Consider the following 70500-nt stretch of genomic DNA (forward strand, 5'->3'; position numbering starts at 1 on the left):
CTACCACGCCCATAAATCTGCTCCTTTTATTCCTTGTCCCCAACGCTCTAGGCGACCAGTTTTGATAGCCTTTAGCCGCACCCTCATCCTACTACTCTGTTCCTCGGGTGATGTGGAGGTAAACCCAGGCCCTGCATGTCCCCAGGCACCCTCATTTGTTGACTTCTGTGATCGAAAAAGCCTTGGCCTCATGCATGTCAACATCAGAAGCCTCCTCCCTAAGTTTGTCTTACTCACCGCTTTAGCACACTCTGCCAACCCTGATGTCCTTGCCGTGTCTGAATCCTGGCTTAGGAAGGCCACCAAAAATTCTGAGATTTCCATACCCAACTATAACACTTTCCGTCAAGATAGAACTGCCAAAGGGGGAGGAGTTGCAATCTACTGCAGAGATAGCCTGCAAAGCTCTGTCATACTTTCCAGGTCTATGCCCAAACAGTTCGAACTTCTAATTTTAAAAATTAATCTCTCCAGAAATAAGTCTCTCACTGTTGCCGCCTGCTACCGACCCCCCTCAGCTCCCAGCTGTGCCCTGGACACCATCTGTGAATTGATCGCTCCCCATCTAGCTTCAGAGTTTGTTCTGCTAGGTGACCTAAACTGGGATATGCTTAACACCCCGGCAGTCCTACAATCTAAGCTTGATGCCCTCAATCTCACACAAATCATCAAGGAACCCACCAGGTACAACCCTAAATCCGTAAACATGGGCACCCTAATAGACATTATCCTGACCAACTTGCCCTCCAAATACACCTCTGCTGTCTTCAATCAAGATCTCAGCGATCACTGCCTCATTGCCTGTATCCGCTACGGGTCCGCGGTCAAACGACCAACCCTCATCACTGTCAAACGCTCCCTAAAACACTTCTGCGAGCAGGCCTTTCTAATCGACCTGGCCCGGGTACCCTGGAAGGATATTGACCTCATCCCGTCAGTTGAGGATGCCTGGTCATTCTTTAAAAGTTACTTCCTCACCATATTAGACAAGCATGCTCCGTTCAAAAAATGCAGAACTAAGAACAGATATAGCCCTTGGTTCACTCCAGACCTGACTGCCCTCGACCAGCACAAAAACATCCTGTGGCGAACTGCAATAGCATCGAAGAGCCCCCGCGATATGCAACTGTTCAGGGAATTCAGGAACCAATACACGCAGTCAGTCAGGAAAGCAAAGGCCAGCTTTTTCAAGCAGAAATTTGCATCCTGTAGCTCTAACTCCAAAAAGTTCTGGGATACTGTAAAGTCCATGGAGAACAAGAGCACCTCCTCCCAGCTGCCCACTGCACTGAGGCTAGGTAACACGGTCACCACCGATAAATCCGTGATAATCGAAAACTTCAACAAGCATTTCTCAACGGCTGGCCATGCCTTCCTCCTGGCGACTCCAACCTTGGCCAACAGCCCCGCCCCCCCCGCTGCTACTCGCCCAAGCCTCCCCAGCTTCTCCTTTACCCATATCCAGATAGAAGATGTTCTGAAAGAGCTGGAAAACCTGGACCCATACAAATCAGCTGGGCTTGACAATCTGGACCCCCTATTTCTGAAACTGTCCGCCGCCATTGTCGCACCCCCTATTACCAGCCTGTTCAACCTCTCCTTCGTATCATCTGAGATCCCCAAGGATTGGAAAGCTGCCGCGGTCATCCCCCTATTCAAAGGGGGAGACACCCTGGACCCAAACTGTTACAGACCTATATCCATCCTGCCCTGCCTATCTAAGGTCTTCGAAAGCCAAGTCAACAAACAGATCACTGACCATCTCGAATCCCACCGTACCTTCTCCGCTGTGCAATCTGGTTTCCGAGCCGGTCACGGGTGCACCTCAGCCAAGCTCAAGGTACTAAACGATATCATAACCGCCATCGATAAAAGACATTACTGTGCAGCCGTCTTCATCGACCTGGCCAAGGCTTTCGACTCTGTCAATCACCATATTCTTATCGGCAGACTCAGTAGCCTCGGTTTTTCTAATGACTGCCTTGCCTGGTTCACCAACTACTTTGCAGACAGAGTTCAGTGTGTCAAATCGGAGGGCATGTTGTCCGGTCCTCTGGCAGTCTCTATGGGGGTACCACAGGGTTCAATTCTCGGGCCGACTCTTTTCTCTGTATATATCAATGATGTTGCTCTTGCTGCGGGCGATTCCCTGATCCACCTCTATGCAGACGACACCATTCTGTATACTTCTGGCCCTTCCTTGGACACTGTGCTATCTAACCTCCAAACGAGCTTCAATGCCATACAACACTCCTTCCGTGGCCTCCAACTGCTCTTAAACGCTAGTAAAACCAAATGCATGCTTTTCAACCGTTCGCTGCCTGCACCCGCACGCCCGACTAGCATCACCACCCTGGACGGTTCCGACCTAGAATATGTGGACATCTATAAGTACCTAGGTGTCTGGCTAGACTGCAAACTCTCCTTCCAGACTCATATCAAACATCTCCAATCCAAAATCAAATCTAGAGTCGGCTTTCTATTTCGCAACAAAGCCTCCTTCACTCACGCCGCCAAACTTACCCTAGTAAAACTGACTATCCTACCGATCCTCGACTTCGGCGATGTCATCTACAAAATAGCTTCCAATACTCTACTCAGCAAACTGGATGCAGTTTATCACAGTGCCATCCGTTTTGTTACTAAAGCACCTTATACGACCCACCACTGCGACCTGTATGCCCTAGTCGGCTGGCCCTCGCTACATGTTCGTCGTCAGACCCACTGGCTCCAGGTCATCTACAAGGCTATGCTAGGTAAAGTGCCGCCTTATCTCAGTTCACTGGTCACGATGGCTACACCCACCCGTAGCACGCGCTCCAGCAGGTGTATCTCACTGATCATCCCTAAAGCCAAAACCTCATTTGGACGCCTTTCCTTCCAGTTCTCTGCTGCCTGCGACTGGAACGAATTGCAAAAATCTCTGAAGTTGGAGACTTTTATCTCCCTCAAAAACTTTAAACATCTGCTATCCGAGCAGCTAACCGATCGCTGCAGCTGTACATAGTCCATCGGTATATAGCCCACCCAATTTACCTACCTCACCCCCCATACTGCTTTTATTTAGTTACTTTTCTGCTCTTTTGCACACCAGTATCTCTACTTGCACATGATCATCTGATGATTTATCACTCCAGTGTTAATCTGCTAAATTGTAATTATTCGATTTATTGCCTACCTCCTCATGCCTTTTGCACACATTGTATATAGATTCTCTTTTTTCTACCATGTTATTGACTTGTTTATTGTTTACTCCATGTGTAACTCTGTGTTGTTGTCTGTTCACACTGCTATGCTTTATCTTGGCCAGGTCGCAGTTGCAAATGAGAACTTGTTCTCAACTAGCCTACCTGGTTAAATAAAGGTTAAATAAAAATAAAATAAATAAATAAATAAAAATCACTATTTCGAAATCAGTGAATTCCCTATTATTTCCAATGAGAATATTCTCAATATAACGATTGACTTTCCAATTAATTCCCTGAATAAAATGGCCTCAGCCCTGGTACAGTATTGTAACATGTACAATACACTTAGGATGCATAGAATGGTGGCTGTCTCAAACTCAGACAATACCAACACACGCCTAATGCTCGGGAAAAAACCTTGGTACCTGTAGGGGAATCTTTTGAATAGATTTGTCAGCAATTTCTTTAAGAGGGAAACAAAGAGGGTCACAGAAAAACAATGTGTATATGTGGCTCAGTCATTAGAGAATATCATGGACACAGAAATGTTACAGGGCAAGTTTATCATCCCATCACAACCTTCAAGTAATTTCTTCTCTCCATAGCTGCTGGAAGTAGGGGTGCTGAGGGTGCTGCAGCACCACCTGGAAAATAAAGTAAGTAAAAAATATAAATATGCCTCCGGGTGGCGCAGTGGTCTAAGGCACTGCATTGCAGTGCTAGCTGTGCCACCAGAGATTCTGGGTTCGAGCCCAGGCTCTGTCGCAGCCGGCCGCGACCGGGAGGCCCATGGGGAGGCTCACAATTGGCCCAGCGTCGTCCGGGTTTGGCCGGCAGGGATATTCTTGTCTCATCGCGCACTAGCGACTCCTGTGGCGGGCCGGACGCAGTGCACGCTGACCAGGTCGCCAGGTGTACGGCGTTTCCTCCAACACATTGGTGTGGCTGGCTTCCGGGTTGGATGTGCATTGTGTCAAGGAGCAGTGCGGCTTGGTTGGGTTGTGTTTCGGAGGACGCATGGCTCTCGACCTTCGCCTCTCCCGAGTCCATACGGGAGTTGCAGCGATGAGACAAGACTGAGTTACTGCCAATTGGGGAGAAAAAAGGGGTAAAAAAAAATATATATATATATAAATACATTCCCACCCCCAAAAATATGTATATTCTATTTTCTTCTCATCAAAAGTAGCGCGCTGGGCCTTTACAACTCCTGTATTAGCAGACCGATATAGCCATCTGCAGTGGAGGGGAAAACATTTCTCACAAAAGTTGTGGACTGGGCCACCTGTATTCCTGGTCATTCTGCCGCCCTAGGCAAGACAAAAATATTGCACCCTGGACAAAACTAGAGTAGAATAGTCCCAGTAAGCAAAATTACTAGACGTTGAGGTTAGTTTCAGTTTAGGTCCTGATTGAAAGGTGAAAATACGTATTTCCAGGAAGTTAAAATCAGGTAAATTTTCAGTTCTGAATGAAAGGGTTCCCGAGTGGCGCAGCGATCTAAGGCACTGCATCTCAGTGCAAGAGGTGTCACTACAGTCCCTGGTTCGATTTTAGGCTGTATTACATCCGGCAGTGATTGGGAGTCCCATAGGGCGGCACACAATTGGCCCAGCGTCATCCGGGTTTGGCCGGTGTAGGCCATCATTGTAAATAAAAATTGGTTCTTAACTGACTTGCCTAGTTTAATAAAGGTAAAAAAAAAAAATTTGGTTAAAAATAAGCTATTTATAGAAGTCCAGACCGGACCAAATCTGAACCAAACACGGACATCTATGACATGGACCAAAAATCTATGTCCTTGGACGTTGAACTCAAGGCCGGTCTAGACCGCACCAAATTGAACCTTTTTGATTAGGACAGCGTTATCGAGCTGTTTTCAAACAGGCGTGGGGGACTCTTCAAGATAAATCAATGTCATTTTTGTTTTCACTGAATCTCCGTTTGGATATTTGGTAACAATTAGTCTGGGAAAATGTTAGCTAAGTGGGAAATGTAAACTAAATTGAGGTGAGTGCTAATGATCATTTTGATTTTAGAACATTTTGCTACATGTCATACAAGAAGATTTTGCTGTTCACTCACATAGTAGTAGTAGCCTTTCCTACTCCCAACCAAAAGCATGTGACTTGTCTGATAATTAATCAATGTGATTTTGTTTAACTGTCTGTCTGTATATTTGGTTAATTAATCTCTGGTTGGACAAGTGGAAGTGGTAGCCAAGAGTGTGCAAAGCTGTCATCAAGGCAAATGGTGGCTACTTTGAACAATCTCAAATATAAAATATACTGTATTTTGATTTGTTGAACATTTTTTTGGTTACTACATGATTCCATATGTGTTACTTCATAGTTCTGTTGTCTTCACTATTATTCTACAATGTAGAAAATTGTTTAAAAAAATAAAAATAAGAAAAACCCTGGAATGAGTAGGTGTGTCCAAACTTTTGACTGGTACTGTATAGATATAGATAGATATATAGGGGAGGAGTGAAGGCAGGGATGAGTACAAAAGTATAAACACTAAACAGAACAGGCTCTTGTGGTGGGCATGGAAACAATGGAAGTCTACAAAGCACTCTGTTTGGTGAATCTACTAGTTGCATTCCTTTCAAAAGGTAAGAGACAAGATTCCCATTATTCCACTGCTTTACTTCTATGGACAGTTCTACAGGTGACTCTGGAGCTAAAGGGATAGTGTGATTATGCTAGTTGTAGGGGAGACCATGCTAGCTGTTGAGCATCACTCCATCATGGAAAAAAGAATAGGCCTATTCTTTTTAAAAACGATATCTACTTATATTTCAGGATGTTGTGTATCCCTGGAAATAATTGGAATGCATGTAACCTCGAACACAAATTAATTTGACTTGTTGAAAATCAGTTTTCTTTTTACCTAACTTGCTTACCACTTTTTCCATGTGGTTTCTTCCTTCACAGACTTTTAGAAACACGGGTAGCTGAACTTACCCCTTTGGCTCAATTTACCCCACTCTCCCCTACCTGTAGACTTCCAGTCATTGTGCTAACCTAGTGGCTTGCAAAACGACCTACAACTTCTTTCAAACTGCACACAGAGACATAAAAACGGTATCCATGAGTTCATCTGATGCTTGGTAAAATCTTGCACTATCCCTTTAAGGAGTTAGTCAGGTTATGGAATGGTGCTGGTGGTGAGCAAGGCCAAAAAAGACAGTCAAAGTCAATACAATGTCATGTGCCTTGTGACACAGGAGAGAGACCTGTTAGACTGTTTTGGGCCTTGAGGATGCTGCTGTGTGTGCAATGAGGCAGAACGTTTACATTTGTCTAACACGTGTGTTGTGTGAGCATCATAGCAACACAACAGAAATTGTACTGAACATGACTGAATTACACTGCAAAAGGTTCAGTGTGTATAGTGTTGAAGTGGACCAGCTGATGTCATCTTTCAAAGCAGTTAAAGGGACAGAATTAGATATTTAATGAGATGAAAGTTGAATCGTACAAGGAACTTAAGTTAGGGAGAGAAAAAAATACAAACCGGTAACTCTTGGCAAGTCTTCCTCATAAAAGAAGACTGACTTCAAATGGGACTTCTTGGATTAAAAAAGGTAAAAAAAACAAAAAGACCACCAGTAAAACATTTTAAAAGCATCCAAGTTCCTCATTTAAGTAATGAGACTCATTAAACTACAATCTGACGCTAAGTAAAATGTTTATGAGAGAGAGAAAGAAAGAAATGAAAGGAAAAGGGTCTGCATGAAACCTCACTTTGATTATAGGGTGTCATGACAACTGATGATAGCATAAAGGAGATATACAATCCCTGACATAAAAAAGACCACAGGCAATGTTCCTTTACATGTCATGTGTATACCTTTATACAAACTAAGATTCTCCCAGCCAGCCAGACAAATGCACGCTGTATTTTGCATGAGAATTTGCATTTGAGAACAGCCTAAGAAAAAAAAGCTAAAGCACTGTCAAGTAGAGACACCTACAGTTGAAGTCGGACGTTTACATACACCTTAGCCAAATACATTTAAGCTAAGTTTTTCCACAATTCCTGACATTTAATCCTTGTAAAAATGCCCTGTCTTAGGTAAGTTAGGATCAGCACTTTATTTTAAGAACGTGAAATGTCAGAATAATAGTAGAGAGAATGATTTATTTCAGCTTTTATTTCTTTCATCACATTCCCAGTGGGTCAGAAGTTTACATACACTCAATTAGTATTTGGTAGCATTGCCTTTAAATGGTTTAACTTGGGTCAAACGTTTTGGGTAGCCTTCCACAAGCTTCCCACAATAAGTTGGGTGAATTTTGGCCCATTCTTCCTGACAGAGCTGGTGTAACTGAGTCAGGTTTGTAGGCCTCCTTGCTCGTACACGCTTTTTCAGTTCTGCCCTCAAATGTTCTATAGGATTGAGGTCAGGGTTTGTGATGGCCACTCCAATACCTTGACTTTGTTGTCCTTAAGCCATTTTGCCACAACTTTGGAAGTATGCTTGGGGTCATTGTCCATTTGGAAGACCCATTTGCGACCAAGCTTTAACTTCCTGTCACGTTCCTGACCTTATTTCCTTTGTTTAGTCTTGTTTAGTTGGTCAGGACGTGAGCTGGGTGGGCATTCTATGTTATGTGTTTCTATGTTTGGTTTAGGGTTGTCAACTAGCCTGATATGGTTCTCAATCAGGGGCAGGTGTTTTACGTTTCCTCTGACTGGGAACCATATTTAGGTAGGCTGTTCTCACTGTGTGTTTGTGGGTGATTGTTCCTGTTCATTGTGTTCTTCGTTGTCTGTATTTCACATGTTCAGGTCTGTAGTGTCGTTAGTTTCATTTTCTGTTTATTGTTTTGTTCGTGTTGTTAAGTGTTTCCAATAAATATGGAAACATACCACGCTGCGCTTTGGTTCTCCTCTCTTCCACCTAACGACGAGCGTGACACTTCCTGACTGATGCCTTGAGATGTTGCTTCAATATATCCACATCATTTTCTTTCCACATGATGCCATCTATTTTGTGAAGAGCACCAGTCCCTCCTGCAGCAAAGCACCCCCACAACATGATGCTGCCACCCCTGTGCTTCACGGTTGGGATGGTGTTCTTCGGCTTGCAAGCCTCCCCCTTTTTGCTCCAAACATAATGATGGTCATTATGGCCAAACAGTTCTATTTTTGTTTCATCAGACCAGAGGACATTTCTCCAAAAAGTACGATCTTTGTTCTCATGTGCAGTTGCAAACCGGGTCTGGCTTTTTTATGGTGTTTTTTGAGCAGTGGCTTCTTCCTTGGCGAGCGGCCTTTCGGGTTGTCAATATAGGACTTGTTTTACTGTGGATATAGATATTTTTGTACCTGTTTCCTCCAGCATCTTCACAATATCCTTTGCTGTTGTTCTGGGATTGATTTGCACTTTTCGCACCAAAGTACGTTCATCTCTAGGAGACAGAACGCGTCTCCTTCCTGAGCAGTATGACGGCTACGTGGTCCCATGGTGTTTATACTTGCGTACTATTGTTTGTACAGATGAACGTGGTACCTTCAAGCATTTGGAAATTGCTCCCAAGGATGAACCAGACTTGTGGAGGTCTACAAGAACATTTTCTGAGGTCTTGGCTGATTTCTTTTGATTTTCCCATGATGTCAAGCAAAGAGGCACTGAGTTTGAAGGTAGGCCTTGAAATACATCCACAGGTACACCTCCAATTGACTCAAATTAGGTCAATTAGCTTATCAGAAGCTTCTAAAGCCATGACATAATTTCCCCAAGCTGTTTAAAGGCACAGTCAACTTAGTGTATGTAAACTTCTGACCCACTGGAATTGTGATACAATGAATTATAAGTGAAATAATCTGGCTGTAAACAATTGTTGGAAAAATGTATTGTGTCATGCACAAAGTAGATATCCTACCCGACCTGCCAAAACTATAGTTTGTTAACAAGACATTTTTGGAGTGGTTGAAACACTTAGGTTGGAGTCATTAAAACTAATTTATGTAAACTTATGACTTCAACTGTACATTCTAAATAAATACATATATGTATATCAACACTTGCACCACATATGTGGCCTGTATGACTGTGGTTAGTTCTTAGATCTAATACAGCTGTAAAGCCAGTGCCGATGCACCTGTAAAATGATGGACACTTCTTCCTGTTTATGCCACTGGAACTGATGTGAAAAAGGCACCTTTAATTAATTAGATCAGTCTTTCACTGATGTGTGTGTGTGTGTGTGTGTGTTTGTGTGCATGCAACATTCCCTCTGAAGCGTATGGAGAGTTGAGCAAGACCATTGAATGGCTTTTCAACACGTCAAGGAAATGTTTCACCTTCAGCTGACAATTCCATCTTACTGGAAACCGTTAGCTTGAGTCACCAATGTAATCATTGCTTGTCTGTCGTTATCTTAAGGACAGAGTACAGGGAGGAAATTGAGGTTCCAAAGTGTATCAAAATTGGTGGCAACAGGAAAGTTGTGCCTCAAATCACAATGTTTGTCCTTACACACAACAGTTGGATGGAATACAATATTTGATATATTCATTATGTAATGCAATATTTCATGCAATGAATTTGTAGAAATATATAATTTTGCAATAGAGAAGTCTGATTTGTCGATTGTTGTTTGCCTCTTTGTGTGTTGTATGCATTTATAAAAAATATTTAAAAAACATTACCTGATTTTAATTTAGTGGGTGGGGACTGAATGTGAAGCCAGCCAGCCAGACACACCCACAGAGCACACAGAAGTAGGGTGCTTATCAGTAGTCCATTAGTCTCTCACGGTTCACGGTTGCCAATATCAGCAGTCCAGTGGATCCCTCACCTTGTCTGTTCTCCTTTAGTTGCACTGGTATGAAAAGACAGAGTAGTTGAAAGTGTTATTAAGGCAGAAGTTTACCAGGGTTGCTTGCTTTCACCTTGTTCAGTTCTTTCAGATCCGAGGAGAGGAAGCCACTTTGGAAGATCCAAAACATTAGAGGAGGCAATAGAAGGGCAATTTGGGTTACCTTCTTTGTATTATTTTCTGTGAAATCCCCATATAGTCCTACAGCCATGATGACTCTGTTGTGACCACAACGCTTCCTTTGTAGGATGATTGTGAAAAAAAAATATTGTTATTGTTTTGTTTGGAAGAAATGTTTCCAGATGAAAAACCTGAATGGACAGTTTGGCACAAAGTTAACCATAACATCAACACCACTTTAAAAAATATATATATTTCTCCTCCTAAAATATATATACAGTGCATTCGTTAAGTATTCAGACCCTTTGACTTTTTCCACATTTTGTTACGTTACAGCCTTATTCTAAAATTGATTAAATTGTTTTTTCCCTCATCAATCTACACACAATAACACATGATGACTAAGCAAAAACATTATTTTTATCTATTTTTTGCAAATGTATTAAAAAACAAAACTGAAATATCACATTTACATAAGTATTCAGATCCTTTACTCCGTCCTTTTTGAAGCACCTTTGGCAGCGATTACACCCTCGAGTCTTGGGTATGACGCTACAAGCTTGGCACACCTGTATTTGGGGAGTTTCACCCATTTTTATCTGCAGATCCTCGCAAACTCTGTCAGGTTGGATGGGGAGGGTCACTGCACAGCTATTTTCAGGTCTCTCCAGAGATGTTTGATCGGGTTCAATTACAGGCTCTGGCTGGGCCATTCAAGGACATTCAAAGACTTGTCCCGAAGCCACTCCTGTGTTGTCTTGGCTGTGGGCTTAGGGTTGCTGTCCTGTTGGAAGGTGAACCTTCGCTCCAGGCTGGGGTCTTGAGCACTCTGGAGCAGGTTTTCATTAAGGATCTTTCTGCTCCGTTCATCTTTCCCTCGATCCTCACAAGTCTTCCAGTCCCTGCCGCTGAAAAACATCCCCACAGTATGATGCTGCCACCACCATGCTTCACCGTAGAGATGGTGCCAGGTTTCCTCCAGACATGACGCTTGGCATTCAGGCCAAACAATTCAATCTTGGTTTCATCAGACCAGAGAATCTTGTTTCTCATGGTCTGAGTACTTTAGATGCCTTTTGGCAAACTCCAAGCAGGCTGTCATGTGCCTTTTACGGAGGAGTGGCTTCCGTCTGGCCACTCTACCATAAAGGCCTGATTTGTACAGTGGTGCAGAGATGGTTGTCCTTCTGGAATGTTCTCCCATCTCTACAGAGGAATTCTGGAGCTCTGTCAGAGTGACCATTGGGTTCTTGGTCACCTCCCTGACCAAGGCCCTTCTCCCCTGATTGCTCAGTTTGGCCGGGCGGCCAGCTCTAGGAAGAGTCTTGGTGGTTCCAGACTTCTTCCATTTAAGAATGATGAAGGCCACTGTGTTTTTGGGGACCTTCAATGCTGCATACATTTTTTGGTACCCTTCACCAGATCTGTGCCTCCACACAAGCATGTGTCAGAGCTCTACGGACAATTCCTTCGACCTCATGTCTTGGTTTATGCTCTGACATGCACTGTCAACTATGGGACCTTATATGGACAGGTGTGTGCCTTTCCAAATCATGTCCAATCAATTGAATTTACCACAGGTGGACTCCTTTCAAATTGTAGAAACATCTCAAGGATGATCAATGGAAACAGGATGCACCTGAGCTCAATTTCGAGTCTCATAGCACAGGGTCTGAATACTTATGTAAATAAAGTATTTCTGTTTTTTTTGTATATTGATGAAGGAAACAGATGTTTAAAACCATTTTAGAATAAGGCTATAACGTAACAAAATGTGGAAAAGGTCAAGGGGTCTGAATACTTTCCGAATGCACTGTATATTTCCTCATCCTATTCATTTTATTCATAAAGGTTTGGTCCAAAACGAATATCTACGTATTTCTTTAGTATTAGTTAATTAGTATTAGTTCATTTAGAACTATACTAAATGTCATAGTAATTCTGAGAGTAATCTATTCTCATATGTTGTTTTAATAATAGGTAATGTGCTCATTAGTATTAAACTGTCAAGCCTACTTCTGCTCTCTCTCCAGCGCGCGACGTCGCCGGTTTCCTAACCACCGGTCCTGGCAACAATCTTTACATTACGTATACTTGGTCATCATTAGCTCCTTGATTACTCCCCCTTTATTTAGCCCTCAGTGGACAGCAGTCACTAGGTAGTGTTGTTTTCTCTCACGTTATATACGCTTCTCAGATGTTCTTCTGCATTGACTTATTATTAAGCATATCTTCTGCACCTGCTTCCCGACTCCCGGTGTATTACGTTACAAACGCACATTCGGGATAATGTTAAGTGTACAGTAATGTTCGGTAACATACGCAGTGATGAAATTCGTTTTGACAGATGGCGTTTTGTCAAACAATCCACAGACTAATGACAAGCATCCAGCATACAAAGTTCGCTCACATGGAAACTATGGAGCAATACTAAATACACGAACTAATTGACTGACTGGCTTGCTGGCTGTGCTCAAGACTGTATGTTACTACCATAGAGATCCTATTCAAGTATTCTAATTCCTTATGTGGTTGCTATTGTAAAACCAGTAGGGTGCAAAGAGTTAAGTTACATGTTTGCCCACAGTGTGCCAAAACCAAACTGTTCAATTGTTTTTCTCCTCCTGTTTTTAGGGTCTCACTCTCAGTTGGATGGTAAGTATTTTTCTCATTGAATGACATTATCATTCACCAATTCACTAACTAGTGAGATTTCAATCTCTTCACTTCCTTTGTGTGCTCCATTTCGTAAACCTTCATCCACATGTGTCTCTGTTAGTATGCGGAACCCCTCTCAACATTAGGATTGTGGGGGGTCAGGATGCTCTTGCAGGGAGTTGGCCATGGCAGGCCAGTCTGCACAGATTTGGCAGGCATTTTTGTGGGGGATCCCTCATCAACAAAGAGTGGGTGCTGACCGCTGCTCACTGCTTCTCCAGGTGAGGAATTGCAGGATTGCTAGAATCCTAACATTTAACTCTTACACCAAACCTAATCATAACTCAATTGAGCCTCCTTTTACAGCATTACCGTTATCTTTTTAAAATATATATATTTTTTTTTTTCTCAGCCCCAGTACATCAAACTTGGTGGTCTACGTTGGTCGTCAGAACCAGAAGGGCTCTAACCCCAACGAGGTGGACCGGGCGGTCACTCAGATCATGTCCCACCCCAACTACACCAAAAGTACTAATGACAACGACATGTGTCTTCTCAAGCTCTCCTCCCCTGTGACTTTTACCAACTACATCCGGCCAGTCTGCCTAGCTGCACCAGGCAGCTCCTTTCATGCCGGCACTACTAGCTGGGTCACTGGCTGGGGCACCATCCGCAGTGGAGGTGAGATCTGATGGGAGAGATTAAAATGTAATGCATGGGCAATAGTCAATATGTAAAATATATCCGTAATATAATAGGAGTGATCAATTGGAACAAAATACATTTTCCTAATTTCAAATCATGTCGTACTAACTTTACTTGTCTGAATATGTCTCCCATCTCCTCAGTGTCTCTGCCTTCACCAAAGACCCTACAGGAGGTGGATGTGCCAGTAGTGGGAAACAGGCAGTGTAACTTTAACTATGGATTAGGTTCAATCACAGACAACATGATCTGTGCTGGTCTAGTAGCAGGAGGAAAGGATTCCTGTCAGGTAAAATCTCTTGGTTATCCTTTTTGTTTATTACAGTGTGGGTCAATTACATATTGGTCCGATTCCCCGGACACAGGTTATACCTAATCCTAGTCTAAAAAGCATTTTCACTTTGAAAATGGTTCTTCATCTGGGAAACCGACCCATCATGTTTCATAATCCTGTGAAAATGCAATCTCAGTGACACTAAGTCTGTCTATGCATAGGGGGACTCTGGAGGTCCGATGGTAACCAAACAGGGTACTCGCTGGATCCAGTCTGGTGTTGTGAGTTTTGGCCAAGGCTGTGCCCTGGCAAAACTCCCAGGAGTGTACGCCAGAGTGTCCCAGTACCAGACCTGGATCAACAGCCAGATCAGCAGTGACCAGCCAGGCTTTGTCACCTTCTCCTCCAGTGGGACTGACTCTGACCTCAGTGTCTTCTGTACTGGTCTTTCAGCCCCTACAACTGCCCCTACAACCACCACCACAACTGCCCCTACAACCACCACCACAACTGCCCCTACAACCACCACCACAACTGCCCCTACAACCACCACCACAACTGCCCCTACAACCACCACAACAACTGCCCCTACAACTGCCCCTACAACCACCACTACCACCACAACTGCCCCTACAACCACCACTACCACCACAACTGCCCCTACAACCACAACCGCATGCACATACCTACAGTGCCGTTGGAAAGTATTCAGACCCCTTGACATTTTCCACATTTTGTTACGTTACAGCCTTATTCTAAAATAAATTAAATTGTTTTTTCCCTCAATCAACCCCATAATGACAAAGCAAAAACAGGTTTTTAGACATTTTTTAAATAAAAAACGGAAATATCATATTTACATAAGTATTCAGACCCTTAGTACTTTGAAGCACCTTTGGCAGCAATTACAGCCTTGAGTCTTCTTTGTTATGACGCTACAAGCTTAGCACACCTGTATTTGGGGCATTTCTCCCATTCTTTGCAGATCCTCTCAAGCTCTGTCAGGTTGGATGGGGAGCGTTGCTGCTATTTTTAGGTCTCTCCAGAGATGTTCGATCAGGTTCAAGTCCGGGCTCAGCTGGGTCACTCAAGGGCATTCAGAGTCTTGTCCCGAAGCCACTCCTGCGTTGTCTTGGCTGTGTGCTTAGGGTCATTGTTCTGTTGGAAGGTGAACCTTCGCCCCAGTCTGAGGTTCTGGAGCAGGTTTTCATCAAGGATCTCTCTGTACTTTGCTCCATTCATCTTTCCCTCGAAGTCTCCCAGTCCCTGCCACTGAAAAACATCCCCACAGCATGATGCTGCCACCACCATGCTTCACCGTAGGGATGGTGCCAGGATTCCTCCAGACATGACGCTTGGCATTCAGGCCAAAGAGTTCAATCTTGGTTTCATCAGAGCAGAGAATCTTGTTTCTCATGATCTGAAAGTCTTTAGGTGCCTTTTGGCAAACTCCAAGAGGGCTGTCATATGCCCTTTACTAAGGAGTGGCTTCCGTCTGGCCACTCTACCATAAAGGCCTGATTGATGGAGTGCTGCAGAGATGGTTGTCCTTCTGGAAGTTTCTCCCGTTCCACAGAGGAACTCTGGAGCTCTGTCAGAGTGACCATCAGGTTCTTGGTCACCCCCCTGACCAAGGCCCTTTACCCCAGATTGCTCAATTTGGCCGGGCGGCCAGCTCTAGGAAGAGTATTGGTGGTTCCAAACTTCTTCCATTTAAGAATTATGGAGGCCAGTGTGTTCTTGGGGACCTTCAATGCTGCTGAAATGTTTTTGTACCCATCCCCAGATCTGTGCCTCGACACAATCCTGTCTCAGAGCTATACGGACAATTCCTTCGACCTCATGGCTTGGTTTTTGCTCTTACATGCACTGTCAACTGTGGGACCTTATATAGACTGGTGTGTACCTTTCCAAATCATGTCCAATCAATTGAATTTACCACAAGTTGGCTCCAATCAAGTTGTAGAAACATCTCAAGGATAATCATTGGAAACAGTATGCACCTGAGCTCAATTTCGAGTCTCATAGCAAAGGGTCTGAATACTTATGTAAATAAAGTATTTCTGTTTTTTGAAAACCTGTTTTCACTTTGTCATTATGGGGTATTGTGTGTAGATTGCTGAGGAAAAACATGTATTTAATCAATTTTGAAATAAAACTAACATAAAATGTGGAAAAAGTCAAGGGTTCTGAATACTTTCCGAAGGCACTGTATAGTCTAACTTGTGCTTATGGCTACACCTTAATGTGAATCTTTACTTTTGTAACAAATCTGACTACTGGATTACTCCCTTTTATTTGTCTCTCAAATTTTTATCTGTCTTTCCCTCCCTCTGCAGTTGTGGTGTGTGGCAGCGCTAGCGCCTCTTTGAACTCCCATGTTGGTGGCGGAAGCTCGTTGGCGACAGCAGGTTTGTGGCCCTGGATAGCCAGCATACAGACCAACGGAGCGCACGTCTGCGGGGGCACGTTAGTGGCGGTAGACTCTGTCATGAGTGATGCCAGCTGCTTTTCTAGGTAAGTTAACTCTACCTGTATGTCAAAGGGGGAGAGTAAGTAGCTGGATTGAAATGTCACTCCTTATATGATTCTAAGGAAATCTCGTCATAGAACCTACATTTTGATTGGATTTAGATTTTTTTACAGTGCCATTACATTAACAGTTAGTGACACATAGAAAAGTTTCCTTTTCAACCCTAATGCAAAGGTTAACCAAGATTAATACGTATGACATTTGTACAATCATTGTGCTACTGAAAATTCTAGGAGAGATAGCTGTCTATAAACAACACCCATGTTTTACACAACCTTGGCTGCAGAAAGCATGGTTATGGTGTCATCATCATGTCAACCAGTGTCTAGGTGTGACTCCATGGGATCAACAAGCACTTACTGTAGTAGTTACTGTAGTGTACCAGAGGGGGGAGCCACCAGCCAACATCTCTCCCACACTACTGTTTTACCATCCTAATCAGCTGGACAGTTTAACGTTTTGGTACCTTCACAAGGAATTTAGTGGCCCATTCAGATTTAGGAAATCTATGCCTTTTTACGTGTTTTGATTTTAGCACTTCTCAGTAGTTGGTATTCAGATTTACATTACATGGCCAAAAGTATGTGGATTCGACTGACAGGTGTATAACAGAGCACACAGCAATGCAATATCCATAGACAGTAGAATAGCCTGTACTGAAGAGTTCAGTGACTTTCAACGTGGCATCGTCATAGGATGCCACCTTTCCAACAAGTCAGCTCATAGAATTTCTGCCCTGCTAGAACTGCCCCGGTCAACTGTAAGTGCTGTTATTGTGAAATGTCTAGGAGCAACAACGGCTCAGCCACGAAGTGGTAGGCTTCACAAGCTCCCAGAATCGGGACCTCCGACTGCTGAAGCGCATAAAGATCATCTGTCCTCAGTTGCGACACTCACTACCAAGTTCCAAGCTGCTTCTGGAAGCAACATCAGTGCAATAACTGTTCGTCGCAATGCCAAGCGTCGGCTGGAGTGGTGTAAAGCTAAACAATGCCAGGAGAACTGTCACGACTTTCTAAAGTTGAACCCAGAAGCAGACCAGGACAAGGAGAGTAGGACGAAGGTGAGTATTTATTTACAAGTTTAACCGTAGAGGTAGAAAGATCCAGGTGGCGGAGCGGGCAGCGGAGGTGAGTTGATGGGAGTGAATAGGCAGATCCAAGGGAATAACAGAAGCCACCGACGACCAGGCAGGGATGGGGTGAGTGTTCCGGGTGAATGACTGTAGACAGAACAAACGGAGGAAAGTTCAAGGCAAGCAAGACGTACAAAACAACAAAACAAACTCTATCAAACTGGAGGCTGATACGCTGGCACAACATACTGTTCATGGCTAACGATCCGGCAGGGAATGGATGTCAGGTCAGAGCTTATGAAGTGGAGGGGTGATGATCAGGACCAGGTGTGCAGATAGCTGATGGGATACAGGTGCGGGTAATCAGAGATCTCCCAACTAGCTACGTCGCCCGGCAACCAGACAGGGTGCGTTCCAGGACACCGGAAAAACACTCCAGGACAGAACACAGGCAAAAACATACTCAGGAAGCGGGATTCGTGACAAGAACGCTACCTGCCCGAATGCATAGTGCCAACTGTAAAGTTTGGTGGAGGAGGAATAATGGTCTTGGGCTGTTTTTCATGGTTCGGGCTAGGCCCGAAGGGAAAATCTTAAAGCTACAGCATAAAATTACATTCAAGGAGATTCTGTGCTTCCAACTTTGTGACAACAGTTTGGGCAAGGCCCTTTCCTGTTTCAGCATGACAATGCCCCCGTGCACAAAGCGAGTTCCATACAGAAATGGTTTGTCAAGATCTGTTTGGAAGAACTTGATTGGCCTGCACAGAGACCTGACCTAAACCCCATTGAACAGCTTTGGGATGAATTGGAAAGCCGACTGCGAGCCAGGCCTAATCACCCAACATTAGTGCTCGACCTCAATAATGCCCTTGTTGCTGAATGGTAGCAAGTCCCCGCAGCAATGTTCCAACATCTAGTGGAAAGCCTTACCAGAAGAGTGGAGGCTGTTATAGCAGCAAAGGGGGGACCAATTCCATGTTAATGCCCATGATTTTTTTGAACGAGATGTTCGACGAGCAGGTGTCCACATACTTGTGCAGGTGGGTAGTGAGCTCTGCTGGTGTGGCTCCCTTGTTCGCATTGAATAAATGTGATTCAATTAAAATGTTTTGGTTCAATTAGTTTATCTCAAGCAATCCCTTTAAATATTGTGCAGCTTTAATTTAAATTAGATCAGCACAAGACTAATTCAGGTCTGAATTTCCCCTTAATGAATAATTACGTCAACAACTTCAAGACAAAGAAAATATCAACTTACTACAATAATTAATTGTATGTCAAATGATGATATGAATGAAGAGTTGAGTATGAAGGGTGCCTACCTAGGGCATAACACATTCATAACCCATACATATTACATTCATAAGCAGTACATAAACATTTCATAAGACAATAATCGGAATGAAGTTTAGTATCCCTCACTAAAGTAGCCTTACACAAGCCTTGGCTTGTCAAGCCAGAACGGCTCATTGGAGCAGGGTGAGGCCGCTTGATGTACACCCCTTGGACAGGACGCTAGTCTATCACAGGCAGTGGAGGCTCCACAGAGAAGGAAGGGGAGGACCATCCTCATCAGTAAATTTCATAACAATGTAAATTGTAAAACATTAAAGTAATTTTTTTTAGATTAAACTATACTAAATATAATCACGTCACCAAATAACTTATTAAAACACTATTTTGCAAAGAAGGTCTACAGTAGCCTCAACAGCACTCTGTAGGGTAGCACCATGGTGTAGCCGGAGGACAGCTAGCTTCAGTCCTCCACTGGGTACATTGACTTCAATACAAAACCTAGGAGGCTCATGGTGCTCACCCCCTTCCATGGATATACAAAGTAATTATGACAACTTCAGGAGGACGTCCTCCAGCCTATCAGAGCTCTTGCAGCATGAACTGACATGTTGTCCACCCAATCAAAGGATCAGATAATTAATCTAGTACTGAAACCATAATCTACAGCTTGCTAGCACTGCAGTGTATAAAATGTGGTGAGTAGTTAACTCAAAGGGAAAGACAACAATAGTTGAACAGTTATTTTAACAAGTGAATTTCTTCCTAAATGAAGGAGAAGCAAGAGATGGTCTTTTTTTCAGTTTCACTTACTTAGCTAGCAAATGCAGCTAGCTAGTTTAGCCTACTGAAACACCCTGCTCAGAGGGATGCTATGTTAGCTAGCTGGCTATGACTATCCAACACAACACTGGAACTATTACTAATTTATTCTCACCGGGGCCTGTCGGTGTAACTGCTTACTGACTGTACACTAACTTCACTGCATGATAGTAGCAGGTTTTACTAACGCATTAGTTCTATTAACTATGACATTACTTTAGCTAATATGGTGACAACGATGTAGGCTGTGTGTAGTGTTTTGGCTTGTAAACTCTCGTTTGCAACTGTTGGAACCTCTTTGGGCTAGGGGGCAGTATTTTGACGTCTGGATGAAAAGCATGCCCAAAGTAAACTGCCTGTTACTCAGGCCCAGAAGCTAGGATATGCATATATGCATATTGGTAGATTTGGATAGAAAACACTCTGAAGTTTCTAAAACTGTTAAAATAATGTCTGTGAGTATAACAGAACTGATATGGCAGGCAAAAACCTGAGGACAAACCATCCAGAAAAAAGAAAAGAAATTCAACCCACAACTGTTTCCAATGGCTGTCATGTTTAATATGAAGGGAAAACCTCCCCGATTGCAGTTCCTAGGGCTTCCACTAGATGTCAAGTCTTTAGAAAGAGTTTCAGGTTTGTTTTTGGAAAAATGAGCTAGAATTTGTACTTTTTCTAGGTGGCTCCCATTTTGGCTGTAGTGTTTTCATGCGCGTGGATGAGAGCGTGTTCTTTGTTTATCTCCGGTAAAGACAATAACGATTCTCCGTCTTAAATGTTATTGTTTATTTACGTATTAGGGTACCTGAGGTTTGATTATAAACGTTGTTTGGAGAAGTTTATTGGTAACGTTTGGGATTCATTTGATATGCATTTTGAAGGAGGGAAACCGGTGGGTTATTGAATGAAACGCGCCAGCTAAACTGAGATTTTGGGGATATAAAGAAGGACTTTATCGAACAAAAGGACCATTTGTGATGTAGCTGGGACCTTTTCGAGTGCCAACAGAAGAAGATATTCAAAGGTAAGGCATTTATTTTATCGCTATTTCTGACTTTCGTGGCGCACCTGCCTGGTTGAAAAATGTTTTTAATGCTTTTGTGTGCGGTGCGCTGTCCTCAGATAATCGCATGGTGTGCTTTCGCCGTAAAGCCTTTTTGAAATCTGACACAGCGGCTGGATTAACAAGAAGTTAAGCTTTTTTTCTGATGCATGACACTTGTATTTTCATGAATGTTAAATATGACTATTTCTGTAATTTGAATTTCGCACTCTGCAATTTCACCGGATGTTGTCGAGGTGGGTCGCTAGCGCCACATCTAGCCATAACAGGTTTTAATGATTGCACCGAATATCAGCTAGATGCAGGCAAGAGTGTGAAAGGCGGTATTGAATATCACTGTGTGTCACCTCAAATTGTCTCTCGACCTGTGTGCGTGCACCTAAGTTGTAAACTTTCATTCGTGAACTAGGTTGTAGCAAGCTTATGATGGGTATAGGGAAAATTCCAGTATCGTGTGCAGTTGAAGTCAGAAGTTTACATACACCTTAGCCAAATACATTTAAACTCAGTTTTTCACAATTCCTCTTCTTAGGTCAGTTAGGATCACCACTTTATTTTAAGAATGTGAAATGTCAGAATAATAGTAGAGACAATGATTTATTTCAGCTTTTATTTCTTTCATCGCATTTCCAGTGGGTCAGAAGTTTACATACACTCAATTAGTATTTGGTAGCATTGCCTTCAAATTGTTTAACTTGGGTCAAACATTTCATGTAGCCTTCCACAACAAGTTGGGTGAATTTTGGCCCATTCCTCCTGACAAAGCTGGTGTAACGGAGTCAGGTTTGTAGGCCTCCTTGCTCGCACATGCTTTTTCAGTTCTGCCCACACATTTTCTATAGGATTTAAGTCAGGGCTTTGTGATGACCACTCCAATCCCTTGACTTTGTTGTCCTTAAGTCATTTTGCCACAACTTTGGAAGTATGCTTGGGGTCATTGTCCATTTGGAAGACACATTTGCGACCAAGCTTTAACTTCCTGACTGATGTCTTGAGATGTTGCTTCAATATATCCACAATTTTCCTACCTCATGATGCCATCTATTTTGTGAAGTGCACCAGTCCCTTCTGCAGCAAAGCACCCCCACAACATGATGCGGCCACCCCCGTGCTTCACGGTTGGGATGCTGTTCTTCGGCTTGCAAGCCTCCCCCTTTTTCCTCCAAATATAACGATGGTCATTATGGCCAAACAGTTCTATTTTCATCAGACCAGAGGACATTTCTACAAAAAGTATCTTTGTCCCCATGTGCAGTTGCAAACCGTGGTCTGGCTTTTTTATGGCGGTTTTGGACAGTGGCTTCTTCCTTGCTGAGCGGCGTTTCATTTTATGTTGATATAGGACTCTTTTTACTGTGGATAGAGATACTTTTGTACCTGTTTCCTCCAGCATCTTCACAAGGTCCTTTGCTGTTGTTCTGGGATTGATTTGCACTTTTCGCACCAAAGTACGTTAATCTCTAGGAGACAGAACGCGTCTCCTTCCTGAGCGATATGATGACTGCGTGGTCCCATGGTGTTTATACTTGCGTACTACTGGTTTGAATGTGGTACCTTCAGGTGTTTGGAAATTGCTCCCAAGGATAAACCAGACTTGTGGAGGTCTTGGCTGATTTTCTTTTGATTTTCCAATGATGTCAAGTAAAGAGGCACTGAGTTTGAAGGTAGGCCTTGAAATACATCCATAGGTGCACCTCCAATTGACTCAAATGATGTCAATTAGCTTATCAGAAGCTTCTAAAGCCATGACATCATTTTCTGCAATTTCCCAAGCTGTTTAAAGGCACCGTCAACTTAGTGTATGTAAGCTTCTGAACCACTGGAATTGTGATACAGTGAAATAATCGTTCTGTAAACAATTGTTGGAAAAATGTCTTGTCATGCACAAAGTAGATGTCCCAACCGACTTGCCAAAACTATAGTTTGTTAACAAGACATTTTTGGAGTGGTTGAAAAAGGAGTTTTAATGACTCCAACCTAAGTGTATGTAAACTTCTGACTTCAACTGTAGTAGCCTAAACCTATCGCTGTTACATTGAACTGGGTGAATGGAATATGAATGAGTCATCCAATATATGCTGTAATAGAAAAATAAGGCCATGCTCATGAAAAGAAAATAGCCCTCCCTCATTTTAAAGTGCACTGACCGCCAATGATTACAAGACCTCACTAAACAGAGATGCAACTCATTATATCTCTCCAGCCAGGCCAACGCCTCTGAGTGGACCGTGATTCTGGGTCGTCTGAAGCAGAGCGGCTCCAATCCCCACGAGGTAACCCAGAACGTCATCAACATCACCATGAGCAATGTGACAGGCAAAAACGTGGCCATCCTCCGACTGGCCAGCCAACCCACATTGTCTGACTACATCCAGCCTATCTGTGTGGACAAGGGAACCAGAACCTTCAGCACAGGGACTCCGTGTTGGGTAGCTGGCTGGGCAACAGGCCAGGGTGGCGGTGAGTGGAAGGACTACTGTCTTTGTGTGTTAGTGAGAAATGTTCTCTGTTCAGAAACAAACCCTATAGCACCAAGGCATTTGTGTAGATCTGAAAGAATTGGGTAAGCAATGGTAGTAGGTCCACCTGTCTTCTGATAGGATAGGTGAGATTTTCACCATATTGCTTACAACCTATCCAGGCCTCTGAGATCTACACAAATGCCTAGGGTAGGAGCTGGCTGCACTGTAAGACGTTTCTGTAATTTCAACAGTAAAACACTGTAGAATAATACACAGTAATTATCATGCATTGTGGGAAAATGTTGTGGGCAGGGAAAGTGTCTTTGGCTCATAAATATATTTGAAGGTGTGCCTTGTAAGAGGCTATATTTGTTGCACCTGTGAGTGAGAATGCTGTACACAGAATACAGTAATATACTGCATTTTAGGAATTTTACTAATCTTGTCCTGAAAATGGACAGTTATTTACTCTAATTCAGAATCCTGTACCATACTGCATTTTTGGAGCGCCAAAAACCTTTTGAACAATAGTGGGTGGATGGTATTGTGTTTCTGACTAACATTTTTAGGCGTGTCTTGTAAGAGCTATATTTGTTGCACCCGTTAGGGAGAATCCTGTACGTGTTAGTGGTCCCCTAACAATTTCATTTATATAGGGGACAAATCACTGGCAGCAAGTCTCAAACCTTTAATAGTTGAATGGCTAGCCATGTCCTTTTGATCGGTTTTGCCCTGTAGTCACTGTCAGCATAGAAGCCTTTGTTAAGGCATAAAGTGCAAGTGATATAAAACACCAAATATACAGTGTGGACAGTTTATTAGGTACACCAATCTAGTACCGGGTCAGACCCCTCTTTGCCTCTAGAACAGCCTGAGTTATTTGGGGAATGGATTGTACAAGGTGGGGAGTTCAAACGTTGCTCAATTGGCATCAAGGAACCGAACGTGCCAGGAAAACATTCCCCACACCAGAGCCATCAGCCTGTAATGTTGACACCAGGCAGGATGTGGCCATGGACTTATGCTACTTACGCCAAATCCTGACTCTCCCATCAGCATGTCGCAACAGGAACTGGGATTTGTCAGACCAGGCAATGTTTTTCCACTCCTCAATTGTCCAGTGTTGGTGATGACAACTTTCTACTTTTAAACTCGGACAAAACAGAGATGCTTGTTCTAGGTCCCAAGAAACAAAGAGATCTTCTGTTAAATCTGACAATTAATCTTGATGGTTGTAAAGTCGTCTCAAATAAAACTGAAGGACCTCGGCGTTACTCTGGACCCTGATCTCTCTTTTGACGAACATATCAAGACTGTTTCAAGGACAGCTTTTTTCCATCTACGTAACATTGCAAAAATCTGAAATTTTCTGTCCAAAAATGATGCAGAAAAATTAATCCATGCTTTTGTTACTTCTAGGTTAGACTACTGCAATGCTTTACTTTCCGGCTACTCGGATAAAGCACTAAATAAACTTCAGTTAGTGCTAAATACGGCTGCTAGAATCCTGACTAGAACCAAGAAATTTGATCATATTACTCCAGTGCTAGCTTCCCTACGCTGGCTTCCTGTTAAGGCAAGGGCTGATTTCAAGGTTTTACTGTTAACCTATAAAGCGTTACATGGGCTTGCTCCTACCTATCTTTCCGAGTTGGTCCTGCCGTACATACGTACGCTACGGTCACAAGACGCAGGCCTCCTAATTGTCCCTAGAATTTCTAAGCAAACAGCTGGAGGCAGGGCTTTCTCCTATAGATCTCCATTTTTATGGAATGGTCTGCCTACCCATGTGAGAGACGCAGACTCGGTCTCAACCTTTAAGTCTTTACTGAAGACTTATCTCTTCAGTAGGTCATATGATTGAGTGTAGTCTGGCCCAGGAGTGTGAAGGTGAACGGAAAGGCTCTGGAGCAACGAACCGCCCTTGCTGTCTCTGCCTGGCCGGTTTCCCTCTCTCCACTGGGATTCTCTGCCTCTAACCCTATTACAGGGGCTGAGTCACTGGCTTACTGGTGCTCTTTCATGCCGTCCCTAGGAGGGGTGCGTCACTTGAGTGGGTTGAGTTACTGACGTGATCTTCCTGTCTGGATTGGCGCCCCCCCTTGGTTTGTGCTGTGGTGGAGATCTTTGTGGGCTATACTCGGCCTTGTCTCAGGATTGTAAGTTGGTGGTTGAAGATATCCCTCTAGTGGTGCGGGGGCTGTGCTTTGGCAAAGTGGGTGGGGTTATATCCTTCCTGTTTGGCCCTGTCCGGGGGTATCATCGGATGGGGCCACAGTGTCTCCTGACCCCTCCTGTCTCAGCTTCCAGTATTTATGCTGCAGTAGTTTGTGTCGGGGGGCTAGGGTCAGTTGGTTATATCTGGAGTACTTATCCTGTCTTATCCGGTGTCCTGTGTGAATTTAAGTATGCTCTCTCTAATTCTCTCCTTCTCTCTTTCTTTCTCTCTCTCGGAGGACCTGAGCCCTAGGACCATGCGTCAGGACTACTGAGCATGACTCCTCCTTGCTGTCCCCAGTCCACCTGGCCTTGCTGCTGTTCCAGTTTCAACTGTTCTGCCTGCGGCTATGGAACTCTGACCTGTCCACCGGACGTGCTACCTGTCCCAGACCTGCTGTTTTAAACTCTCTAGAGACCGCAGGAGCGGTAGAGATACTCTTAATGATCGGCTATGGAAAGCCAACTGACATTTACTCCTGAGGTGCTGACTTGCTACACCCTCGATAACTACTGTGATTATTATTATTTGACCATGCTGGTCATTTATGAACATTTGAACATCTTGGCCATGTTCTGTTATAATCTCCACCGAGCACAGCCAGAAGAGGACTGGCCACCCCTCATAGCCTGGTTCCTCTCTAGGTTTCTTCCTAGGTTTTGGCCTTTCTAGGGAGTTTTTCCTAGCCACCGTGCTTCTACACCTGCATTGCTTGCTGTTTGGTGTTTTAGGCTGGGTTTCTGTACAGCACTTCGAGATATTAGCTGATGTACGAAGGGCTATATAAAATAAACTTGATTTGATCATGTGCTTACTGGAGCCACTTCTTCTTGTTTTTAGCTGATAGGAGTGAAACCTGGTATGGTCGTTTGCTGCAATCGCCCATCCGTGACAAGGACAGACGCGTTGTGCGTTCCGAGATGCCGTTCTGCACATTACTGTTGTACTGCGCCGTTATATGCCTGTTTGTGGCCTGCCTGTTAGCTTACACGATTCTTGCCATTCTCCTTCGACCTCTCTTATCCACAAGCTGTTTTCGCCCACAGGACTGCCACTGACTGGATGTTTTTTGTTTGTCGCACCATTCTTGATAAACCCTAGACACTGTCGTGTGTGAAAAGCCAAGGAGGCCGGCCATTTCTGATATATTGGAACCGGCGCACCGACGATCATACCACGCTCAGTCGCTTAGGTCATTCGATTTGTCCATTCTAACGTTGAATTGAACAGTAGCACTGCCTCTGCCTGTCTGCCTTCTTTAAATAGCAAGCCACGGCCATGTGACTCACTGTCTGAAGGAGCAAAACATTTTCGTGAATGGGGTGGTGTACCTAATAAACTGGCCACTGAGTGTACAGTAAATTCATATGCTGTAATATATCACTGGATTCACAATTAGCAATTGTAGTTTTTCAATACAATTCAACAATAAATTACTGTATTGCTGTATATTTAATGCAGCATACTGTAAATGATGGTGCGTTGCATCCAGGTCTTGGACCCTCCACGTCACTTGCGGTGTCCCACAAGGATCTATTCTTGGACCCATGCTGCTCATCCTGTACATGGTCGTTTCATTAGCCGGAATGGAATCTCATTCCACTGCTATGCTGATGACACCCAGCTGTATGTAAAAACTACCCCAAGTCCGTCTGATGCATATGCCTGTCAGAACACCTGCCTTGAAGAGATAAGTGCATGGATGAAGCAAAACGTCCTTCAACTGAACAGCAGAAAAACCGAGGCCCTGCTTGTTGGTACCCCCCACCAGGTCCACGATTCATCAATAGCAGGACAGAACCTCCCTCTCTGCCCCCCAGTTTCCAATCTTGGTGCAAAACTTGATTCCTCCCTGACCTTTGGCAGCTACGTCAAAGAACTGTGTGAAGTGCCATTCTATCACTTCAAGAACATTGCCAAACTCCGTCCCATCCTGACTCAGTCTGATGCAGAAAAGCTCATCCATGCCTTTATCTCCTCAAGCCTAGACTACTGCAACACACTCTTCATTGTGATCTCTGGCAGGAGTCTCCAGAAGCTCCAATACATCCAGAACAGCACTGTCAGGATCCTGGTGAGAGTGCGGTAACATCACCCCCATCCTGGCATCTCTGCACTGGCTCCCCGTCTCATTACGGATTTAATTAAAAACCCTCTTGCTGACTTTCCAGCGTAGTCATGGATATCCCACTCCTTATCTCAAATACCATAACCCCACCCGCACCCTCAGGTCAAGCGATGGCCTGCTCCTCCACGCCCCCAGGACCAAGCTCTGCTCCTTGGGGGAATCGGGCTTTCAGCTCGACCATCCCGAGCCTCTAGAATACCCTCCTGGACCACTTGAAGGCACCACTGACTGAGCTCCTTTGTTTAGGAAGGTCATTCTGTTGATAGCTGTGCTCCTTGGTGTCCTTGTCCCTTGTAGCGTCAGCTGGGTTCTTTGTACCAGTTGCCCTGTCATTTAGTTCTTTATTTTAAGGCAATTTGAGATTATTCTGTATAATGAAAAGCGCTTTACAAAGGTAATAAATTATTATTCATTGCTGGAGGGGAATGAATCACTGTCTCATGAACATATTTTAAGGCGTGCCTTGTAAGTGGCTATAATTGTTTCACCCATTAGTGAGAGTCCTGTACTAATTTAAGTGATGTGGTAGTAGTTCCCTAACAATTTAAATGTATATAGAGGACAGATCAGAGTGACAGCAGGTCTTAAACCTTTAATGGCTGAATATTTAACCACATCCATTTGATCCGTTTTGCCCTGTAATCAGTCAATTTGGAAGCCTTTGTTTAGGCCTCTGGGTCTTATTTAATATGCTGTAATATACAAATGCCTAGCAGCCAATCTACTTACTCTAATCCCTTGTAATTACATTACAATACTGTAAAAATGACTTTCCTACAGTTTATTTACAGTTCCTTACAGTATTGTACTGTGTTTTATTGCTTTGACGTTTTAGTAATTTACAGGAAGCTGGCATCAAGTTACCGTGAATCTCAGTAATGTATCATTATAAGATACCTTGTTGTAATTAGAATTATTTTAAAGACCAGTATATCCTTAACTACAACAACATTTTCAGTAATGGTTAGAGAAATGTTTACATGCTATGACTGATGTTTTTTTTTTATCAACCTTGGTTGACTGCACCGACTAAGTTGATAAGGGCAAGAGCGCCACTAAGTGACTATAATGAAAAATTGCAAATAACACTGGGTAATATGCAGTAATTATAATTGGTACTGTAAATTAGATTTAAGTAAACATTTTGGTACCGTTAAATGGATTACAGTAGCTGTACTGTAAAATAAATTATAGTACCTTTCTGGCCAATTGCTGCCAGTAAGTTTCTGTTCATTTTACAGGAAATGTTTTAGTGTAGGGATTGTTTCCGGACAGGACCGTGGGGGTATGATAAGTAATAAACCCATCTCTTTATCCTTAGCTGAGGAAGTTCTGTAGGAGTTCCAGACCTCTGTGGTGGAATGTGTGAATGTTTCATCTACGGACAACATTTGCACCGGAGCTGTGACACTACTGCAGGTTTAGTACAGATCTGTCTTACTATTTAGCTTGCAACATGTTGTTATAAGCACATAACATTATATCCATATTAACACTAGTGTACTTCTCCCCACAGGGTAATGCCGGTGTTCCTTTGATGTGTAAGCATGGCAACTCATGGTTCCAGACTGCTGTGTTGACTGTCGACAGCAGCAGCAACACCACTAGCAATAACAGCACCAACAAAGCACGTTGGAGCAGGGGTCCCCACACCTCCCCTATCCAAGTCTTCACCAAAACCTCCCACTTCCAAAACTTCCTGGCTGCCAATTTGGGAACATTCCTATCCCCTGCCACCTCAGCTGGTGGCAGCAGTGGAGCTTCCCTGGCCCACTCCTCTCTCCTCCTCTCCTCTGTCCTACTGTTGGGTTGGTACTAAGAAATTCCACGGCTACCATTGACAAGCCCTCTCTAACCTCCAACCAATTAAAAGTATATTTTTCAAGCCATTAATCAATTTGTCAGTGACTGGCAGTGTGTCAAAGCCAGGATTCTAGTTTTGAACTCAGGGAGCCTTAATTTCCAACTTCGTCTTTCTTTACTATTTTTGCCGTCAATGTTTGTATCAGTAGCATTTTCTGGATACTATTTTGTTATGACACTTACAACATTGCTGTTTGAGACGCAATATGCAAGCTTTTCTGTTAACTGCCTGGGTATGTGTAACATTGTTACATGAAAATATCCAGATACCATGTAACATAATAATGTTGCTGCAAATAATGTTTTCAGAGTTGACCCTTTCTAGCCTGAGCGGAATGTTCCATTTCTTGCAGGATCAAGACCTCTGCGTATATTAATGGGTATACTTTGCTGGTGTAAAACCACATATGAAAACACGATAGGCATTTTGAAAGCTGAGAAACAGCCCCTTGAAATGATATGACATACAATAGCATCCCATCAATTTTAATCAGTCAAGAAATAACCTATGAAAATATGCTTTTCCCCAAACAACTGCCATTACCACAACTTTTTAATGAAGAAAGAGAGCATATTGTCTTTGATAAGTGTTGAACATTTGAAATCAGAATAGAAATACCTTTTACTGTGACTGTTATTTTTCAAAAATTCTATGGAATATTGCTTGATCAGACACTTTCTTATCTGGATAGTAAATAAATAAAAAATATCTGCATCAAATTACAAATAGCATTTAGTCTTACATGATAAGGAAATAAATAAACAAGTAATATAATATTAATAAAACAAAAACCTTATTCTTTCAATGAAGTTATGGGGAATACATTGTCTGTCATAGCCATAACATTCACCTCAGTGATTTTACTATAAAAATTGATCTGGAATTACAGTGCCTATAGAAAGTCTACACTCCCTTGAACTTTTTCAACATTTTGTTGTGAGAAAATAAGTATATATTAAAAATACAAAACTGGATAAGTCTCCATCCCCCTGATTTAATACTTGGTGGAAGCACCTTTGGAAGCAATTTCAGCTGTGAGTGCTGAAATAAGTTTCTACCAACTTCGAATTCAGAACTCTTGACTTTTTCCACATTTTGTTACATTACAGCCTTATTGTAAAATTCATTAAATTCCTCAATCTATACACAATAACCCATAATGACATTGATCATCCTTTTGATGTTCCTACAACTGGATTGGAGTCCACCTGTGATAAATTCAATGGATTGGACATGATTTAGAAAGCCACACATCTGTCTATATAAGGTCCCACAGTTGACAGTGCATGTCAGAGCAGAAACGAAGCCATGAGGTTGAAGGAATTGTCAGTAGAGCTCAGAGACAGGATTGTGTGGAGGCACAGGTCTGTGGAAGGGTACCAACACATTTCTGCAGCATTGAAGGTCCAAGAACATAGTGGTCTCATTTTTAAATGGAAGAAGTTTGGAATCACCAAGACTCTTCCTAGAGCTGGCCGCCCGGCCAAACTGAGCAATCGGGGGCGTAGGGCCGTGGTCAGGGAGGTGACCAAGAACCCAATGGTCACTCTGACAGAGCTCCAGAGTTCCTCTGTGGAGATGGTTGTCCTTCTAGAAGGTTCTCCCATCTCTGCTGCACTCCACCAAGCAGGCCTTTATGGTAGAGTGGCCAGACAGAAGCCACTCCTCAGTAAAGGGCACGACAGCCCGCTTGGAGTTTGCCAAAAGGCACCTAAAGGACTCGGACCGTGAGAAACAAGATTCTCTGGTCTGATGAAACCAAGATTGAACACTTTGGCCTGAATGCCAAGCATCACGTCTGGAGGAAACCAGGCACCATCTCTACGGTGAAGCATGGTGGCGGCAGCATCATGCTGTGGGGATCTTTTTCAGCAACAGGAACTCAGAGACTAGTCAGAATCGAGGGAAAGATGAACGGAGCAAAGTAGAGAGAGATCCTTGATGAAAACCTGCTCCAGAGCGCTCAGGACCTCAGACTGGGGGGCGATGATTCACCTTCCAACAGGACAACGACCCTAAGCACACAGCCAAGACAACGCAGGAGTGGCTTTGGCACAAGTCTCCGAATGTGCTTGAGTGGCCCAGCCAGAGTCCGGACTTGAACCCGTTTGAACATCTCTGGAGAGACCTGAAAATAGCTGTGGAGCGTCGCTCCCCATTCAACCTGACAGAGCTTGAGAGGATCTGCAGAGAAGAAGGAGAAATTCCCCAAATACAGGTGTGCCAAGCTTGTAGCATCATACCCAAGAAGACTCGAGGCGGTAATCGCTGCCAAAGCTGCTTCAGCAAAGTACTGAGTAAAGGGTCTGAATACTTATGATATATATATTTTTTAAGTGATATTTCAGTATTTTCTTTCTTCACATTTACAAACATTTCTAAAAACCTGTTTTTGGTTTGTCATTATGTGGTAGTGTGTGTAGATTGATGAGGAAAAACAATTGAAACCATTTTAGAATTAGGCTGTAACGTAACAATGTGGAAAAAGTCAAGAGGTCTGAAAACTTTCCAAATGCACTGCAGATTTGGCAATATATGAACATTCTTCTTTACAAAACTGTTCAAGTTAGGTCAAGTTCCTTGGGGAGTGGATGGACAGCAACCTTCAAGAAATGTCACACATTGTTAATTGGACATTTATCTTTTTATTCCTTAGCCATTCCACTGTAGCTTTGGCTGTGTGCTTCGGGCTGTGTGCTTCATTGTCATGCTGAAAGGTGAACTTCCGTTCCAGTTTCAGCTTTCTTGCAGAGGGCAGCAGGTTTTCCTCAAGGACTTTCATGTACATTGCTTTTTTCATTTTCTCTTCTATCCTGATCAGTTTCCCATTCCCTGACAATGAGAAACATCCCCAGACCATTATTCCTCCTCCACCAAACGTGACATTTGGCACTTTGCATTGAGGCAGATATCATTCTCCTGGCATCCGCCAAACCCAGATTTGTCCGTCGGACTGCTAGATGGTGAAGCGTGATTCATTACTCCAGAGTCCAATGGCGGCGAGCTTTACACCACTCGAGCCGACGCTTGGCATTGCGCATGGTGATCTGAGGCTTGTGTGCGGCTACTCGGCCATGGAAACCCATTTCATGAAGCTCCAGACGAACAGTTCTTGTGCTGACGTTGCTTCCAGAGGCAGTTTGGAACTCAGTAAGTGTTGCAACAGAGGACAGAGGATTTTTACGCCCTATGTACTTCAGCACTCCGCGGTTCTGTTCTGTGAGCTTGTGCGGCCTACCACGGAGTTGTTGCTCCTAGATGTTTCCACTTCACAATAGCAGCACTTACAGTTGACCGGGGCAGCTCTAGCAGGGCAGAAATTTGACGAATTTACTTGTTGGAAGGGTGCCATGTTCAGAGTCACTGAGCTCTTCAGTAAGGCCGTTCTACTACCAATGTTTGTCTATGAATATTGCATGGCTGTGTGCTCGAATTTATACACCTGTCCGCAACGGGTGTGGCTGAAATAGCAAAATACACTAATTTGAAGGGGAGTCTACATACTTTTGTTTTATATAGCGTAGTCTAGGAGGGGACGTTGCAGGCCAGCTCAGTGCTGGAATTGGTGGAGCCACCTTCAAGATACTGTGCCTACCCAAGGATTAAACAAACAACTAGAGCTAAACTGTTTACTCTAGTATACATAGTCCTTCCTAGATTTACCAGTATATAGCCTTTTGTGTATTTCATTGTTCTTATAAGTTTTTGATAATCGCCAGTGTGCCTGCCTCTTTTTATACAACGTATTTTACGCACCAATGCATATACTGTATTTTCTGCACGCAGCTCTGATAGGTAGCTTTATGCACGTCCTTTGTATAGACAACATTCCTGTGCCGTTGAATTATTATAATTTTTTTTGATAAAAATGTACTTTTCATGTTGCCTCTACACTGACGTGATGTATATTGATGTTGTATATAGCCTAGTTATTTAGGCCTACCTGTCATGTGACATTTACTTTTCGGGTTGTCCCCACCTCTATTTCTAGAGACATGTCCACAAAGCTGCCTGAGAAAGATTAGTTGTCGAAACGCGTTGTAGTTATGCGTCCTGATGTACTATGATGACTGCTCCTATATGTATTATTGTGTAAGTATAGTGTGTTAATAGTTAACTAAAGTTAATTGCAACGTACTAGCCGCTTACTCGTCTGAGCGCGAAGGGTGGCTGCCGTCAAAAGTCCGACAATGAGCACTTAATGGTTTCAGAAGGCACTCTATCCCCGCTCTTTCAAAGAGAAAGAAACATTTTTTAAGTTCGATGCAGCGATAGCCCTAGTTCAAATAACGCTCTAACTCTGTTCAATCTATAAAGCTGAAGCGTTACAAATTCTGTGATTGAAATATAACGGTCATTTCTGATTGAGCCGATATGCAGCGTTGACAGTGAATGCAGTCTCAATTCATTTCACTAGGCCTGTCCCCCCCTCTTCCCTAAATGTTCAATCAATAGCGATTGTTTTAATCTAAGAAAACGGTGATTTATTTACTTAGGCTATTCATATCATTTGGAATAAGAGTAGCTATATTTCCATGTATTGTATATGGCATAAAATATATGGTGTAGTGTAAATGACGGTAGTCTTCCATCTGGTGCTGATGTGACCATGATGATGAAAAATGCACTTTCCTATATGTCCAGCAGTTGGCAGGATGTACATGGTCCGAGTTCCAGAGAACACAAAAACAAAATATCGTATGCCTTCACGTATGACTGTGATTCAGTTCAGCTGTTTCTTACAAGACTCAATATCATAATTCTTTCAAATACTTAATCTTAGCAGAAATGACTCCTTTAAATATAGATATATTTTTTTTTACAATGGAATAATTAATTTTTTCTCCTTCATTTTATACAGGTAATAGGTCTAAATTGGTTACAACATGGTGCTTTAAAGCTGAGGATTTCACAATGTGTACAGCAAACCGGTATAACATTCTTAGGAGATCAGATATGGGCAAAACTGTAGCCTCAGTCACAAATGTGTTACATTCTGTAACAACTTCCACAACGTAATAAGACTCAAATCAATAATCAGCATGATCTTTAAAAAAAAACAAAAAAACTTGAAGCAGCATGTACAAGGGTCTTTAAAATCCAGTTCTGTTCTAAGCCAACCAATGTCCACTCAGTTTCAGGGTTATGAGTTTTTTCCAGTTCAATCTAATAAATATGGTAAAAGTTTAAACAGTTTCACACCTAAACAAATTAAATTGTCACTCTAAAGCAAGCCTTATCAAACCCACCTTTCTGGAAGAGACTACTACTCTTGTCAAAATCTTCTGGTTGCAATGTTGGAACCTGCTTTTGGAATCATCATTCCTGATAGACTGCTTTGACCATATGGTCCTCATAAGGATATACATGTCAGTCAAAATACTTTCTGACAGCAATGAATTTAAAAAAAACTATCCCTTTACGGTTACTTTACAGGTACTGTGTCTATAGGCTAGCAAAAAGATCACGGTCCAAAAATGGCACCCTACTCTCTAGTGCACTACTTTTGAAAAGAGCCTCTATGTGCCCCTGTCAATAGTAGTGTAGGGAACAGTAGGGAATAGGGTGACATTTGGGAACCAATTTGACCTGATATATAGGATCTTAACTCTGGTCCAGCATGTATTGGTTGTCACTGTGGTTAGGCCTGTTAACAACAGGATGTGTCTCTCTCTGTAGCAGAGGTGGGCCAAATGTCTCACTGGGGTGAAAACAACCACTGTGCCCAGGATAACTGCTGCCAGTGATACTCTGAACCAATCAGAATCCACTAAACACATCTGTAATAAAGCCCTGACACATACCTCCTCACACTAATGAGCATGGTACTTAGTTGAACATACCAAGCACTACTAGTGAACAGGATGACAAAATATGATTAGTGCTTTCCAATGAATGTGTAGGTCTGAATTCTCATGAAATACTTGCTTTTCCTTGCCTCTTTTTGATCATGGCCGTGAACATAGGTGACATTAAAAAGATCTAACCCAATCAAGTTCTTTCAATTTTAGCACTCAAAAGGAAAGAAGACAAGGAAAGGAAGCTATTTGTTACCATTGGGATGTTGCCTTCGCGAAGAGGGCCATTGAACACGTCACATGTGTTTCTCCATAAGATGAGTAGAACAGACTACTTCATGGTACTATGATGTCAAATGAAACTGATACAAACGATGCAAGAAAACATGGCAATTTAAAGATGGTCATTCACAACAAATTCCATCCGTGTTGTTTCCTTCATATATGCAATACATAAAGCCCTTTCAATGCAGATTTCTACACTTAAAATATATATATGTAAGCACTTTTTTCCCCCAGATATAAAGAAAGCTCGCTGTAAAAGGGGTATTTCCTCAACAATAGTTATGGCACTCATTTTAAACACATTCTGTGTGTTTAAATTAGTATGGATCAGCAGCGTTCAGTCTCTGAATGGCTAAATATGTAAATCATCCACTACAAACCAAACCTTTCCACCTCATTTCTCAATCCTTTTTCCATCTCATACACATGAATCTGACTGAAGTAATCAATCAATGGCCATGTCTCAATACCTACCTCCTTACAAACCGCTTTCTGACCTACAGTGCATTCAGAAAGTATTCAGACCCCCCCTTTGTTGCAGCCTTATTGTAAAATTTATTAAATCATTTTTTCTCTCTCAATCTACACACAATAACCCAATAACCCATTTCTAAAAATTGTTTAGAAATGTTTGCAAATGTAGATTGAGGGGAAAATATCTATTTAATCCATTTTTGAATAAGGCTGTAACGTAACAAGATGTGGAAAAAGTCAAGGGGTCTGAATACTTTGACTCCACCGCATGTCCTTTTTCAATTGAAACGGTCTTATCCCAGAGTCCACCAACCATTTAGGCACACATCAGTTAGAATGGAATGTACATAAGGGTTCATCTGCAGTTACTACATCCATTTTTTTTACTTACAAATTAATGTGCCCATTGATTCTTGAAGAATATAAAACGTATAAATGCATCATGAGCTTAGTTCAACTGTCATATCCCATCAGAACTTAAAATAAGCTTGTTTTACTCCAATGTTTGTAAACAAAGTAAATGTAAAAGCCAATGTAAACAAACACTGTATAGCCTCAAAACATGGTTCAAACTATAATTTTGACATCATGGATGGTCAGTCCTTGCACACATAGCTCTGTCTATGAATTTGAGAGTGGCTACATTTCTCCAGCTCCCACTTCGATATTATTTCAACTGCGGATTGCACATTATGTGTGAGCCATGTCTGGTATAGTGCTATATGGGAGAGACAGAATGGGGGGGGGGGGTAATTTAATTCCATAAATTCCAGGTATGTCCAAATACCTCAATGTGTGTTTGTGTTTAACAGTAAAGATTCTTTGGTAGACACCTGAATAACTCAACATGGTGTGTGTGTGTAGCTATTGACTTTAGCTCTTTGGTTACAAATACCCAGTTTTCCCCAAAGTGAGGTTTGTGATACCATAAAATGAACCCCTCTTATAAATCAATACATGGTCTTAGTGTCAGGCCTATTGCTAAGCCAAATAAGAGCAAAGGAGAAATCCTAAACCACCACAGTAGAAACATGGTAACACATCTACACTCCTTAGATACAAGTGCAGTTCACCAAAGATGCCCTTCATTAAAAAAAGTGACCATTCTCATCTTCCACCGTCAAGCAGACAACAAACAGTAGTCCAACGTAATCAAAGTGTGATTTTAACTTCCTTCAGGAATTCTCAATCAAAACATTAGTCAAGTCCTTCTTTATAAAGACCATCATCCAGCACAGCACACAAATCGTCAAAACTAAAATCTGTGATAAACAAATATCTGTAATTAATGATATTGATATACAATAATCAGAGTGCTGGGTTTCATGTCTAGGTTTCAAGTGCTGGGTTTCATGTCAGTAATTGTGTAAAAATCCTACAGTGAAATCTCATTAATACTGTTCAAGAGGGGGACACGCACAAAGTCATGCGATCCTTTCATTGTCAGGTTTTATCGCAGTCTCACCTCCACTAACACTTCGAAAAAGGACCATCCACCAGCACCACCATTTTGGAGCTAAAGGCCACAGATGCTTTCTCGTGGCCGACACAAACCTTGGGGGGGGGGGGGGGGGGGGGCTGCCGAGGTTTGCGCTTAGATTAGCCTGGAGTTGCGAAGGAACTGGATAAGGACTTTGTAAATGAAGGTGTATTGTGAGATGGTCTGCACCATCATCATGCGTTGCTGCCGGAGCATGTTCAGGACGGTCGGGACGTCCAGCATCTGGAGGAAAGAGGGGGAAACAGGACACAGACATGTTAAAAAAGGAGTATGTTATTGGATTTGTTCAGGGGCCTCTTGAGCTAAACCAGAAATGGGCAACTTTGATGGGGGTGGGAACCACAAAAAATTGGAACTCATAATGAGGGGCCGCAGTTGCGCCCCATTGCGAGCAAAACATTTTATTGGCCCTCTTGACGGTGGAGAGAAATGTTTTACATTTTAATTTTGTACAATTCTATTTTGCCATGGGTTGTAGAGAACATGTACTATTTTTAAGGCAAGTTCCTGGCAATTCTATACATTTCTCCATGGGGGGGGAGAGATTTAGCAAATTTATAGCTAACAATGCAATACTAATTTTTCCATGGGGCGGAGAGGAAAATGGGCTGTTTTACAGCTAATTTCCTGTAATTCTATCAATTTTGCCATAGGGTGTAGAGAAATGTTTACAGTTTTTAATAGATCTAATTGAGACTAACAAAATCAAATGGGGGCCCCCCGGCCGGTAATTCGACCGTGATAACACGTTTAGATAGCTGGCCCTAAACTAACTTAGCAATCAAAAAATTGTTAGCCGACATGGGCTAATTGACTATCACTGACATAAGAGAAAAACTGCTGATGCACAACCAAATTTCGAAAATTGCACTTTGTGTATTTTACTAGTCTAACTCACAACAGTAAGTTAATGAAATCAAATTATTATTTGTTTTTTTGGGGGAAATTGATCCGAGGGCCTTAAAAAGGGGGGCCCGTGGGCTGGCAGTTGCCCATCCCTGATCTAAACTGACCAATGCCTGCATTAATGATGGAATAGACTAGGGTTCAAGCCTGGCGACATGATTCACGCTGTCCTAACATAAAACAAAGAGAAGCATGAACCTTTACAGAATGTTTTAGGTGTTCTACATAGCCCAGCAATGTAATGGCAATATGCAGATCCCACTATATAGCCCAGTAGACCAGTACTGTAATGGTAATATACATGTAGACGTTAGCTTGTTTTTACCTCGTTGTGTTCCAGACAGGCGATCATAATCTCAGTGAGTATGACCACCCCGGTGCGGCCCACTCCAGCGCTACAGTGGACCAGCACGGGTAGGTTGGTGTTCTTTGGGTCGCTGGTGCTGTTGGTGTGTCTCCTCACTGACTGGATCTCCTCCAGGTACGCTGGGTAAAAAAATATAATAGATAAATGATTTATTTTATTAACCAAACTCTTAATGAAAAAAGAGGATTTTACAACAAAGTACCAATTAATCACCCCTTCAAATTAGACTGGTACTGCCTTCTTGACCTCTCCCTTGGAATATAGATTTACAATCTTAAGGCGAATTCCTGGTTTGAATACACGTTACATCTACATTTCAAACGATCCACTCACAGAGGAAGCCCTTGAAGTCCTCGGGGCAGCCGTGGTCGGGCCAGTCTGTGTACTGCAGGTGCCATACAGTGCGCTCCTGGCCCGTCAGCAGGTGTTTGATCTTCAGGCCCGTGGTGGCATAGCAGCCTGAGTCCGTCCTGAAGCGCGTGGTGATCTTAAAGCGTCCGTATGTCACCGTGTTGTGGCGAGAGCCCAGCCGTGGCCAGTAGCGGAAACTCTTCTCCCTGCCACCCTCCTGCAAAGGGGTTTAGAGGAAAAGGTTAAAGGTTAGCCAGAAGGATAGAGCTGAGAAACCTGCTACAGAAAGGTCAACAAGTCATGTTACTGCTAGATCTGAGGACATTCAATAACAACTTACACTTCTGACAGACATAATACAGATCAGTTTAACAAACACACACACCTCTTCAGCTGTAACCATGGCGATGATGGCCACACCCTGCTCCCACACCATTTGCCAGAAGTCCAGACAGGTGTTAGAAAGAGGGCCCTGGGAGGCGATGTAGCTCCACTCGTCGCCACCCACCGTGATCTAGGAAAAGCCAGAGGAGAGATATGGTTAGTGACCTCATTAAGCAATAAAGGCACATTCTGTGTTCTCCATCTAAAGCCACAGCAGGTATGCATGCATGCCATGCTGCTCATTACCCTACCCAGCCCTGGGGAAGGAATGATTATCAAGGAGACAATGTCTGCACAGATGCCTGAGCCATCAGCAGTAATCTGGAATGAAGAGCATTTATAGGAATGTTGTTTTTTAGGATGTGACAGTCAACAGTTGGAGGTAGTGACTTAACATCCAGCACGTATTACTGTGCTGAGGACTATTTCTGTCTGTAATAAAGCCCTTCTGTGGTGAAAAACTTATTCTGATTGGCTGGCTCCCCAGTGGGTGGGTCTGGCTGCCAAGTGGGTGGGTCTATGCCCTCCCAAGACTGCACCCCTGCCCGGACATGTAAAATCCATAGATTAGGGCCTCATTAATTTATTTCAATTGGCTGATTTCCTTATATGAAATGTACCTCAAACTCTTTGAAGTTGTTGCACGTTGCGTTTATATTTTTGTTCAGTGTATTTTGGCACCTGATGTGTCAATCCTACACCACATAACCTCGTTGTTCCCATGCACTGTCAGTAAGTTAACATACAAGACCCTAAAAATACCTTACATTGACTAAGTATGATTGATTACATCTGAAAATATTGACTTAAATTACTGGGTGCAGTAATGCTATTCAATGTAATGCTATTTTACACTGTTTTATGCTGCTATAACAAGAGTAGAAAAGTTAGGGCAAAAGGATCAAATATACTTTTCTTTAAATATCAATGTTTTGGCTACAAGGTCCTTTTCAAATGAAGTTCCAATGGTACAATGTACTGTTGAAAACAGTTTATTAAGGGGCTATATCCTTTTGTTGGACTCATAAGTCAGCATGAAATAAAATAATCACTTCTGGATTCATTACGTTTTGTTGTCCAACTGTTTCTAAAACTACAGGGTATGAGATGCAACATGGCCTTGAGAACAGCAGGAACTGTGTTGGTCATCTTTCATCTCTTGCAGGTAGCCTATGGTCTCATTCTTAGCTTTTGCAGTAACCCTTGTTAAATAACAACAATTATAAACTGGGTGGTTTGAGCCCTGAATACTGATTGGCTGACAGCCGTGGTATGCCCTGGATTTGACAAAACATGTATTTTTACTGCTCTAATTACATTGGTAACCAGTTTATAAAAAGCAATAAAGCACCTCAGGGGTTTATGGTATATGGCCAATATACCACGGCTAAAGGCTGTATCCAGGCACTCTGCTTTACATCGTTCCTAAGAACAGCCCTTAGCTGTGGTATGGTGGCCATATACACCACACCCCCTCATGCATTATTGCTTTAGTAGCTTGTTGTTATTCAACCTATTCTACAGACATTAAAACGGCATAAAATAAAGATTACTCTGAATCTTCTTCTGGTCTGTTGTATGCAGTGACATTGTCTGTTAAAACCTGTTTGGGATAGGGGGCAGCATTTTCACATTCGGATGAAAAGCGTGCCCAGAGTAAACTTCCTGCTACTCAGGCCCAGAAGCTAATATATGCATATGATTAGTAGATTTGGATAGAAAACACTCTGAAGTTTCTAAAACTGTTTGAATGATGTCTGTGAGTATAACAGAACTCATATGGCAGGCGAAAACCTGAGAAAAATCCAACCAGGAAGTGGGAAATCTGACCTGTAGCACCACCTGCACTCTGACATTACCACCTACACTTGGTACAAGAACAGATAATAAGAAGAGAATTACCCCAGAGCCAGGACTGAAGGGCTATGGCACAAAACCAATCGTGGGCCTCACACCTCTACTTTCTTATTGACCTATGTGGGATGTTTTCTACATTCAACTTTAGCCGAAATTCATCATTCTTTCTGGACGTTAATTAAAAAAAATAAAAAATAATATATATATATATATATATATATATATATATATTGATTCATTTATTACAGTAATGGGATAATGTTTTCATAGTTCAAGATTATGCTTCTGTTCTTTCTCCATGGGATTCACTATTTCCAGATTTATCACTGGGTAATGTACTCTACATGGAAAATATTGACGACATATTAAAAAGCTATTTTTGCTTTTCGACTAAGTTGCTCTTAATTTATATGGTTTAGGTTTGTGCGTTCACATTTGTTTTTATGAGACACAGTTTATATTACATTGCGATTAAGGTCAAAATTCTGTTTGAAATAAACATTTTAGAGAATATATTTAAGCATATGGTGTATGTAGTCTGTGTAACATTACCCTGATGTGCGAGGCGTTGATGTAGCCTGTGTTGTTCTCCTTGGTGGGCACCAGCTCCACACGCGTGTCGTCGTAGGGCAGCACATCCTGGAAGCGATTCCTCTCGCCGCTCTCTGGCAGCTGGGCGATGCTGCAGTCGCCTGCCGGACGCCGCTTGGCCACCTGCTCGTACTCTGTGAACACCATGCCCTGCTCCATACGCTGCTCCAGCACCTTACACTGAGAGAAACAGAGTATGACACATTGGATTGATCAGCTTCTAGACATGAAACGGGTATAGAGTTGAAAAGCTATAGTTTTGTAAGTAAGTATGCAAGAAGAAAGTACATTTTCCTGATGGTTAGAAACATGTAGTAGCAGTATCTGTTGTGCATGAGACGGAAACATATCAGCCATCTCCATAAATAAAGTCTTATATAACGCATGATGTAAAACACAACCCTTTGAATACAGGTGACCTGGATGTACAATAGATGTTAGAAAACTCCCAACAGCAATCCTTGTAGACAACATTTACTCTGCCTGCTTGATCACCTGGTAATCGAAACCACTTACACATCCCAAGTAAACTATGCAAATGTAGAGCAGTGAGGAGCCATGTCTGTTTCTTTAAGGGCTGGGTTTTATTTCTAATGTTCCCACCTACAAGCATGGCATTGTTTATTAAATCAGAAACACCTGCAAAGTTCAGAGTCGCGACTGAGTCAAACAGCTTTTCGTCTTCGCCTACACTGAGCTATAGGGGGTGAATGACTTATTATCCAATGGATAACAAGTTTTTTTCACTTATTTCTGCGCTAGTCTAATATTAAATATACACACAAGTACAAAACATTAGGAACACCGGCTCTTTCCACAACAGACTGACCAGGTGAAAGCTATGATCCCTTATTGATGTCACCTGTTAAATGCACTTCAATCAGTGTAGATGAAAGGGAGGAGACAGGCTAAAGAACGATAAGCCTAGAGACAATTGAGATACCGATTGTGTATGTGAGCCATTCAGCGTGTGAATGGGCAAGACAAAAGATTTAAGTGACTTTGAACAGGGTATGGTAGTAGGTGTCAAGAACTGCAATGCTTGACACCATGCCCTAAACAAATTAAGTCTGTTCTGTGGGCAAATTAAGGTGTTCCTAATGTTTTGTACTCATGACTATTTTATAAATGGTATAATAATTGCTTGATATGATTGCATTTTGCAACCCTGTTCCCCCCCCGTCAGCCCAAGATGAATGGCTTTGACCACTAAAGTCTTGCTTCACTGCTTTAAATTGGTGCAGCTAAACCACAAGTATCTATCCTATAATGAAAAGGCACCCGCAAAAGAAAATTAAAGGAACTTGTTAACCTATTTTGTTGTGCTGTTGTTATATTTGTATTTTGTGTCTGATGCGCTCAGGGTGTTACATGCCATTTGCAATGAGCATCATGATCAAAGTCATTGTAGCCCAGCGGTCACCAACCTTTTCTGAGTCAAGATCACTTTCTGTGTCAAAATGCAAGCCGAGATCTACTGCTCTGATTTTTTAAAGCCTATGCAACATTAACCTATTAAAACAATACTGTAGCAATGAGGTTTGTGCAGCTTTGCTTGCTGTTCGGACCATTTTCGGTTTTTGTATTACTTGAGGCACAGCTGAGTGAGCATACATTTAAATAATTTGCTTTTTATTTTACTGGGCTGATGGTCCCTGCATCTGATGGTCAGTGTCAGCGGAAGGGGAGAGAGTAGCAGACTGAGGGTCCGCCTCTCACCGTCCGTCCTTTCCTCTACGATACACTTTCCGACACTTTCCGACACTTTCCGACTACAGCTGCAGTGCTGGTTGTAGCGCCAATGGAAGTAGGAAGAACACACATTTTATGGCTTATAAAAGTGACGAATAAAGTGTTGAATAAAGTGTTGACAGTGCTGAGTAAGAACTTAAACTCACTCATAGAAACAGCAGCTCTTTGCTTTATTCGTTGACAGTTTCACTCTAGTCAACTATGCCTTAACCTGTTGAAGACAGAGGGTGCTGTTTTCACTTTGGGGGAAAATCGTGCCCAATTTAAACGGCCTCGTACTCAATTCTTGCTCGTACAATATGCATATTATTATTACTATTGGATAGAAAACACTCTCTAGTTTCTAAAACCGTTTGAATTATATCTGTGAGTAAAACAGAACTCCTTTTGCAGCAAACTTCCTGACAGGAAGTGGAAAATCTGAAATCGATGCACTGTTCTAGGGCCTGCCTATTAATGTCTTTGATATATATCAGTATACATGCACTTCATACGTCTTCCACTAGATGTCGACAGGCAGTGAGAGAAGAAATGGAGTGTGTAACTTGATCTGGGGTCGAATAATAGCTTTCGGCATGACGTGTCACCAGTTTCCTGTTTTCTGGAGAGCGCGTGAAGGGACCTGGATTTGCCTTCTGATAAGCTGTCGTTATGGACGACTAATATCTCCGGCTTTGATTTATGTGACAATATCATCGTAAAGTATGTTTTTTCAATATAGTTTTATTAGATTATTGAAATTTATTCGGGACGTTAGGCGTGTTGCGTTGTGTGCCTTTGTTCAGGAAGGAGAGCTTAGCGCCACTTTGCTAGCTTTCCGTGCTAATTGACTGGAGAAGAGGACATTCTAAATCCAAACAACGATTGTTCCCGACAAAGGACCCCTTGTACAACATTCTGATGAAAGATCATCAAAAGTAGGACCCATTTTATGATGCTATTTCATATATCTGTCGAACATGTTGTACTAGTCGTTTGCGCCCAGATTTTGGGTACTCTCTCGCTATACCTAAGCTGGATGTCGTAATGAAGTTATTTTTAGAATTCTAACACGGTGATTGCATTAAGAACTAGTGTATCTATCATTTCCTATACAACATGTATTTTCTAGTAACGTTTATGAATAGTTATTTGGTCAGAATAGTTGGTGTCATAAAAATATCTGCACATTCTGGGAAAAAGATGCTACGTTAGCACAATGTATAACCACTGATTTCAGCTCTAAATATGCACATTTTCGAACAAAACATAAGTGTATGTATAACCTGATGTTATAGGACTGTCATCTGATGAAGGTTTATGAAGGTTAGTGAAAATTATTATCTTTTGCTGGTTTATTCCCTATCGCTAACGTGCCTATTGCTATCGCTAACGTGCCTTGATGAATGAATGCGGTAGTGTGGTAGGCTATTGTAGTAAGCTAATATAATGCTATATTGTGTTTTCGCTGTAAAACACTTAAAATCGGAAATATTGGCTGGATTCACAAGATGTTTGTCTTTAATTTGCTGTACACCATCGATTTTTCAGAAATGTTTTATGATGAGTATTTAGGTATTTGACGTTGGTGTCTGTAATTACTCTGGCTGCTTCGGTTCTATTTCTGACGGTAGCTGTGATGGTAGCTGCAATGTAAAACTGATTTATACCTCAAATATGCACATTTTTCGAACAAAACATAGATTTATTGTATAACATGTTATAAGACTGTCATCTGATGAAGTTGTTTCTTGGTTAGTTTGGTTGGTTCTTGGTTAGTTAGGTTGGCTTTGTGCATGCTACCTGTGCTGTGAAAAATGTTTGTCCTTTTTTGTATTTGGTGGTGAGCTAACATAAATATATGTGGTGTTTTCGCTGTAAAACATTTTAAAAATCGGACATGTTGACTGGATTCACAAGATGTGTATCTTTCATTTGCTGTATTGGACTTGTTAATGTGTGAAAGTTAAATATTTCTAAAAAATATCTTTTGAATTTCACGCTCTGCCTTTTCAGTGGAATGTGGGAGGAGTTCCGCTAGCGGAACGCCAGAGCCAGACAGGTTAACTTTCTTTTACACCTCCTATGTTACTGCAAACATTGTAATCTGAGCCATCCGATTGGCCAGTGGTAAGGCCTATAGTGCACTTGATTTTCTCTCCAGGCCCTCTGGGAAGGCAGAGGTTGTACCTTCAGACACATGAAATGGGAACACAGCCTACCCGGCGCGTCTGGCAGCTGAAACGGGTGCACCTACCGCCGACAGCGTAAAAACAAATAAATAAAAACACGAACGCAGGGCTTTATCGTTGGGTGTTTACGGAAATGTTTGGCGATCGACTAGGATTGCCTAGGAGATCGACCTTTCGATCGTGATCGACCGGTTGGTGACCACTGCTGTAGCCTATCATTTCACTTCCCCTGTGAGGACCATGAGCACGGGCTGACTGGCTTTGCTGTACCGCAGCCGAAGCCTGCCAGCAGCCTACCTACCAAAAGGTTGCACCGTGCCCATTACAATGTAGAAAAATGCATGGCTCATATTGAAGATGCAAAAACTTGAGATAACAATAGACGGCAAAGTCAAAGATACTGATTTCCATCTGTGGCAAAGTTTTCCCTAAATGCTTATGACACATCCAGCTCCAGAACCAGCCAAGTCAGCTAGCTAATCTTTTGAATATGGTGTAGCAAAAAAACAAACGGCAAGAACAGATAACATTAGCTAGCTAGATAAGGTTAGCATACTAGCTAGCTACACTGACAGCTGTTAGTTCCCCATTTGTTGATGTTTCTCCACTCAATGTGGAATTCACCACAATGTTCTATCCCAACCCCAATTCGTAAATATATATAAGTAGCCTGTGTCATTCTTCTGGAGGTGGAAATGTAACTATTTTGCTCTAGTGCAGGAATTACGCCGAATTAGGGGACGCATTGCTCCCTGGTGGGCACCTTTAAACTAGTCTAGAGCATTGCCCACTGCCAGTGCCTACCCTCTCGTCGTTGGAGGCCTTCTCAGGTTGGTCCTTGCCTCCCTCGTGCATGGGCAGCCTGGACAGGGTCAGGCCGTTGAGGGCCGCCACCTTCAGAGGACCCATCTTCTTCAGCTCAGCCCGCTTCTTCATGCCCTGTTGTGACGGAGGACAGAGAGAGAGGTAGAGGGGAGAGAGAAAGAGTGAGTATGGCTGAAGTTGACCGAATGTCTAAGGAAGTTAGGGGCGGGGCAGTTATGGCTCAGCCTGGTTTGGTGGTGTGTTTTCCCATGGAATGAGACCGAACCAGCTACTGAGGTCGCCTTGCAACATTCCTTTCAGCTACAGGTGCACAAGGTGTCATCGTGAACCGGTCTCCCAACCACCATGAAACTACCCAGAATACCCCTGCATTGGTGGGTCAGTGAGTTTAGAAGTGATTGTGATGTCACAGGTTTAGTCACCTGACCAACAGATAGCGTGAGTTTGTTAAATTTATTTAACTAGGCAAGTCAGTTAAGAACAAATTTTTATTTACAATGACGGCCTACCCCAGCCAAACCCTAATCTGGACGACGCTGGGCCAATTGTGCGCCGCCCTACGGGACTCCCAATCACAGCCAGTTGAGTGACACCTCTAGCACTGAGATGCAGCGCCTTAGACCGCTGCGCCACTCGGGAGGTTGAAATGAACATGGCCCACTTCTGGCCTTTGGTATATTCCACTATTGTGTTGTGTGACAGTCCGTGATGGGAATGACAATCATTCAAATGTCAGACATTTTAGCTAAGAGGAAAAATATATCTTAACTGACAGAAATTAAAAATAGTCTCCAAGACATGAAGATAGGGTAACAGCTGTTCCTTGAACAATGAAAGACACACTGACACCTCTAGTCAAACTTAGTAGTCAAATGTGCTTTTAAAAAACAATTCTAAATACACAGGCATGTTTGGGCAGCGAGTAAAGCAGTGGAGACTGGGGCTACTATGGCAGAGGAGAGGGTGTATGACTCACGGCAGGAGGCAGGCCATCAATGGGTTTCTTCCCAGCAGGAACGTCTGACACAGGCCTCTTCTTGATGAAATCCTTCTTGGTCTTCGGTTTGTTCTGCCCACTGATGTCACTATCCGACATCGAGGGCACCATCCTGCCAGTCTGCCCGCCCTCAAACAGGTACAGTGACTCCGCCTCCTGGATCAGTGGGTGCACCTGATAGGCCGGGAGGCCAGACAGGACAGGGTCAAGGAAGGAGCCAATGGGATATGCGGGCGGGGGCTCCAGGGGAATCTGTCCCAGATTGGTTAGAAGCTGCTGCGGGTCAGGCCCGGACAATAGTGCATCGTGGGATTGGGGGGTGTGGCGTCCGCTCTCATCCTCAAACTCCTCTTCCTCGCTGCTGTGCACCAGCATGGTGGCGTCTGACAGGGACTTCTTGTGGCCGTAGCGAACGTCCTCTTTCCCCTCCCCCCCGTCCTCTGACTTGGTCCGCTCCAGGAACACGTTGAGCTGGGAGCCTGAGGGGCCATGCGGGGCCAGAGGGGGGGTGTCTGCGGCTGAGGCAGATACAGTCCTTTCCTTGACCCTCATACCCTCCAGGCTGTAAGCCAGGCCGGCAATCTCGATGGAGTTGCGTTTGTGTGCGTTGTGTTGGTGGGAGTGGTGTTGTGGGGGTCCAGCCAGGAACAAGGGCTCGGATACCTCCTGCAGGGAGTGGGCTACAGGCAAACTGTCCTCCTGGAAGGTCTGGACCGAGTGGTGCACGCGCCGCGTAATGATCAGGTCCGGGTTGCTGCTGCTCACATACAGGTGGCGAGACAGGTCCGGCGTGCTGTTGGCGGGCCGTGGGTGGGCGCCGTATGGGTAGGGGGGTGGAGGGCGGTACACTTGGGTCCTCATGATATTGGCCGCAGGATACTCCTGCGCCTGCTGCAGCTGGACGTTTGTCAGCTCGGGCACACTAACCGCCCCCACCACCGGCCTCCTCTCCGTGGGGTAGGGGTACGGCGAGGGGCTGTGGAAGCTGGAGTTGAGATGGAAGGGGTAGTGGTGGTGCGCTCCTCCTCCACCATGCTCTCCTCTGATCTCCGGCTGGCTGTAGACCAGGGGGTCCGGCCTGCTGTAGGCGTACGAGTTCCCAATGTTCAGGTTCCTCATGGAGTGGCTCTGGCGGTGCTCGTGGCCATGCACCATCCCTCCTCCACCTCCCCGGTTCTTCTGCCTCATGACCGTCTCGTAGTCCGGGGTGGCGCGGTAGGAGGGGGGGATGAGTGCGCTATGGCGGTGCGAGGGCACGTAGTCGGGCCGGGTGATATCACTGCCTGTGATGGAGGGGTTGGAGGACATGGGCGAGGGCTGCATGTAGTGCTGGGGGTTGGTGAGGGAGCTGGTGCTGTGGGCGCTGTACACGCTGCCGTTACGCAGCCGCCCGTTCCCACCGCCGCTGTTGCCGTATTCAAGTGGTGAGCGGTCCAGGCTGGTCTGGGAGTGGTAGTAGTAGCCGTGCTGACTGTTCATGTACAGGTTGTCTGAGACAAAGGACAAAGACAGGGTATTTTAGAACTACAGGCATAGGAAGGACATACCCTTTAATCTAAGCATTGTGGCATGATTAAGCAGTGAGCGGACATTCACCTTCATCTCTTTGTTCATTAGGGCTCAGATAGATGCATGATTGTGGTTGAAACTAGAGACGAAACACCAGTGATCCTGGTAAGGTCAGGCCTAACTGTATAAGTACCTTGTGAGGATGTGTAAGGCTCAGTGAAGTGACCATTGTAGTGCATCTGTGGCGGGGGCAACATGTAGGGTGGAGGCTTTGGCTGCACAGAGAGAGAGAGATCAACCAACAACACGATTTAGTTACTGCACACTTGATCTTCATGCAGCCCAACAGCATGGATTTACACACAAATCTAATGGTGTGCTGAAGCACTGGCCAGAGTCTGACGTTTGTCATGTTCTGCGCTCCACCGGCCATAGCTTAGAGGGAAAGTGTGTGTGTTTGAGAGAGAATTCGTGTTTTTGTGTGTGTGTGTGTGTGTGTGTGTGTGTGTGTGTGTGTGTGTGTGTGTGTACAGTTCACTGGCAGCATACCAGAGACATCCTGGTGGAGGATCGGCGTCTCACTGGGTTCACAGCGGTAGGCTGGGTTTGGCTGAGAACAGGAACATAAAAACGAAACAGGTAGTAAAAACAAAAAGGCTTTCTTTCAAGTTGAAAGGGACTCGGGGAAGTAGTTTTAAGAAGGCTGAATAGCTCAGATCACCTCTTCTCTGTTAAATTAAATCTCCCTTTATCGCAGTGAAAAATACAAGCAATATCCAGGAGAGAACTCCTTTTCTTAAGATTTGTTTTATTTGTATACGTCTTTCTTCGCCCAAACATTGAAAACATAAAAAGGTGGTGATGAGAGGATTGGTGTCATTTGAATGTAGCTAGGGTGTTTTGTAGGGCTCTGGTTGGTTTTTAGGAGAAGCTCTCTGAAGAGACCTGTACTGTGGGCGGTGGCTGCGGACAGCGTTGCTCACCCCTTGTTAGAAGGCAGAAAAGGAAAGCGAGGAAAGGAAAGAGTGAGAATGGACTTCTGGGAGCCCTCAGAAGGCGAAGGGGGGTCAGACTCCTCTCTGGAGAGGGGAGGAGAGGGGACAGGAATGAGGAGAGAACACACACACACAGGAACAGGGCTAGATTCCTTAAGAGAGACACTTACAGGCTGCTCTTGTTAATCTTATAAAACTTGTGCCTGGCCAGACACATCCGGCACACATATTTGGAGGTTTCCAGGTCTTCCTGTAGAGGGGAAAGAAAACATTCACAGCGTTAGACATTCAGTACACTGGTGGTGGTGCTCTACTCATCCACCTACCTAAATACAACTGCATGGGGCTTTGCCCAGCGGTTGTTGACTCTATACGCATGTGGCATAGTTACCGCCATACAAGATCACATGTTTATCTAGAAAGGTCAATACACATTCACACAGCATGCACTGTGAGAGCATAGAACTCCAGTGCATGTGTGGGACAATGTGTATAATGGGAAGAGGATAATTGCGGTGTGTGGTGGTGGTGGTTTGACACTCACGGTCTGGAACTGCACGCTCTCCTCTTTGTTGGTCAGCTCCAGGGCAAAGAAGGACTTATTGTGAGTCATGTTGTTAATTTCATTCCACCTACACAGTACATTAAAACACAGGGGGGGGCGAGAGCATGAGGCAGTGTCAGTGGTCACAAAACCTCAGTTTCTGCAGCCTGCTGTGGGAGGGGAGTGACGTTAACAGAAACCATATCTGAGTCAATAGTTAGAGAAGTGTTTACATTCAACACTCTCAGTAGCATTTAGACTGGGATATTCTACACAAAATGAGACTTCCTCTGTGTAAAATTGAAGTCATGTGACCTGATCTGAGGCCTAGAGTTTCTTCTTGCCAGGTCACATGGTCAGAAAAAACCCCTGACCCCAACTATAGAACATCCCATCTGATCCAAAATAGCCAGAGACGACCATGCCATCTAAGAATAGTAGCTAGCTGTGGACTGAACCAGACTCAATATGCTTAATCATTGGATCTAACACAATTACTGCTTCATGTACACAAATAGCAGACAGGCTTTTATTCAGACAGCCCGTATTTAGAAGCAGAACATATTGCAGGGCTGGGGGAATACTGTAAAAAATGTATATAAAAATAAACTAAATGATTTCCTGTCTTACTTGAATACAAGGGGTGGCCTGCCGTTTTTGTGCTTGACAAAAATGCCATCCAGACAGGCCCCAAGGAGGATATCAGTGCCTTGGCTGTCCTGTGGGGATGGGAAGAGAGAAGAGGATTAAATAGAAGAACTATAGCTAATGAAAAATGTGGACCTCACTGAGCTTTTTTGTCCTCTGTGCTGGAGGGGTCTATATTTATACTTCTATGAATATATTCCAGAAGATCAGCACCTGCTGAATTTTGAACTGAAAAACCATCTGTCCCTTTATTCGTGTCTTCACACATACATAATGTTGAAAAATAGAGGTATTGACAGAATGTCAATAGGACTGGATAGCAATGTAGTAGTGCAGTAAGGCTTTGGTGGAGCAGGTAGTGTAGGTTGGTGTAGCTGTGTTCACCTTGGCTGGGGTACTCTCCTGGCCATAGCCCTCCATCTTCTCCACCTCCTGCATGTACAACATCTCAGCCTCTGGGGCAGGCAACCCCCTGAGAGAAACACACAGCAATATAAGTTAACAAACAATACACATGTCCAAAGCAGACAGACACAAATGGAGACACCAACATCCATTAACCAGCACAGACAGAGTACACAGACAAACCCACACATACTTAGGTCACATTCCAAAACAGGATTCATGACATCACACCCAGGGCTCCAGACTAACATTTTCCCCTGTTGGCACTGGTGCCACTAACTCTTTCAGTTGGTGGCACCAACCCATGATTTCACTCCGTGACACAATAGAATAAATAAGGAATCATCTTATAAAGTCATTCAAAGTGCTTTATTAAAAAGGTGTACTAGACTACGGTTTGAGATTATATTCAAGAATGAAGTTGTTTCATCTAACATGTCTATGCAGGAATAATGCATGATTCCAGCAAATTTTGGGCTGATAATTAGGTTATCGTTATATTACTGTTAAAATAGGGCCCCATCATTTTCAGGTTTCAGCATCGTAGCTGGTGAAACTCTATTGCATTGATTGCAGTTGATTATTATTTTCCTTCTTCTGCCGATTGGTGATAAAAATGCATATCCCTGTGAGATGGTAAGGCCGAGGTCAGGAGGTTGCAACTTTGCATGATGGTAAAGGAGCAAGGGCCACACTCTATCATGCAATGCCATATGGCCACATGGCACTAACAAGTGATTGAATATGCAAACTTTTAAATCGCACACCCCTCATCCTGTTTGAGCTCGAGTCCTGAAATTCAGTAGATAGGTCCCTCTCCTCACAAGGAACAAGTGTGCCTCAAGGACCCATAAGGTCCACCATGATGGATTTTCTACCATTTAGAATTTTGTGAAAAACAGTTAACTTAAAAACACTACTTCTCTGGCACCAAATGACTAATCTGCACAAAACATGGCATCGATGGAGCAAGCTGTCACAAATTCATTTTTTCCAGGATAGCATCTCAAGCATTGGCTACTGACCAATAAGCAATCACGTGGGCGTGGTCTGGCACAAATGCATTTAACTCTGAGAGATATTCACATTGTAACCAAATTTGGTACACATCAAACACTGTCAAGACTCAACATATCTAAGCACATTCAGCTCAACCACACAGTAGCGCTATAATGGGCACGTTTATAAATTGCTTGATCGGATTGACTCAGTGATGAAATTTGGCACACATGCTCAGGGATATGAGCCTGGTTAATCTGTTAAGTATGGTTCAGTTTGGCTCCATGGTGGTGCTGTTGGGAAGAAAAAAAATCATCATTCATGCACACTCATTGGCTAATAGCAAGCATATTGTTTGAGCAAAAGTCTTAAAATCGATCGGACCAGTGGTGCTGTAGAAGAATACATTTGAAAGTTGTAAACATCCTTCAAAATACATCAAACGGATATTACACTGCATGATCAGTTTGATTTTGAGTTCTGATATTTGGCAAGTGTGGTAAACAGTACAGAAGTAATTCATCGTAGGGCAATGTGCCCAATTATTCCTGATGGTGACACAGTGGGCCCATTGCTGAACCTTGTCTTTTGTTCAATAAAGATACATTTATCTACATGTACTAATATCACTTTTTTGGGGCTTATTCACTACCTGAATGTGAAATCTAACTCTAAACATAATAGCCCCTGATGGTAGCCACGTATTAATCTAAAAGTTTTTTATTTTTATTTTTTAACCTTGCTGTGGTAGCCTACTACTCAATGGAGTCCCATGCACTTGCAATGGACAATGCACATTTCTTGTGCGAAATATCTCAAAGCCATATCAAATATCTTGGTTGTAAAATAGTTTCTATAGAGCTCCATTATCAGAAACAAATAATATGCCTACAGAAAGCTGAGAAACTTCTCTTCAACAGTGACGACAGTAGTTGCTTCCAAGGCTGTATTTTTCCCGCAATTGAGTTAAATGATATTTCCTACAATCTGAGCACGGTGGAGAGGGAGTGGTTCGCTCACTCTTCACATCATCAAGTTCCATCGGAACAGGCACAGGGCAGAGACTTTCATTACAGGAACCACAAGGATTAGGGCCGTCCCTGACAAAAAAAAACAATATTGTTTGACCAAGAGTCGTCTGTTCTTTCGACCAATCGGTTGGTGGCTGACTTAGTTGCTGAAGTGGCAACATAAATTACAGTAATTTCCGACTGAAAAGTTTACGAAAAACATTCCCCTCAACCCTTGCTCTATTTATGTGACACATGTACGCATTGCCTGAACTATTGCATATCATAATCACATCAATAAACAAACTCTGAACACCGTAACACGTGACAGCAGAATTGATACAGAAGACGTGACAAACACAAAACGGGGAAAGTTTACTGGTTAATCAGGAAGTAAAGGGGAAGTCAGATGTGTGGAATAACTTTCACTAGTTGTGGAAAATATTGGCATTCAAGAGAAAAAAAAAGAGGTAAGGCGCAAGCGCTGCGTGCATATTATGTGTGCCAAACAGGTGCTGTTAGATTACAATATTCTTTCTCTGACCGTTTGGAACAATGTAAACACTAAATACATTGCAAGCCTACCAGAGTCCGTTGTAACACTTTTTTTTTGTAAAGCCTTTATTACAGCAAAGACTAAAAACAGTCGCCTTCATTGGTGAATGCAATTTCCGAAATGGAATAGTTATGGCCTATTTATTGTTTACGCTAATTATTCAATGATCGCTTTGTTATTTTAAAACTAAAATGCTTGATTGCATTTCAAATCAGGAATTTCCCTTCTAGGCAGAGTTGAAGAAAAAGCCATATCTCAGACTGGCCAATAAAAATAAAATATTAAGATGGGCAAAAGAACAGACACTGGGCTTTTGAACAGTAGTGTATATGGATGATTTATAAAGCCAGGCACATTTATCAGTTAGGCTATTGATTATAAACCTAATTAAGTTGGGGTTTCCTCTCTCCTCACTTGTTTAGATAAACAGATGTCTAAAAAAAGTTAAGGGCTATTTTCTTGCCTCCTAACTCCATTGCTGCCTCCGCCGCATTGTTCAACACCAATATGCTGGTTAACTTTGCTATCATGCACATAGCAACATGGTCTAGGAAAAGGCGCTAATTCAGTGCACTAATTCGTTTCAAAACCGGACAATGACCACTGTCCGCGGGAGAAAACGCATTGGTTATAAAATATTATTTTTGGGGGGTTTTGCACAATTGTTCTTATGTAATATAACCATATACAATTTCCGCAGCACATTTCTTAAACTGATGGACTGTGCCATCCCCACAGCCTCCACAATGGATCAGTCCACTCAGACAGCCTCCAGGGGGGGGAAAAAGCATTGCATGTGACAAATTCACTAAACCTCAACTAAAACTTGTAATGAATAATGTGGAAATTGAGCAACTTAAGGGGACTAAACTGCTTGGAGTAACCCTTGATTGTAAACTGTCATGGTCAAAACATATTGATCGGGAGAGGTCTGTCCATAATAAAGCTAACATTAATAATATGCATGTCAATCTCGCCTGGCTTAAAGTAAAGGAGAGATCGACGTCGTCACTACTTGTACTTATGAGAAGTATAGACATGTTGAATGCACCGTCTGTTTAAACTACTAGCACACAGCTCGGACACCCATGCAAAAACAGATAAAAAGACACCTTATGGAACAGCGGGGTATGTGAAGACACACCCACAAATACATACACGATAACATATGCACAATACACACATGTACACTGTGCCGGAGGGCACACACTTAATGTGTTGTGAAATGTATTGTAATATTTTTTAAATTACTTTAATTTTGCTAGACCCCAGGGAGAGGAAATACTGGGGACGCATAATAAATACAAATGTAGAATGTGCAGCTCGTACCCATGCAACCAATTAAAACATTTACTCGCACAGCGAAGTCAAAGGGTAGCAAAATGCAACGAAATGGTCGCAGTCTGGAGCCCTGACAACCCATATCTCAACAAACTGAAAGTGTCAGTCTAGTTCAACCACCAGCAAGATCAGCTGCTGCTATGTGCTATCCCCCATCATCTCCATCTTCTGTTCATCTGTGTCACTGCACTTCGATTGACACACACAAAGCAGTGAAACCATTTCATACACACCAACATTGAGGCAAGCATCAACTCCTCACCTCCAGAACCCAAACCCCAACCTGACACCTCCCTCCCCTGTAGCTGGGGCCCAAAACAGCTTTTTCCATCTATCTATCCAGTTAATATGGGGGGTGAGCAGAAGGCTGGAAACCTGCAGATTGGGATGGCCGGAATGAAAACCAGCTGGCCTTGGAGGTGGCTTGGTGCCATGCCGGCCCCGGCTCGGGGCTTTTCATCTATCTGCCTGACTGTAAATTAGAGCTGAGGACCCCTGGTCAGATGGGTTTATTTTCAGCCTGCTGAGGCCAGATGAGAAAGAAGCACCATGGACTGGCCCACTGCATGGATCGAACCTGGACTCAATTAAAAGGCACTGCGAATGTCAGCCTCAGGAGTTGTGAAGGGGGGTTCCTGTGGAGAATATAAGGCATGTCTTCTTTTCCACAGATGGAAAATCTGATGTGGAAACATCTGAAGATTTCTCACCTGTAGTTCTGGTAAAGCACAGCCACTTTCTGAGTGGCCTCTTCCAGTACTCTCTCATCCTGGATCCAGCCCTATGAATAGATGGGGAAACCTAGATTACATTGTGCACATTCATGAACAGATGACTATAGATCGTAAAACAAGAACTTTGAGACACAATGCCATAGAGAAAAGAAAGAAACTGCTTACGATAGGAAAGAGCACAAACTTCTGAAGAAACTCCTGCGAATCGTAACGATTGAAGTCTCCAAAGTCAGCTGAAACAGAAAATAATAAAATACAATCTTAATTTTAGTACACTGGGTGAATACATATAACACTACAGTAATATTTTTCCTAGCAGTGAATACAAGTGAAAACCTGACAAACATTTATTTAAATAGGTACAAGTCTGTAATGAGTCTATTTCTGCAGTTAGTGCGAGGCAGACAAAGCGTCCATGGATTTTCGGAATGGTATGATGCTTATTTTAGAAAAGCAGGGGACCCGTGTGTTATGACACGGGATTGCTTTAACGTCTGAAATTGTAGTGGTCCAACGTTAACAGCAATCTCTGTCTGCACGCCAGCTATGTTCACAGCTATGTTCAGTATCCCAGGCATTAGCCATGCTAGCTACGGCTCTACCGGCCAGGCCCCCACAAGCCCTAACCTCAGCAGCTAGGTAAAAATAGACAATGTCCAAAACCAAAAGCAAACTTAGCAGGGCTTTTTTTAAGTCAACAAATACTTGAGGTTTCTTAAAGCTTTTAGTATTACTGGGATGCTATTTTGATCTAGCTTGCTATGCAGTTTGGGCAGCAATAGTTTGGACCTGGGTTGCACCAGTAAGTGATCTCAGTTGCTGTGCAATGTTAACACCTAGGCCAGTAACTTGCACTGCCTGATATAACTTTGCCAGTAATGTTTGAGATTCTTCTGGCTGGGCAAAAGTGGGAGTCCAGAAATGTCAAGCTGGAGACTCATGCAAAGGGAATCTACACTCCCTGAGCATGGCCAGTTTATAGGTGGGTTTGGGCTTGATGGTGCTTGATAAGTGTCCTACATTAACAGACTTGTGAAAAGCTCAATAAACCCGAAATAAAGTGCTCCTCAGCTTTTATACAAACAAGGTTACTTAGGATAGTAGAAAATGGCCTTACGTTGTACAATGAGACATCAATGATGTTCTTTTGAATAGCAACTGAAAATATTCAAGTTTAAAATTCGCGTTTTCCCTAGGTATGCTTTGAAATCATATGAGACTTCTGACGAGTCCCGAGCTGAGATTCAGTAATGATCCTCGAAACCATACTCTAACAACTTCACTCCTGTTGCATTGGTGTACCGTCACCAGCTTTAGGTTCAATAAAGCATGAGCTGTGGAATTTACAACAACAGGTCATGACAGCAGTGTGTGAGTGTGGTGCAAAACACTTGCTGTGGCCACCTATGGCAGGACCTGACCTGTCACCACAGTTTGAACAGGTGGCGATCCTCAGTCACCCCATCAGTAGATAAGTGTGTACCGAGTTGAATTTCCCTTTGTCACATTCAGAGCCAGTGTTCAGTATTCACATTACCTTGCACTGCCAAGCCAGCCAGGCGGATGGCCTGTTCTATGGAGCAAGGGATTCGGCCTTCGAGAACATCCTTCTTCAACTGGAGATAATACTGATATCTGTAGGGAGGTAGAGGAAGTTGGTTAATCTCAAGGTGTGGACAGAAAACAAACATGACTTGGTTTGACACCTCCATTGGTCAGTGAGAGATGTGATGTCATACTGTAGTGGGTGCCAACACAGGAAAAAACAGTGGTTACTGGACTGAGTTGCTCAATGCTCAGTAAGTGTTATGGCATACGGAGTATGGCAAATCCTCTGGCATGTAGGACATACATGCATTACATCCCACTACTTTTGACTGGTCCAATAGAAATGGATAGATTATATCAATATGGTGGGAACTGTGTGGCTAAGAGTTAACCAAGAAATACATGAAGGAGACAACATTTTGGCATGAGAAGCAACCTGAATGAGTGTCTGGTGTCCCTCTGTTAAGTGGATATCTGACCTAGTGATCTCCTGCTGCAGCTGGCCTACGGTGGGCACGTAGAAGACCACGCCGAAGTAGACAGTGGGCTCCAGGCCGTACTTGTCCAGCTGCTTCTTCAGGGGCTTCTCCAGATCGATCCAACGCTGCTGGTTCTGCTTGTTGAAGTACCATAAGCTGAAGTATGTTATCTGGTGGGGGAGGAAAGGAAATGTGGGGCTTTAAAATCAGGGAAACAGGAAGCAGACTATTGAAAGATGAGGCGATTGTGAAATCGTTACTTGTTAATGAAATGACAGTAATATGGTATTTTGGTTTACAATGACAATAGCTTAGGTTAAATTTCCTACGCTAAATTATAGAATACTTAAAATGTTTGTGCTTCCTTCATAAACATGGCGATACTACTACACATAGCTTGTATTCATCTGAAACATGAATCTTGACCCACAAGCCCAAAGTAAAGTTAAAGGCTGCTGTGCTGCTGCCACTCCCTGTCCAGTCTTGTGACTGTCTACTGGGGTGGAGCAGTGTGCATCACACAATGAACAGTGGTTCTGGAGTTGATCTGTATTGTTTATGATGAAGGGAGTCTGGCCACAAGGCTCACAGCATGATTGCTCTCACTACAATTATACCATTGCTAACCCATTTACAACGTCTGAATGTCTATTTGAAGTGTTGGAATTTATAGCAGAAATCACTGCTAGGCAATTTAAACCCTCCCCTATTGCAAACAGTTCACACAAAGTTCATGGTAAAGATCATCAACGTCTGTGAGAGAATCAAGACATTCCAACAAAGAGCATATTCTAGAGATTCTCTGAAGGCAAAATAGTCAGGCCAAAACATAGGCTACCAGCCTACAGATTTAGAAAGCATTTCTATCTTCCTTTTATATATTGCATGGTAACAGATCCTTCAACCATGTGACCATAGATTTATTTCAGTGTCCTTTCCTATATAGGGCCCTATAAAATCTGTAATTTTTTTGGCCTGATTCCATTTAGTTTTCCCCCAAATTCAGTTCTCTGTTTTGTTTTCCAGGATTCCGGTTTAAGCTCAAAAGAAAACAAAACACTTTTTGATTAGAAAAACAAAATTGGATGTTCAAAGTCCACAATGCTTAAACCATGAGACCACTTTTGAGGTCTGGGAAAAATTTAAAAAAATGTAGACTTTTTGATTGTAGTTACCGAGAGAAGTTTCTGTAGCGCTCATGTGACTGCAAAGTCGTCTATTCTTCCAATCTATCGACTGGTCTACATTTTTATTGTGTATTTTCCATTTATAGACCCACCCTATGTGTTTTAATAAAATCAACTATATGCACTGAGCGATGCTTTAAGGGCACTGTTTGATGAAATAATTAAGACACAAATAACTCAAGGAGGGAGCCAGAGATCAAGACAACCAAAAGAACAAAAACCTGTACCCGACCATCCTCCTCCCGCTCTTACTGGCCTTTGCAGATTCTGCCGTTACGCTCCTGAAGTTGCCGGTAGGCTACACATACCGGTTTCATGCCGAGTGCCAATTTATCTAACCATTTCTACCGATCTGTGTGCCAGTTCTGGTTTTCATATGCACATTCTCAAACAATTTCATTTTTAATAATGTCTTCGCATCTCAAAACCATTGTCGTGTTGTTAATGAAAATTTGAACTAAATGAAAATGATACAAATCTAAAAGTAACTTATATTGCCAACTATGTAAAAATATCCTATATAAAGCCAACAAATAAAAACATTGCAGACTGCAGGTAGAAAATATCCTATGAATCACATTGGCTACACATAGCCTGTCTGCAAGGAACTTTAAACATTGTATCAACTTGGTCTGGTGCTAGCAAACTAGCAACACTGTATAAATATTCTGGGCCCTCAGAGTTTCCCGGGGCAGACACAGCTGTAGGCTTTTTGAGCAAGGGATAAGAAGTAATCAGGTAGGCCAATTTTATGAAGTTTCCACTGGATCAGAGCATTGTTGTTTTATTTTGCAGAGTGGTTATTGAGCTGTAAAGATATTTCAAATAGTCTACACTGAGGAACTATTGTCAATGATGTAAAAACAGACTGTTTATTTGCTGTTTGAGATTAATTAAAAAATACTTTGAGATGCTCCACAGCTCAGTTGTGGTGGGTTAAGACAATCAGAAATACTATCAGATCCGCAAATGGGCACATTTATAGCCCTACAGTTGCGCGCAGTCCAAGTAGCCTATGCCTCCTATGCGTAATCAGGTGCACGTCCTTACTCAACGTTGACAGGAGAGCTCCAAACAAAAGACAATTAATAAATTGGCAAAACTCGTAAATGGAATGAAATAAACCAAAACCTTGTTTTTCACAAGTATAGCATAGGGTTTTGAGCTCTGCAAACAACGTGTCCACTCTGACAATGAGAATAGTAAAAGACTGTCAAAATAATAATAATATATTGAATACATTAACAGAAATGACCATAACCAAACAAACATTGTAGATTAGAAATTATGAGAATTAACAGTAAATGTACTGGTGATAGTGGTGTGCCATCCCCTCGGCCTCCACAATGGATTAGTCCACTGAGCCTATCGACCAAACAATTTACCAGTCGACTAAATGGGATCAGCCATAAACAAATGGCCACTGGATTTATGTAAATAATCATGATATAAATTCTGCCAGGTATGCTTAGGCTACTTTATAGCTAACATTTAATTGAGTTTTTTTGGGAAAGCCTTTCCATTCTTACCAGAAGATGAGTATGATTAGCATCATCGTTAATGGCTACACAAAGTATAGACATACGCAAGCACCGCACAAACAATATTTTCTTTATGCAGATTCTAGAATATTCACATGAAACTCTGTTGCCAATTAGAGGGAAACCTAGCTACCGAGTCTGATTCAGATGCATACTGAATCACAGCACAGGTGTGTCCACTGTGTTCACAGCAGAGGTGGGTCCACTTGAGCGGTGCATGCATGGCCTACGTGATTGAAGAATGACTAGGTCAATGTGGAATGCCTTTGGCTGAAACAAATTATTCTTTCCATAACCTCAAGACAATAGGAAAGGTTCTAGGTTTCTGATTGTTTTATAATGACAGGACTATCAGGTAGGCTGTTGGAGAACAGATCATAGACCATGATAACTTTAGCCTAAATGGCCACCCACTTGAGAAGAGTAATCACGAACAAAACGACAACCATCAGTGTTTCAGTCATCTTGAGCATACATACCTCTCGTAACTCAAGTCTCTGTGCAACTGCCTCCAAACATTCCTGGCCGGTGCTCTCCACAGAAAGAGTAAACTCAACAAATTCCCCATTGAGCAGCTGAATGCGTGTGACCAGACAGCTCTTGCTTGAGACAGTATACCTTCGAGTTCTTTTGAGTTTTAAGCCGAATGGCAAGGGCATGTTTCAAAGTCCTTTGGCAAGGAGTACTTCCTTGATCCAGAAATATATGTCCCGTTGTCTCTAAACTTTGCCCATCAAAAATGTAGTGGATAAGAGGCCATCCATGAGTTGGATACATGTATCCCTGTGAAAACAGAAAGAGACTAATTGTTATGAGACAATATAATTGATTTGATCATTCCAGATAACATTTTCAAGACAAACATAGCAAGCAGTATTATACTATATGACATGTTATTCGGAATCACCAACTTTGGTTCTGGAGAGCAACATTGTGTGCAGGCTTTTGTTCCAACCCAGCACTAACACACATGATTTTAATGTTCAACATTGATAAGTTGATTCAGTTATGTAGTGTGTGTGGCTGGAACAAAAGCCTGCAATCCCTGACCACCAGCAGAGGTAACCAATCTCAGAACATAAAACAGATGCCCTTTATGAAACAACCCATCTTATTGGTAATCCACTTAGCTAGTTAGACAGGGAGCATCTAATTTCTTGGTGCAAATCAGACAGTCGAGTGATTATTGAATGAGCTGCAAATAACTCTGTACCAGTAGTTTGCTAATGGTTCTCCATCCCAAAGTTATCTGTAGGTCACTTCCATTACACTGGAATAACAGAGATCAAAATTGAATGTTGATAGACAGTGCAGTGAGCTCCAGTCCAGATTTAACTAGTAAACTAAAGTTGTTTGGAACAAATGACATCAACGACTTTTACTAGCTAATAGCCAATATACTAGATGACAACGTACAATACATGATATTGTAGAGACGGACAGTCTCCATCAGATATGAGCATTATTTTTTTTACGTTAGTTAGCTAGTCCAGCTAGCAAAGTCAGGTGGCTAACTAGCCGTGTTAATTTAGTTAGCTAACGTTAGCTCATTAACGCCATCAAGTTCAAGCAACAAATTACTTCGGGTTACATGAAAAATAAACAAACACTTTTATACAAAGTTAGTTATACGGTTATAAAACAGAGTTGCTCCCAAAAAAGCCTAAACATAGAACCACAGACAGTACAGTACGTTTAAAAACGATCCAGTAAGTTACTTCATGGTTTCCCAAGCTCGGTCCTGCCACCATCCCCCGACTGCACTTTTTGTGTTTTGTCCTAGCACCACACAGTTGATCCAAATAACCAACTCAACATCACACTTTGACTAGTGGTAGGGCAAAAGTTTGGGAAAGCCTGCAGTACACTAACTTTAGCTAATTAGCTTGCAGGCTAGCATAGCTAACGTCCACAGCGTCAAAATGGGCTCTCCATCACCATAACAAAATCCCTGCAAATAGCAGGATAGTTGACATTAGCATCTTTACCTTATTGATGTCCGCCAAAAGCAAATTAGTCAATTTGTAAATTGTGCATATCCAAAGCTGCCGCCAGTCATTATAGGTGATAGTTATGTCAAATATCGAAAAGGTTTAGTTTGGAAGCTGCATACAGAAAACCAACTCAGCTAACGACGTGCTTCACTTCCTGCGGAAAGAGCAACAAGTGTGTATGAATCTCTACATCCGCGGATCTATATTCTACTCTTTTTAACACAACCGTTTTCCTATAATGTTGATTTACATAGACAAACAAAACTATGAACATTTACATTAAATATATTTTCTCCAGGTCCTGTATGAGTTTCAACGGCTGTATTTCTTTATAAAAGTTTGAGTAGTTCTTCAACAGCGGCGTGATACACGGCAGATTTAGAGGCAATGACATCAGACAGCTGGAATGCCAGGCAGGGAAAATGCCAAGAATGAGACAGCTGCCACCCTGCTTACGACGTACGTTATTCAGCCCCGTACACTGAAAATCTATAATTCTGCTCATGTTATACTCATTTGTGAACTGTCCGTTTACTTTACTAATTTATTAATGCCAGCTGAGGTTGCTGTAAAACAGTGTGATACTGCTGGATGAAAATAGACGCACACACACCCCTCCCACTAGGACAAAGCTGAGACAAGTCGACTTTTGTGCAGAGTTCCATGATGAAAGAGGAGGCGGTTCATAACAACATAACAAAACATTTTATTGTAAACATGAACAACACTGTTAGGCAGTCACAGCAAAGGTCACAGTTAACTAGGCTACATGTTGCAGAGAGCACAGTGCCTCTTATTAAAGGTATTTCCTAGAATATTCACAGATACTCTGTTATTTGAAACCAATAGGCTACAAAGTGAGCAATACATTGATAAATATATAAAAATACATTTCTGGTCTAGTTCATTCTCATCATTGTGTAACAATAATCGAAACACATATTGGTCAATACTTTGTACCGTAAATCTCCACGGCAATACAGTGTCCAGAACAGGAATGGGCATTTACAAAAAGTATGAAATATACAGCTTCCGTTTATAAAACACATTCGAGATTCAAAAACCTCAATATCAAATTGCTCGTAGCGAAAATAGCATCCTTTGACTTCAAAGCTCATTAAACTAATCCTTAAAATACAAATAAAATCAGAACTCATCATCACTGAAAGAGGCTAGAGTGTTTATATTCTCAGTGACTCCTGGCGCTGGGAAATCAGATGCATTGGACACGTGGAAAGACTCTTCCAGCTCTTTGGACAGTCCACCACGATTGTCTTTTAGGTTGATTGTGATCCTCTTCAAGGGGCAATGGGGTATTTTCACCAAGTGAAAGACAACAGCTTTTTTCCCTGTCATGATCTTGCTCATCAAGGCCCTCTGTACCTTCATCAGCATCAGATTAACTAACAGACAGACACAGAGTCAGTCCTCTCAGGAGGAGGGCTACCATGTAACGGTGTGGACACTGACAATGGAACGTCATTCTCCAGCCCACCACTGTCCTTGTTACTAAACAATGCATAGGGGAAAAGGTAATTGTCCTCTTTGGTTTCTGATGGTGATCCTCTGTCTAGAGACTCCATACACTGCAGATGACTATGAAGAAGGTCCATCTCTGTCACTTCACCAGTCTCAGGCTCTGCACCACAGGTAGGTGTGTTCGCTGGACTTTACAAGTCATTGCGCAAAGTCTCCAGAAGATGGCGCATGTTGTCCTTAAAAATAACAAAACCAAACTTATTGAAAAAGGTTCACTGTCTGTGACACTGAGTAATTCTCTGACAGATCTCTAATTTCATGTACATAATGTATCAGCTTGTTTGATTTCCTGTTTGCCATTTTGTATGTAGCATGAGTGTAAAAAACAACAACACAATAAGGCTGCCAGTGCAGATGCCCATGTAGAGTTGAGACACTCATCTCATCTAGTCAATGTTTGTTCTTGTCCACATGACGTTCAAACAACTGCTCTAAGACCCTTTGGAAGGAGAAGAAATTAGTATGAATACCTACATGTGGTAACAACACATTCATATTCACACGGACACAGAGACCAGTTAATCAACATCATTATGCCCCTGTTTAAAGACATATTACAGGTTTCATGAGGTGGGATTATTACGAGTAACATCACTTGTGATTTATAGCCCAGCATTAATACCATATGAGGTGCTGGCTACAAGGTCTCTCATGTCCTGAGAAAAACAGTTCATATAAAAGTGACATACACTATACAGTGCATTTGGAAAGTATTCAGACCCCTTCCCCTTTTCCACATTTTGTTACGTTACAGCCTTATTCTAAAATTGATGAAAGAAAAAAATCCTCATCAATCTACACACAATACCCCATAATGACAAAGCGGAAACAGGTTTTTAGAAATGTTTAAAAAAACAGAATTACCTTATTTACATAAGTATTCAGACCCTTTGCTATGAGACTCGGAATTGAGAATGGGTGCATTCTGTTTCCATTGATCATCCTTGAGATGTTTCTACAACTTCATTTGAGTCCACCTGTGGTAAATTCTATTGATTGGACATGATTTGGAAAGGCACACAACTGTCTGTATCAGGTCCCACAGTTGGCATTGCATGTCAGAGCAAAAACCAAGCCATGAGGTCGAAGGAATTGTCCGTATAGCTCTGAGACAGGATTGTGTCGAGGCTCAGATCTGGTGAAGGGTACAAAAACATTTTTGCCTTTATGGTAGAGTGGCCAGACGGAAGCTACTCCTCAGTAAAAGGCACATGACAGCCTGCTTGTAGTTTGCCCAAAGGCACCTAAAGGACTCTCAGACCATGAGAAACAAGATTCTCTGGTACGATGAAACCAATATTGAACTCTTTGGCCTGAATGCCAAGCGTCATGTCTGGAGGAAACCTGGTGGCAGCATCATGCTGTGGCAGGGACTGGGAGACTAGTCAGGATCGAGGGAAAGATGAATGTAGAAAAGTATAAAGAGATCCTAAGCACACAGCCAAGACAATGCAGGAGTGGCTTCAGGACAAATCTCTGAATGTCCTTGAATGGCCCAGCCAGAGCTTGGACTTCAACCCGATCTGACATCTCTGGAGAGTCCTGAAAATAGCTGCGCATCGACGCTCCCCATCCAACCTGACAGAGCTTGAGAGGATCTGCAGAAAAGGATGGTAGAAACTCCCTAAATACAGGTGTGCCAAGCAGGTAGCATCATACCCAAGAAGACTCGAGACTGTAATCACTGCCAAAAGTGCTTCAACAAAGTACTGAGTAAAGGGTCTGAATACTTACGTAAATGTCATATTTTAGGTATTTTATTTTTATTTTTTATAAATTCGCAAAAAGTCAAGGGGTCTGAATACTTTCCGAATGCACTGTACATACAAAAGTACGTGGACACTACTTCAAATTAGTGGATTCAGCTATTTCAGTCACACCCGTTGCTAACAGGTGTATAACATAGAGCACACAGCCATGCAATCTCCATAGACGGGGCGGCAGGTTGCCTAGTTGTTGGAGCGTTGGGCCAGTAACCGAAAGGTTGCTAGATCAAATCCCGAGCTGACAAGGTAAAAATCTGTCGTTCTGCCCCTGAACAAGTCAGTTAACCCCACTGTTTCTAGGCTGTCATTGTTTTTTACCTTTATTTAACTAGGCAAGTCAGTTAAGAACAAATTCTTATTTTAAATGAAGGCCTAAGAACAGTGGGCTACACTGCCTTGTTCAGAACAACGGATTTTTACCTTATCAGCTCAAGGATTTGATCTTGCAACCTTTCAGTTACTAGTCCAACACTCTAACCACTAGACTACCCTGCCGACCCATTGTAAATAAGAATTTGTTCTTAACTGACTTGCCTAGTTAAATAAAGGTTAAATAAAATAAAAATAATATAATAGACAAACATTGGCAGTAGTATGGCCTTACTAAAGAGCTCAGTGACTTTCAACGTGGCACCGTGACAGGATGCCACCTTTCCAACAAGTCAGTTCGTAACATTTCTGCTCTGCTAGACTTGCCCCGGTCAACTGTAAGTGCTGTTATTGTGAAGTGGAAACATCTAGGAGCAACAACGGCTCAGCCGCGAAGTGGTAGGCCACACCGCGAAGTGGTAGGCCACACAAGCTCACAGAGCGGGACCGCAGAGTGCTGAAGTGAGCAGTGTGTAAAAATGCAACACTCACTACCAAGTTCAAAACTGCTTCTGGAAGCAACGTCAGCACAAGAACTGTTCGTCGGGAGCTTCATGAAATGGGTTTTCATGGCCGAGCAGCCGCACACAAGCCTAAGATCACCATGCGCAATGCCAAGCGTCGGCTGGAGTGGTGTAAAGCTCGCCGCTGTTGGGACATTCAAGGTACATTAATTATTTCTCCCTGTAGAGAAAATAATGGTAAGCCGGAATGGTTACTTTACAGGGGAACTATGTACTGTAGGTGAGACTGCTAGGAGCTGCTAGGGCTCTGAAGTGATCATGAATTTATTATATCTAGCAGCCTATTTCACACTTTAACATTTTCTCCTATATTTATAAAAGCTTTTAAAGCAGTAATTAAAAGTTTTAAAAAATCATTCTTACTCTGCAAAAAAGCCCTCTTCATGATAGGAGATTTCATTATTTCTGGTGAAACCCTGGAAGACAACAATCAAGACAAAATACATACTTTTTCACAGAAAGCACAGCATTAAAAACACAACAAATACAGTCTGAAACCAGTATAAACAGTACCTGTATGAGAAACTGAAGTGATCGCTGCTTCTGCTCCTGTTTCCCTTGCTTCGTTGTCCAAATGCTGACAGATTCATTGTATGGGACTCATCGTCTGTGTCCGAGCGCTCATGCTCTGTACCATGTCCATATAATAACAGAGTGAACAATTAATTCTGCTTTAATTAGTCTCCATGTGTTTAATTAAGCTTTCTAAACATTTACAAGTATAATTTGCTCAAGACTTGTTCGTTTTTTTCCTTATTTAGACCAGAGTTGTTTACTCTGCGTCTGAAATACTTGTCACTTCAATAATATTGACCTTGCAGCACAGCTAGTGTAATTCACCTCTCTCAATTTGAAATAGTGTTTTTATTGGATGCTGTTTCTTGCTACTCTAAGACAAACCAGGCTGTCAATATGATGGATGCTGCCTTAGTCATCTCCCCCTTTACTATTACCTTATGGCAAGACCTTGGCACTGCGTCCAAATCAATCACATTTGTCTCTATTCTAGCCAATCCTACTTCTTGTCTATCATATTCTTAGCATGCCATACACCACTTCAACCTTCTAATTCTAATGGATGCTGATCTTGCATTGTCTTTCATTTGTGGTAGTTGCTCTTGAATTATTTATTTTTGGATTTCCTCTAGTCATACTACTTCGTACTCTATTTAACAGCAACAAAATTCTATGAATTCTACCACACTTTTTTCCTAACTACACTGCTCAAAAAAATAAAGGGAACACTTAAACAACTCAATGTAACTCCAAGTCAATCACACTTCTGTGAAATCAAACTGTCCACTTAGGAAGCAACACTGATTGACAATAAATTTCACATGCTGTTGTGCAAATGGAATAGACAAAAGGTGGAAATTATAGGCAATTAGCAAGACACCCCCAATAAAGGAGTGATTCTGCAGGTGGTGACCACAGACCACTTCTCAGTTCCTATGCTTCCTGGCTGATGTTTTGGTCATTATTGAATGCTGGCGGTGCTCTCACTCTAGTGGTAGCATGAGACGGAGTCTACAACCCACACAAGTGGCTCAGGTAGTGCAGCTCATCCAGGATGGCACATCAATGCGAGCTGTGGCAAGAAGGTTTGCTGTGTCTGTCAGCGTAGTGTCCAGAGCATGGAGGCGCTACCAGGAGACAGGCCAGTACATCAGGAGACGTGGAGGAGGCCGTAGGAGGGCAACAACCCAGCAGCAGGACCGCTACCTCCACGTTTGTGCAAGGAGGAGCACTGCCAGAGCCCTGCAAAATGACCTCCAGCAGGCCACAAATGTGCATGTGTCTGCTCAAACGGTCAGAAACAGACTCCATGAGGATGGTATGAGGGCCCGACGTCCACAGGTGGGGGTTGTGCTTACAGCCCAACACCGTGCAGGACGTTTGGCATTTGCCAGAGAAAACCAAGATTGGCAAATTCGCCACTGGCGCCCTGTGCTCTTCACAGATGAAAGCAGGTTCACACTGAGCACATGAGCACATGTGACAGACGTGACAGAGTCTGGAGACGCCGTGGAGAACGTTCTGCTGCCTGCAACATCCTCCAGCATGACCGGTTTGGCGGTGGGTCAGTCATGGTGTGAGGTGGCATTTCTTTGTGGGGCCGCACAGCCCTCCATGTGCTCGCCAGAGGTAGCCTGACTGCCATTAGGTACCGAGATGAGATCCTCAGAGCCCTTGTGAGACCATATGCTGACACATGCACATTTGTGGCCTGCTGGAGGTCATTTTGCAGGGCTCTGGCAGTGCTCCTCCTTGCACAAAGGTGGAGGTAGCGGTCCTGCTGCTGGGTTGTTGCCCTCCTACGGCCTCCTCCACGTCTCCTGATGTACTGGCCTGTCTCCTGGTAGCACCTCCATGCTCTGGACACTACGCTGACAGACACAGCAAACCTTCTTGCCACAGCTCGCATTGATGTGCCATCCTGGATGAGCTGCACTACCTGAGCCACTTGTGTGGGTTGTAGACTCCGTCTCATGCTACCACTAGAGTGAGAGCACCGCCAGCATTCAATAATGACCAAAACATCAGCCAGGAAGCATAGGAACTGAGAAGTGGTCTGTGGTCACCACCTGCAGAATCACTCCTTTATTGGGGGTGTCTTGCTAATTGCCTATAATTTCCACCTTTTGTCTATTCCATTTGCACAACAGCATGTGAAATTTATTGTCAATCAGTGTTGCTTCCTAAGTGGACAGTTTGATTTCACAGAAGTGTGATTGACTTGGAGTTACATTGTGTTGTTTAAGTGTTCCCTTTATTTTTTTGAGCAGTGTATATTGTATAATACTGCAATATGTTCCTCCAGGATTGAAGGGTTTAATCCAACCTCTGTGAATGTGAGCGGGCTGACTGAGGACTTCTCTCAGAGCTGGCATCTTTCCTCAACTGTTCCCGCCGTAACTGGTCATTGTCTGTGAATGTACACAACGATGATTAACTAAATCAGGTCATATAGCCTATGTGCGATTTTTTTCTTCTTGAATTTTGTGATCGATTTCAGGCCACTCTGGTAGGTCTACATTATGATCAAATAGCCACAGTAGCCTACTTTGCCACTGTTTAAACTGTAACTTATAGCGGGTACAGCCTCAGTGTTCACAGTTAAACTGTAACTTATAGCGGGTAAAGCCTCAGTGTTCACAGTAAACATGCGCTGGAAGTTGCACAGAATTTTCACAACATTCAAGTTTGCGCTCAGCAGACCTGAAATTTGCTCTGTGCCAAACAAAATTAGAGGGAACATTGGCCAGTACATCTCTGGGCCGAGCTCCATGCCATCCAGGACCTCTATAGCA

At 42.8% G+C, this 70500-nt stretch overlaps 2 protein-coding genes across 2 annotated transcripts; one reads left to right on the forward strand and one right to left on the reverse strand.

The window, feature by feature from the left end:
- Positions 1–5747: 5747 nt before the first annotated feature.
- On the forward strand, positions 5748–29197 carry LOC120060026 (transmembrane protease serine 9-like). Its single transcript, XM_039009093.1, has 10 exons — positions 5748–5805; positions 12779–12799; positions 12924–13083; positions 13215–13483; positions 13651–13796; positions 14003–14298; positions 16122–16298; positions 22774–23030; positions 27071–27324; positions 28895–29197. The coding sequence occupies exons 1-10, from the start codon at positions 5748–5750 to the stop codon at positions 29195–29197; spliced, it is 1941 nt and encodes a 646-aa protein (XP_038865021.1).
- A 7665-nt stretch (positions 29198–36862) lies between these two features.
- Positions 36863–63138, reverse strand: LOC120060401 (tyrosine-protein phosphatase non-receptor type 21-like). Its single transcript, XM_039009698.1, has 19 exons — positions 62986–63138; positions 61477–61780; positions 58270–58439; positions 57780–57877; positions 56408–56475; positions 56219–56289; positions 51582–51669; positions 51180–51268; positions 50550–50637; positions 50176–50255; positions 49560–49620; positions 49204–49285; positions 47481–48991; positions 46484–46618; positions 41718–41936; positions 39310–39438; positions 38907–39141; positions 38532–38692; positions 36863–37522 (listed from the first exon to the last, which is right to left on the reverse strand). Exons 2-19 carry the CDS (start codon positions 61654–61656, stop codon positions 37394–37396), a joined length of 3594 nt encoding a protein of 1197 aa, XP_038865626.1. The 5' UTR covers positions 61657–61780; positions 62986–63138; the 3' UTR covers positions 36863–37393.
- Between the last annotated feature and the right edge of the window lie 7362 nt (positions 63139–70500).

The sequence above is a fragment of the Salvelinus namaycush genome, chromosome 15 (assembly GCF_016432855.1).
Source record: "Salvelinus namaycush isolate Seneca chromosome 15, SaNama_1.0, whole genome shotgun sequence".
Taxonomy (NCBI): domain Eukaryota; kingdom Metazoa; phylum Chordata; class Actinopteri; order Salmoniformes; family Salmonidae; genus Salvelinus; species Salvelinus namaycush.

What these genes read in the sequence shown, in the direction of transcription:
- LOC120060026 (XM_039009093.1), top strand. Translation starts at nt 5,748, where the DNA reads ATGGAAGTCTACAAAGCACTCTGTTTGGTGAATCTACTAGTTGCATTC. An exon ending in GGGCACCATCCGCAGTGGAG is followed by an intron (nt 13,484 to 13,650) that starts GTGAGATCTGAT and finishes CCATCTCCTCAG; the next exon opens with TGTCTCTGCCTTCACCAAAG. An exon ending in GAGGAAAGGATTCCTGTCAG is followed by an intron (nt 13,797 to 14,002) that starts GTAAAATCTCTT and finishes GTCTATGCATAG; the next exon opens with GGGGACTCTGGAGGTCCGAT.
- LOC120060401 (XM_039009698.1), bottom strand. Translation starts at nt 61,656, where the DNA reads ATGCCCTTGCCATTCGGCTTAAAACTCAAAAGAACTCGAAGGTATACT. An exon ending in GGCTGGCTTGGCAGTGCAAG is followed by an intron (nt 56,476 to 57,779) that starts GTAATGTGAATA and finishes TTTCTGTTTCAG; the next exon opens with CTGACTTTGGAGACTTCAAT. An exon ending in AGAGCGTGCAGTTCCAGACC is followed by an intron (nt 50,256 to 50,549) that starts GTGAGTGTCAAA and finishes TCCCCTCTACAG; the next exon opens with GAAGACCTGGAAACCTCCAA.